At 35.9% G+C, this 72,089-nt stretch overlaps 1 protein-coding gene across 1 annotated transcript; it reads right to left on the minus strand.

The window, feature by feature from the left end:
• Positions 1–30,449: 30,449 nt before the first annotated feature.
• On the minus strand, positions 30,450–36,038 carry SLITRK5 (SLIT and NTRK like family member 5; the record flags this gene model as incomplete). The annotated part of the gene is made up of 2 exons (XM_082071472.1): positions 35,816–36,038; positions 30,450–33,334 (listed from the first exon to the last, which is right to left on the minus strand). Exon 2 carries the CDS (start codon positions 33,324–33,326, stop codon positions 30,450–30,452), a length of 2,877 nt encoding a protein of 958 aa, XP_081927598.1. The 5' UTR covers positions 33,327–33,334; positions 35,816–36,038.
• Between the last annotated feature and the right edge of the window lie 36,051 nt (positions 36,039–72,089).

Here is a 72,089-nt window from a genome sequence, read left to right on the forward strand (position 1 = left end):
AAACAAACAAACAAAACAAAACAAAACAAAACAAAAAAAAAAACACAGAAAAAAAGTGGTATTCATAGAGAAAAGAAGAACGATGGCATTTTGGAGAAGCCACTGCAGACAAAGTACAAACTGTTGCTGTCACAGGCACACTTGAAGATGGTGGAAATGTTCAGAATGTTCCACAGTAGTTCCATCAGAGTGTTGCTGAGGGACACTTACAAACATTTGTTGAGAATTTTGTGCAAGGGAGTAAAGTACTTAGTTGTGCATTATGGGAAATCCTAAAGCTTTATTTTAGCTTTTGCTTACAATTTAGATCATTATGTTCTCTAGATAATACTAAATACTCTATATGTTCAGAAGAAATCAATAGTAGAAGTAAAGATTTATTAAAAAATATATTTAAAGGGAAAGGACTGATCAAAATGAGATAAAATATTGGGTCATAATTCTATTGACTTGAGAGTTCAAAGGATGCTTTTAGATCAGTTTGCAAAATAACAGTTTGTATAGGTGACAAATATGTCACTCTGTTTCTTTGCTCTTCAGATTTATTATAGTTCATATGCCTAAAATGAAATTAAACCAAGTGTAGCCTATTGCAAGGCCAGGAATGCTTAATGTGAGTTTACCTGAGTTGACTGGGAAACACTGTAACTCTAGAGTTGCTGTAGATCTCGCTTTTTGTGGAATGTAAAACAACATAACAGTTTGTTGTGGGGTTTTGTTTTATTATTGACTTAAAAACTGTTTATTTTGTTAGTTTTTCATTATTGCTTTTGAACTGAAGATTTAAGAGATTCTCCAGATTCTCTTTGATAAAATTTTAAAGATCACTTCTGCAATCAAAAGTAGTGACAAAGATGCAAACCAATCTAAAATTATCATACAATGTAATAGTTACTTTGGGAAACATGAGATACTTTTTAATCACTTCACTTTTGGGGTCTTATTTTACATAACAGTGACAAAACAACAAGAGTATGTTGATGCATTTTTGTGCTTTGTGTGAGAATTCCACAAGATGTGAAATTAGCTGATTTTACAACGGTCATGAAGTGAAAGAAGATGTTTCTTCTCTGTTTCTCTGTTGCATGTTGCATATTGCATTCTGTGATTGCTAATGGGCTGTAGATGTGGTGCTTAGGGAACATAGTTTAGTGGTGGACTTGACAGTGCTAGGTAACATTTGGACTTGATCTTAAAGGTCTTTTCCAACCTAAACAATTCTGTGATTCTAAATAAATAGAAAACAGCTGAGGCAGCAAGAACTCTGCCATTTATTACGAAAATGACTGAGAAGGCCTCCAGTCATACAGCAGTGCATTTCCAACATATTAAATCATCAGTGTCTGATTCAGGAAGGTACATCAGAGGCATGTTTTTAACCATGTTTTCAATAGTTTAACTGAGTCAAGGTCATATACATCGGGGCTAAGGCCTTCAGCTGGATGTATGCTTAGTTGAGATGCATTGGACTATACTATTTCTTGCTTAAAGCAGAGTCATAGATGGACAAAGCAAGATCAAGAAACAGTAACATTTTAGTAGTAGTATAATTATATTTTATTATGTTTTTTGGCAAAATAAAAAGGCCCTAGCCATTACTGCATGTCTATTAAGCTCTTTCCTGCCAGTAAGGAGCTTTTTACTCTGCACTGAACATGGACGTGACAAAGGTACATAATCTGTGAAGGTGCCTTCTCCTCCAGGAAAGCTGAGCATATACTGTTGTTAAGCTAAGCTTGCAGGAAGGCTCTCCGGTGTCACTGGATCATCCAAAAAACGGATGGAAAGAATAGTAGTCTAAGATGACTCTGAATTAGATTTTATTTGTAAATGATTACTCATTAGAAGATTATTAAAAGAAAAATGAGATTAATATTCTGTCCAGTTCTTTAAACTGCTTTTTTCTGTAGGGTATCATTAGTGTCTTAGTTTACCTGAACTCAAGTCTGATGTTTTGCATCCATGTACATACCTCCCTCGCAGCAGCATGGAAGAAAGCAATAAATAAATCATCAGGCAGGCTGAGCAAGAATTTAAAATCAGTTCCTGTAGCCCCTGGGAATGCATGGGACAGTGGAAAACATTAATTTTTTAACTCTCCCACTGTGTATCAACAGCAGATTTTTACTGAACTCTTTTCTACTTCTGATTTTTTGTTGTGTTCCAGTCATACATAAGATTAAATTTGTGCTTTGATTCAGCAGTTACTGAGTTTGGGATTCATCATATTTAACTTAAAACATCTGAAGCTGCCCATTTTGTCATTAGCATCCTCTTAGGTAACTCTGTGGTTGGCTGATAAAGAACATTTCACAGAATCACAGAATGTTAGGGATTGGAAGGGACCTTGAAAGATCATCTAGTCCAATCCCCCTGCCGGAGCAGGAACACCTAGATGAGGTTACACAGGAAGGTAGCCAGGCGGGTTTTGAATGTCTCCAGAGTAGGAGACTCCACAACCTCCCTGGGCAGCCTGTTCCAGTGTTCTATTACCCTTACCGAGAAGAAGTTTCTTCTCAAATTTAAGTGGAACCTCTTGTGTTCTAGTTTGAACCCATTACCCCTTGTCTTATCACTGGTTGTCACTGAGAGGAGCCTGGCTTCATCCTCATGACACTCATCCTTTATATATTTGTAAACATTAATGAGGTCACCCCTCAGTCTCCTCTTCTCCAAGCTAAAGAGACCCAGCTCCCTCAGCCTTTCCTCATAAGGGAGATGCTCTCAATCCATTCTCCACCTAGACTGTACTTGTGCTTGGGATTGCCGTGACCCATGTGCAGAACCTTGCACTTGGCCTTGTTGAGCTTCATGAAGTTTGCATGGGACCACCTCTCTAATCTGTCAAGGTCCCTCTGGATGGACCCTTCCCTCCAGTGTTTTGACTGCATCACACAGCTTGATGTTCTCCACAAATTTTCTGAGGATGAGATCACTCCCACTGTTCACGTCACCACCAAAGATGTTAAACATGTCCCAATAGCAACTGCTAAGGGACACCACATGTCACTGGTCTCCACTTGGGTATTGACTCTATGAGTGCAACCATCCAGCCAATTTGTTATCCACTCAGTGCTCTATCCATTGAATCAATGCCTCTTCAATTTACAGATAAGGATTTCACATGGTACAGTGTCAAAAGCTTTGCACAAATCCAGGTAGATGATGTCAGTTTCTCTTCCCTTATCCACGAACACTGTAACCCCATCGTAGAAAGCCACCAAATTTGTCAGGCACTATTTGCCTTAGTAAAGCCATCTCGGCTGTCACCAATCACCTCTTTATTTTCCATATGCCTTAGCGTAGTTTCCAGAAGGATCTGCTCCATGATCTTGCTGGCCATAGAGGTAAGACTGACTGGCCTCTGGTTTCCCAGGTCTTCCTTTTTTTACTTTTTAGAAATGGGGGTTATGTTTCTCCTTTTCCAGTCAGTGGGAACTTCATCAGACTGACACAGCTTCTCAAATATGATGGATAGTGGCTTAACAACTTCATCCACCAGTTTCTTCAGGACTCACAGATGCATCTCTTCAGGTCTCACAGACATGTGTGCCTTCAAGTTCCTAACATGGTCTCAAACATGATCTTCTACAGTGAGCAGTTCTTCATTCTCACAGTCCCTGCCTTGGCTTTCTGTAACTTGTTATTGTATCTATTAGAATTGATAATAAAACTAATAGAGCCCATATTTTTATGAATTAGTTAGAATATTTTTGGCCTATTCCTTCTTTTTTTTTTTTAACATATTTGTCTGCTTTTCGGCAGAATCTGGTACAAAATTAGTTCCATTATACACCTGTTCAGTTTTATCTATTTGCTTCTTTTATTTTGTTTGTTTGTTTGTTTTAGCAAAATGAGGGAAAAAAAAAACAAAAACAAAAACAAAAACTAAGGTGATCATATTAAAGCACTTTCAGTGGTAAGAAGTCTCTAAGCCAGATAAGGTGGAATGACACAGAGAAACTAAAGAATAATTCCATGGTTCAGAGCTGCAGGGGTCTAAACTTTCATCACTGCAAGAGGGGAAGTGTTAGATATATTTGAGAGGGGAATAATAGGATTAATGATATGTGAGCAGAAAGTTAGCAACCTTGTCCTCTTGCTAAGGTGACTTTTGCTGCCCTTTTCAAGACACGTGAAAAGCAGAATTTCGACACTCATGCAGCACAACTGTGTGTTGTATTTCAACACATAGGGAGAATAATATTTTTTAAGATTTGGACTTGGGAAATTCAGTGAGACTAATTAAGTAACTAAAAAATAAATAGACTTCAAAAGACTTACGAGGTTAAAAATAATTTTGGTAGGAATGATTCTGAAAAAGTGTTAGGTGAGTGTATCAAATATACTTTCTCTGTTCCTGCTTATATCAATCATCCATTTATGGCCATTGGTCTACACAGAATATTGAGATTATAGACCCTAAATCTGAAACAGTATGTCTGTTCTTATGTTCATGAGATCTTGCCCATATAAGAAAAAGCTTTTATTCTGTAGACATTGATGGGAAAATGCAGATCAGCAGTATCCAGTGTTGTACCTGAATATGGGAAGGGAAGCAAGCCTGCTTTCCAGATTTTCACACCAGAAAAGGAATTTTCTACAGAAATGGCTTTACTGGTTCTATTAAAATTTATGCTGAGTTTAAAGCATTCCAAAGCATGTGTCATGTTATTCTATGTAAACTGATGGAGTTCTCCTAGTGCTGAACCTATTGATCAGGAACACACTATGATGACATAGGAATGAGGATGTTAAGTTTGAAGAAGGAATTATACACTTTAAATACTGTCATGAAATATTGTAATCTATGAGATGCTGTACTCCCTGATAGATTCACTGGGTTGCATGTTTCTAGCACATATGAAGACAGCATCATACCGAAAAAAGGAGGGAGGGCAGTCAATAATACATCATTGCTACTGCCTATTGTAAAAGTAAAGATCTTTTTCAGACAGCTGTTTGGATGTAATACAAAATAAAACAATTACCATTAAAAACAAACAAACCAAACCAACAACAAAAAAAAAAAACTGAAACCAAGCCAACCAACCAAAAAGAAAAAAAACAAAAACAACCCCCCAAAAAAAACAAACAGAAAACCACAAAAAAAAAAAAAAAACACAAAAAACAAAACACAACCAAACAAACAAAAACTCACCACACCTAAAGCTGTACAGCAGTAATGCATTTTTAAGAAAGTAGAACATTGTGCTTTAGGCTGACTTCCAGGGCCCTTCACAACCAAATCAAAGGAAATCAAAAAGTGTCATTAGAAATTGGTGAAAAGTTATTCCTGGTCATCAGTTTTATCAACAAAGCTCTTTAAACTCCATGACGTTAGTTGCCTCTATTATAGTCTGGTTTGATAGTTTTGTGCATACCTGTTAATATGAACAGCAGTAGAAGAATTTACTACAAACATTTTGAATTCCCTTCAGTTACAATATCTTAATAGTTAAAAATACAAGTTAGTAACAAATAGTATTTCACATTTTTTCACATCTGAACTTTAACAAAACTTTGCTGATTTTTTTTTTAATTACTTTTTTTTAAGTTCTTGCAGCTACAACAATTTAGCAGATAGTTTGATATTTTTACAAGTTTAATCATTCATACATACACACACCCTGTTTTCAGTAACTATTCAGTACCATAGAATCCATGTGTTCGTTAAAAAAAGCCTGAACTGGAAAGAAAAATCTGGAAATTTCAGTGGTTACCCAAATGTTAGGACAAATTATGTGATGAACAAATATTGGCTGATTCAGCAAATAATATACGCAGTCTTCAGTATATTATAGTCTTTCAAATAAACCCTGGATTGCAGCTCACAAAAGTCTTAATTCCATACCTGAATGTATGAGGGTTTCCTTTCCTGTGATATTATGTGACTTGTCTATCTTAAGAACATCATATAGAATTCAAAATGTAAGCATAGAAGACTTTGGAAATCCAAACGATAAACTTCAAATCCATAACAGTTAAATTGGATTAGTACTTCAACGTCTAACACCTATATTAAGAAGATAAATCCATAAATGCACCCAAAGAACTCAGATAGAAGATCTTTAAAAAAGTAAAAATATATACAATAATATTTTTCTAGATAAAATATTTTCTTTTTATATCTGCAAAATGCTGCTTTTTATAACCTGTTTAATAACAATGAGTGAAATTGCTAATCGATTTTGTGCAGTTTGATCATGACCTTGTGTTGGTGTAGCTGACGTAACAAGATGTTAATAAAATGTTGTAAATACAAGAAAATGTTATTTTCAAAATAATTACTCTTTATAACATACTATTCTAAAATACTGTATTACCAAAGATATATTAATGTCCTTCATCTTCACCAGATTTAGACTCTGCAATGGAACCTAAATTATTAATTTATTGAAGACACCATTATAAGCTGTTGTTTAATATTTTTAGTTCCCAACCCCATAGATAGAGAATAAAAAGTTCTAGACACAACTAATGGCCCTGTTTCTCATGCATGAAAATACCCTGTGGCCCAAGATCAGAGTTTAGATCCCATTACCTAAAACTAAATAGTGTATTGCCTAATAGCTTAAAAAGGCTGTTGCTTCTGTTTCAGATCTAGCCTGCATATGGTAAGTAGGATGGATAAATTTTTCTTAAATGTCAAGATTATTTCCAACACTTTTCATATTTTCTCACTCTGCTTAGCATTACATTGTCGTATCTGCTGCATCAGTTATATACACATTTTTCAAGATAAAAAGCATTACTAAACTGATGTTAAACAAAGTGAAAATTACATACTTCACAGGTACAAAGTTTCATGCAAATTATTTTTTACATGTAAACAAAAAGCAAAACTCTAAAAATTTATAATACCAGTTAACCTTTGCCAAAAACATCGTCCTGTGTCTAAAATGAAATGGGCTATTTTTATTAATGATTTATTTAGCACATAGTAGATTTTGTGACTCTGAGTCCAGTTGGGTATACCTCTTCCAGCTGGCGTAGCATGGAGTTCAGTGTAGGCTAGATGCACAATATTTACCTGACCTTTCAAATAGATATCACATTCTGTATCAACCTACAGTTTCTGTTTATGGTTTAACCTATTAAAGCCAGTACAAAACCATGAATAACAGTCATTAATGTGGTTCCACAAATTACAGGAGTCATATTTATGTTACTAACTATTCTTGTGAGCCTTAACATTTGCAGAGACAATATCTGCATCTTCTTTGGAGGGTGGTCTTTTGATAAGAATTATCCTGAAAAAAAAATGAAGAATTAAATAAAAACATTAAGACTAAATTTTTGAAGCTGACTCAGAAATATATTTTATCCACAAGAGAATAATGCATTTGTTTATTTATCTATTTAGATATATATTTATTTGGCTGTCTATGCAAAATTGCAGTGGTTCTTTCCTAAACTTTTCCATTTATGGCTGTGAACCCAAGGGTTAATGTGTATTTATCACACAAATACAGGCTAAATAAAATGTCATGTATCTTTTCCAACCTATCCAATAATGCTCTAATATCATCATTTTTTAAAACTTATAGGAACAAACAAGTCTGCAATTTTTAGGGAAAGAAGTACTTCCCAAAGGCCCCTTTTTATTGTAGGAAATTAATTCTACACTTAGTCCCAAAGCCTTGCTTAATTCTTCAAAAAAGACCTTAAATTGGACAACTGTGTAAATTAGGCTTGCATCTGAGTACCTGAAGATTACTGAGCTTTCTCATTGTTGGCTTTAAGCTATACGTTCTCTTTGCATTCTTATTTGTCAGTGTAAAAAGGTAAAAAAAAGAATATGGGTGGTTGGTTTGTTTTCCAAAGAGAAGTCCAAATAATAGCATTGGGATTAGAATTGCACCGTTACCTAAATTATGTGTAGTTTTCAGGTTCTGAAACCTGTGATTGTTGATAGTGCTAATATTGCACTCTCATTTATAGCCCCATATAAATAATTTTTTTTAGAAACTCTCTAATAAAAAAGACTACTCATCTCAGATTTTGTATTGTCTTACCTGTCCTCCATTTCTTGATCTATCCCTCAAGCTTTATGGGGCAAGAATTGCTTTACACAGCTCCTGACACAATGGTGTTGTGGTCTATGCCTAGAGATGCAAGTGATGCACTTCTGTTGTGCTAATAATCAACTGGCAGATAGTGAGGAAAGAATTTTCGGTGCTTTTGCTCGTGTTTCTGAATTTGTGATAATCTACTTCTAAGTTTGACTGAACTATACAGGGACATGTTGACACTCTACATATGAGTATGCAAGGCATCATATCTTATGGATCCAATTTGCCAGATGTGGTGATAAGCTGGCAGGATCCTTTCTTCCAGAAGCAGAGGATGAGGTTGGATCCTTAAATCAGCTTTGCCATAGGTAGCCCTCTCTTTTATACTTTTTCCCAAGGAAGGATGATACAAATTTTATTTTTTTCCTTCCAATTGAATTATTTAAATGTCTTTCCAGATGTGTTAAATATTATCATCTAGAGCCATAAATGAAATTACAACCTATTAACTCGTATTTCTATTTACTTTCTCCTACTCATCTAACATATATATGTTAGACATATTTACATGTTATTACTTACTTTTACTTCACTAGTATATCCATTTTATAGAAGATTTCCTGATGAAATATTTGTAAATACAAACATGTTCTTAAAATATATTCATTTTTGAGTTTGCAAGTGTTACTCACTTTTCCACATACAGCCTATGCAAAATACACTTGTAAAGACAAAATATTCCTTCTAAAACAGAAAAACATGTTTTTCTTTCAGTCTCAGTTTTCTATATCACAGACTTACATTTCTTGTAGTTTACAACATCTAACCTCTAGTTTATTATGGAAATAAAGTTATTAACCTTATCTTATAAGGAAAATCTGAGTTAAATAAAAAAGAAATATAAAAATAATTACTAATTTGCAATACTAACTGGATAGCATTTGACTTACGTATGTAATATACCAAAGACCTTCAAACTGAAGTTAATTTAAAAACATAAAGGCTTAAAAAAAAAGTGGGAAAAAGAAAATAAAGAGCCTCTTTGTCAGCATGTTGGTTTAAGATTTGGGAGAGTGAACTCAATCAGGATGATATGAAATCAAGAGCAGTTAAGCATATTATAACTCTAAACATCAAGATCTGTAATTTGTGCTTGAAACACGTAACAATTACAGTACTTCATGAAACACAAATTTTTTTTGTGGATTTAAGTTACCATTTGATGAACACCTAAATTAACTATTCATTTTTAAATCATTTGAGTGTAAATCAGTATCTTTCTGGAGGTATATCTCACCAGTACAAGTGCTTGTTCCTGTAGTACTTTTCCAGGAAAATGTTGAAAGGTGAACTGAATTGACGGGTTTTTTTGTATTATTGAAATGCTAAATTGTATTACAAAATAACAGGAAGTTTAGGGAAGAATGTCAAAAACACGGAGTTTAGAAGTTACTATTATAATAATAGAAGTTACTAGAAGAAACTATTAGAAATCTATTAGAATAATGTTCTAGTAGTTATTCTAATAACAGAAGTTACTATTTGATTTATCATTTTACTATGACTTGATGAACCAAGAGATAATCTAATTCTTAAATCCTAGAAAACTGTGACTTTGTGTCACTGTAATATTTCAAAGTAACTATTCTTGATTTATACAAATATCAATAAATGAAGAACCAAGTCATGCCACAAAGTCATGCATGAAATACTTGGGAAAAAAAAAAGGCGGGGGGGAAGGGGCTGGTGGGGAAGGTCATTTTAAAAAGAAACTGAACACTTCTATTCTTATGAATAAACCTCTATTCTTATGAAAAGATAGTGCTCCATACAAAACTTAGATGGTATAAGAAATGTGTCAGAAAAATGAATATTTTATCACCCATTCAGATCTTTTTTTTCTGCTTTAGCAGCCTTGTGGCAGCAGGACTTTTTTTTTTTGTGGTAAGCGTTCAGTTATTTTTATTGGGAAATAATATTTAGGTTCAGAGGTGATATCTTTCTAATATCTATCTAATTTCCATGGGAGGGACTGTCAAGCATTTTCTAGTCTTTTATCAAGGAAGAGCATCAAAGTAATAAAGGAAGCTGGTTACATTTGGTATCAACCTGCATTTAATATAAGTGAAATTTCAAATATTTTAATAAAATTGGAAGAACATTTACACACTTTTCTAGTGTCTGCACTTCTTGTGTGAGAAAGACCTCTTCCTGAAAATCATACTTTCAAAATTACCTCTTTTCCAATAGCCACACTTTTCAGCAAAATTGTTCTTTTTGACATTAAGTATTTCTTGCATAAAAGACTTGCTTCCTAGAAACTACATTTGTAAGAAAAAAGGAGTCTGAAAACTTTAGTGAAACATTAGTACTAGCATATTAACTGAAAGAAATTGCTTTCAGCTTCTACTTTTAGTCACCTAATTCTATATTTTAAAAATTTAATGCATTACTGAGGCAAACATTACTTGATTCACACTGCATCTTTGCTGTGATTTCATCTTCAGAGAGGTAGATTGGAGAATGACTGAGATAAATTCCCTGGAGGATTACAGAAAGTAGCAGCTCAGTACTTTTCTACTTCTAGATTCTAGCTTCCACATGATACACAGAAATAAACCTTACAATTCAGACATTTGTGCAAGTTGCCTAAAGTCAGTCTGTGTGAGTAAACTATATGTGAGTAATGAAAATTTAAAAACAAAAACAACAAAAAACCACCACCACCAAAAATATAAAAAAAACAACAAATCAACCAACGAACCAAACAGAAAAGAAAACAAAACAAAACCCAAGCAACTTCTAGTCTGTTTTCCAATGGAAACAATGTCCAAGAATTATATAGATGGGAGGGGTTCAACGTAAGGAAACAGAATTTGATCTAAAATGTAATGCTGTAATACCATATTATATGCCAATTATGCAACTGAGTCTTGAATGCTGAACCCTACAGTCTTCAATAGGCAAGTTTCCATTGCACTAGAAAGGATTTTGTAAGAACTGACCATCCAGTCATAAGAATTAGAGGTCGATAAGTTGTAACTAAATTGATCTTTCACAGTCACTGCAAGACAATTTTGTATCCTTTTTCTCTAGAATAATCTTTCCAATATATCACCTACTCTGTTTAGAAAATAGTGAGGTTTCTCTGATTCTGATTGTCACACTTCTGCTGTCAAGCACAAAACAACTAGAATAAAAACCATATCCACATCAGGTTGTTAGATAAAAGTCCCTCACTCAATGTGCCACACACAGACCAACATAAATGCACCCTATCTGCTACTACAGATTATTTTAGTATTCCAGAATATTTTTAATCAGAATATTTTTCTTAATTATAAGGTTGTATTTCCTATTTTCATCACAAACTTTTCTACTAAAAAGTGATACTCTTACATGATTCTTCTACTCCCACAGTAAGTTTCACTTTTCACAACTTCCTGACACGTTGTCTTGCTACTTCCACTTCTTTGAATCTGCTATATTTACCTCTTTTATTATTGCAAATCGAATCTATCAGTCCAACCACTCATTTTTTCTATTCAATTTATCAATAGTTTTAGGATAATGTAATTCTTAAATTGTTATTCAATTTATGTGCGCTTTGAACATTAGACAATTAAGTGCTATGGAAAGTAACTTGATGCCACTGATTAAAGTGTGGTTTTTAGATAAAATCATCAATAGTAGTGCAAAGAGTATAACAAGTTACATCGGGGAACATGTTTAATGCCAATGTTCTGAAATTTGATATAAGAATCTATGATAAAGTAGTCACACCATAATAAAGTTAAAATGTTACACTGTGTTCCCTTATTGCCCACAGAAGTGTTTCAAGCAAGACCATAAATATTTTAGATCATTTTGAATGAAGAAGCTTAAATGTTTGTCAGGTGATGGCAGTGTGGCAACAACACCTAGAGATATTGGCATAGAGAACATCAACAGAATTATAAAAAAGAAAAATCAGAAGTTCATTTAGAGGTTTTCTGATCATTATGCACATTTTAAAATAGTTACGTATATTTAAGACAGCCATACATATGCCAAAATTCATGAAAGATATATTTCCAATATAGTTAAAAATTTGAATATTTTTTTTTCTTCTAATAATTTTGGAGGTTTAGCAATCTTTCCACATGACAGTGTCCAGAGTTGCGGAAATAATAATAATTTTAAAAGCTGGTTTGCATTTCCTTGGGGTTTGTTGGGTTTTTTTGATTGTTTGTTTTGGTTTGGATTGGTTTGGTTTGGTTTTTTTTTTTTTGTTTTTTTTTTTTTTTTAATAAGAATTGTTTAATAAGGATTCACCCACCACTTTCTCTTCAGACCAGTGTGATTTCTACCCATGTATTCCCTACAGTACCAGGACTGACAACGGTCTAAGAAAGCTTAGCCCAGCACTGGTCTGATAATTTTAACAAGATCAGATTTTCTTTTCATTTTGCAATGATTGACTTGTAAAGGGACTGTAAGCATGTTTTAGGACAGCTTGGAAAAAAGCAAACTGCTATATACATCTAAGAAAGAAAGTGCATCTTTGCTGATACACTTCTAGAATCACTGTTTAAAACAAAAGAACATTCACACCATGCAATACAGCAGGCCTGACTATCATAGAAAAAGAAAGTTCAACAAGTGCATAGGATATTATGTCAATTAACTGTAAAGTACAGAGCTGAGGAGAAAATTACTTTCTTCATTAGAACTAATTAGGTAGTAAAGTCTATAAATATTAGTAGTTTCATAAAGGAAATTAAAAGATAACTGAAAAATAAAATATTTCCAATTTAGTGATAATTAAAAGTTTGGAAGGGCAATACAATTATAATTAATTTGTAATGTATCTACAATTCTTGTTCCAGATGGAAAGCTTTATAATTATCAAAAGTGTCACACCAAGATGTAATATGTAGTGAAGATTTGATGTTCCATCAATGTCAGAAAATATGTGGAGAATTATTTTTCAGCATACTGTTAATACTTTCTAATAATGATCATAATTTGAATATCAGATTTTCCAAGTGCCCTAAACTTTTCCTGTTAGTTGGGTCAATTTTCCTACATAACTTGCTGTATGTATAATATTAAAAGGTAGATGCAAAAATCTGGATGTCATTTTGCATGTACAACCTTAATTTGTTGATGTAAACTTTGACATCTGCATTTATGCACAATGGATATATGCAAAATTTGCAATATAGGTTGTGCAACCAAAAATATGAGCATAATGTTTTCAACCTTTATTTTCCTCCAAATTATCATCCATATAGCTAATATGATTTCCTTCCATCTTCCCCCAGGCTTCAGGCTAAATTTGGTTCTGCTTGGCAGATACAAACAATGTGTGAAAACAATAGAAGCACTGTGTAATAATGCCAAGAGAATAAAGCTACTGAAACAGATACCTAGAGCATTCTTCGAGAGAATAAAAGATCCTTAATTAGTAACTATCAGGGTATTGCTTTGCCAGAAATCATATATTATGTCTTTAAGTACAGGTAATCACAGAATTATTTTGACATTCAGTATTCCCATAACTCAAATTAAAAAAAAAAAAAAAAAAAAAAAAAAAAAAGTGCTGTTCATAAAAGACAGTATAATGAAAAACTCATTTTTGTTATGATATAGCACTGCACCATCGAATTTGGGAAAAAAACAACATTTGAAAAATTGGAATACAACTAGGAATACTTGTAGTCCCTCTACATGATGTCTAGATTAATGTTGATATTGCTTTCTAAAGAATTTGCAGAAATGAAAACATTATGATGAAGAAGCATCTCTGGTGTTTAAATATTGACAACTGCTTCAACAAAGTAAATCCATGAGAAAATATTAGTCCTCATCATGGCATTATTATATGGCTGTTGGTTTGCGGTTTTTTTGGGTTTTGTCATTCTCAATTATGTGTAGCTGCACTGAAAAAGAGCCTATCAGAATCTGAAACCCATTTTGCTATTAATTTTTGTGTGCTACACGTTACTTCTGTGTCAGTTATTTTTGAACCATGTTGTATGCTAAACAAGTGATCATAATCCAAATTAGATTTCCCAGATGTAGAATATCAATCTAATTTAAAGGTATTCTTCATTATTCTGAAGTGTTTCCCCTCAAGAAGCAGACTAATGCAGCCTGGACACATTCTTTGCACATCCTTTCACTTAGTCTGATCTAAATCAGGAGTTACTGCCAGACAGAAATGTCAACAGAGTTCATCATTATAAGACATGGAAAAATCAAGGCAAAATCAAGGCAAAAAATTGTATACTAATCTTCATAGGAAATGGTTATAAAAATCATTTGCAGATAATACAGCTTGGACCTTACAGATATCATTTTTTTAGCAACAATATTTTAGGTCACTATTTTGTTACAAACCTGTAAAAAACAGTGTGGAAATCTATACATGTATATTTTTTTATATGGACATATCTATATAGAAATGTAAGCATACTCCCAGCTAGTCCCACATATAGTTTGATTTAAGTAAAACAAACCTACTGAAGTTAAAGAAGTTATGTGTATATAACTAAGGACTAAAATGTAGTCTAATAAGAACAGTCGATGCTACCTCAGTTTTTTCTTTTTCATTCCCATCCCCTACTCCATCCTTGAAAATCAGAGGTCACTGTATCTAAACTTGATAATCATACAATTTACAATTGTACCAAGCTACAAATATCTCTAGTGACACTTCTATAGACATACAATTATAAATGCATCTCCCTCCAAACAATATCCATTTTCAGCCATTTCAGTAGGTTTTCAGCTTGCTTGCTAGCTATTTCTCTTTAGTCCTGCCTACAGTGTTTTTTTAACCAGAAGAGTTGTTCTTTGGCACTCTGAGGTCCAGTTCCAGATAATCTTTAACTGAAGGGCAAAAGAGAGGGCAGCAACAGGCAGAACCCTAATGATTCAGTCCATGCCACAATGAAAGCTATCTGACAGAGCAGACCTTCTTTGAGGGAAGAGGACAGACAGCAGAGGGAAGAAGATAGAAGAAAATGCCATCTCAGGCTTCTTAAACCTTGAAAGAAAAGAAAACCCTGCTGCTGGCTTTAATAGTTCATAACAACAGCTGTCTTCCCCTTGTGAATGTTGCCTATGAAGTAGCATTCCCTCATATGACATTTTTCAGTTCCGTCTACCTCTTGTATTGCTTCATGCCTCACTGCACCGCAGGAGGCATCGTATTGCAAAAACCTCTCCTCTTGTGAAGTGCCTGAGCACCACAAGGATAGTTCTTCTTTGTCAGAAAGAAAAATCCTAATTACATATCCCAGCTTTCCCCCCCCCGCCCCCCAGAAATTTACCAATAACAATGAAAATTATCTGACACCATTTAATAAACTAACATAACAGAATTCAGTGAAACTGTCAGATACATTATGGTGGCACTTTGCTGAGTAATTCAAGTCTAATGTGCTTTGAAATACATGAGATTTGTATATACATATATAAGCATACATAGATATCATGTACACCTATGATGCTGTACAAAAGAAAATGAAAAGTATGCATAGCATATGTGTCCATAGTTATGAAGTTATGTATATAATATATGATGTTTTCCAATGTTTCTAATGCTTAATACTGCAAGTATAAATATTATCAATCTAAAGAGTCTTTGGATTATTAAGTATCTCACTGTACTTCTGAGGTATTAATATGATTTGATATTTGCTTTCTTTTCTGCTCATTGAAGGACGAAGTACAAAGTGAAGAGGTTTTTAACTGTTATAGGAAACCGTCAGACAAAAATACATGAACCAATTTTATGAGGTCAAGAGCTCCAGTGAATACTCAGTAGACTTTTTCCAATTGATCAAACAATCAAAAATTGAAGGCTCAATCCTGCAAATACTTAGATATATGAACAATTTTACTCCCATAGTGGCTCTTGGTTATACTATTAAATTTCTGAAAGTAAAATTACTCATATTGTGCAGAGCATGCAAGTCTGAATATCAGCAATATATTAACCATTAAAAGTGTTATATTTGCTGTAGAACTGAACATATTCAAAACCATTCTGTGAAACACTGTTTCTTGAATTCATGAGGTTTTTGAGTATGGCTTTTTAAAGATCTATTAAAACAAAACTTAAAGAATTATTTAATTATTAATTAAAGTATTTTGAAACTTAACAATGCATTGGTAAAATTTGTTATACTTTGCGATTATGAGATGACTGTGTAAGAAAAAACGTATTTTGTACTCTTAATACTATAGTATATTAATTAAATGTAAGAGTACAAAGCAATGAATTCTGTAAGATAGTTGAATGCAACTGTTTCTAGCAGTATAGATCAACCATATTTTTACTGATAGGTTTTGTTATTTTGAGGGGCGATATTGGTGATACACATTCAAATACTGAGCAATATTCACTTCTGAGAAAGGTTATTTCTCAGTATAAAACTATGTAAATTGAATATTTGGATTTGTTTTTATTTTAGGCAAAGTCATGTTTTGTTCATCAGGAAGATTTTTATTTAACAAATTTGAAAATGCATTTGAAAAAAAGTACTTTCTCAGGAAGAAGGTGTAGGGTTTCTTATACTGAGCATGTCAAAAAAAAAAGTGTTATTTTCACCTCACTTTCTAATACAAAGTTTATGTTTCCTATAATGGTTATAGATATGCCAATGAAAATATGTTTAAGGGAAATTAATGAAAAGAAAAAAGTATTATAGTACCCAGTAAAGTCTTACAAAATATTTATTAGTGAAAAAATACAATACAAACTATTTTAAAGGTCGTATCCTACAATGCTTTGCTAAACAAGATGGAAATTAGCAAAGAATGCAGAATTTGACAATCACTAATTTATTTCTACTACAAGATAGATATATGATCTTAATATTGCATTAGTCTTTTAGGCCCAGATCCTCAAAGGCATAGGACTTCATTTTAAATTTTCTTGAGTAACTGTAATTTAGCCCTTTATTATATAACGTTGTATGAATTAAATAATTTGAAGTCTAAAGAAGAGACGGAAAACTTCTGTGCTAAGCAAAAGTGCACTGATTTCTCTGGGTGTTTTGCCTGATTAAGGACTGCAAAAACAGGCCTCAGGGAAGATCTAATAGGAAACATATTAAGTGACCATGACATCACACACTAATCCTATCCTAAGGATAAAATCTAATCCTATTTTTGACTGAAGTGCTAAATTCCTCCTGCCCTGTCATCAGCACGTACATAGTTACTTCTTCCTTACTTTTTTTGTCTGTGTAAAAGAGTTCAATATCAACATTTATGTTTTTCTGTGAAATATAATCTAGAAAATGTTTTTATGGCATAATAATGACTTAATTAAAAGTATTAATAACATAATACTTTTATTGAAAACACATATGAAGAAAATTAAAATAATTGGTTGTTTAATGGCTGTTTTCCATATCTGTCTGTAGCTTTCTGGAACAATAATTTCAAATTATTTTTACTTATGTCAGATTCCCTTTGGATAAGATGTGAGTCTTCTATACAGAAACGTAGGTAAGAAAACATGGCATCTGTTCATCCCACATAGACTTTGTATATTTCCAGGTTCTTGTTGTTATAAAAGGTTGTAAAATATTGTGTTTCTAGTAGACAGAGAAATTTAAGTTCTAACTAAATTTAAGCTCTAACTTAATGAATCAATTCTGAATTAAGTTCTAACAGAGTGCCGTCCTCTAACACTCAAAACCACTTGAAAGCCACGTCCATATAACAGATGCATACAATGTGCTGTGATTTCTCTGAAACACCCTTTTATGAAGTACCTTTTTAATCTTCTGTTCTGGGATGGCCAAGGGAATCCACTTACACTGCAAATATTTTATGCAGGTACAGCATGAAAAAGAGAACAGTCTTTCAAATTGGGATTGCATCTGTTTTTTGTTTGTTTGTTTGTTTGTTTTTAATAAGGTAAATATAGTATTTTAATGAACTGTACAGAGTATTCTCATCTTGGACATGTCAAAAATGCAAAGCTGCATCTTCTGTGATTTAGCCAGATTATTTAATAAATATTTATTCAAAAAGACTAGATGGATTCAGTAAGACTAATGTTGAATTTATCTAGCCCCGTAACCTCGAACTTCTCTTGGAATGTGCAGCACGTACATATTAGTTAGATAAGTTGTTCTGATGCTTAGTTACTCTTGGACCAGCTTATTTTTTAGTCACATCTTAAAGCATCTAACTAGAGTCAAACAAAACAGTCCCACAGATAAGGAACTTTTTATTGTGTCTTGAAAGTTTTCCTCTTTCATTTGTTAAATTTTAATAATTTCAAAAGTGTTAAATAATTTAATTATTTCATATTTCACCAGTGTGAATGGCTGAATGAAAAAAAAAAAAAAATTCAGGCCTTTTCATAGTATTATGAATATCTGCATTAGTTCATTAGTTCCCACTTTTTTTTTTCATTACAGCATGTCACTGTTTTTATAGCTGACAAGTTTTATATTAAAGGCCCTGTATTAAAAATAGACAAAAAAAGATCAGAATACATGGCATAAGGCTTGCTTCCAACTGGCATCTCAGGTATACGACCATCAAAGCCTTTCCCTGATATATCTCAGCAATCAGCTTAATATGTAGTATGAAAGAGTGTGGAAGTATATGCCAAATACTGATCACAATAACAAGCTTTCCTCAGGTAGCAATTAAAAAATAATCAGCAAAAAGGTACAATAAATATATAATAGATTTCTTATATTTCCATGTTACATTTTTCTGAAATTATTTTATACTATTGCACATAAAATGCAAATCTGAGCTCCAAAATATGTATATGCAATATATGAACAATGAAAGTGATATTAGCCATTAGAACTACTGGAACTAATATTCAAATCTTCAGAAAAAAAATACAAAACTTTGGATGAAGTCTCAAGCAGAACTCTTAACCAAAAGCTAGGATATTAACTTTAATATTAGGGCCAGGTATCTGTTTAAAATTATATTTTATTTTTTAAAATTGCAATATGCATATGATAATATTCACTTCCTGTCTTAAAACACTGGGGAGTATTGCTGTGTAAGTTGAACAGTTACACATTTCAGTGGTAGAAGTGATGTCTGAATGCAGCTTTTATTAGCTTCTTAAGTGCCCAGTGCTGTTCCCATTGGCAGTGCTCCCATTGACTTCAATCAGGGCAGGAACAAGCCCCAATTTTGTAAGGCACTTTAGGATCCTTTGGGAAGAAAGGTGTTTGCTGTAGCAATTTTAATATTGCTGCTGTATGATTATTTGTCCAGATATTGAGACATTTTGTGACACCATAATTTCCAACTTGATATGAAGAATTTTGATTCCTGTGTAATGGAAAAAAAAAAAAAAAAAAAGTCTAAGCCGACCAGAAGGATTTTTCTAAGGTTATATAAATAAGATAGATCAAACTACCTGCCTTCTCTTTGGACTGATGCTGCCCTAACTATGGCTAAAATCTCCTTTATACATAAGACTCTCACATCAAGGGTTAAAAGGTTTTGTATATTTGAAAAGGATGCTTACATGTTTAAGATTTTGTAATGTTCTAAGTAATCAATGTTCTATGTTCTGTATGTTATTACTTTTGTATCTCTACATTTGGACGATGAAAGCAAAATCATTGTTTTCACTTCTGGTAACAACAATCCTTGCTTTCAGGTTCTCTGCCCTGCAAATAACCGCTTTTATTCTCAATATTAAGAAATAGTTTTGACAACATTTATATATTTAAAATGCAGAGATAAATATAAATTGACTATATACCCAAAACATACTTTCACTAAAAAGGGCTTCTATTTCATCACTGTGGCAGTTCAACTCATTCTAACACAGAGAGGTGCCAGGCCTCTTAGCCATTGTTCACTCACCCAGTGAGTCCCAAAAATAAACATGACCTGACTTTTCAGAGTTCAATGACAAAAACAAAAACAATAATAACAGTACTTCTTATTGAAGCCTTTGGATGACAGCTATTTAACATCTTTATATTTAATTCAAATTCTGTACTTTCTGTTTGAATAAAAAAAATAATAACTTTAGAAGACAAGACAAAATGAAGACATTCAGAACCTATAACTATTTATCTTCCATATATGTCATTACAATTAAAATCTCTGAATAAATGAAAATATTCATTAACCCTCCCAGTACCCTTCTGCCGTTAGGCTTAAACATGATTTTAAGTAACTTTTTCAAACCAGTAACATTCAGTTAAAACCAAAATACAGGGAAACAAAAAGTCAGCATTGCAGAAATTGAACCAGCATTAGATTTCAAGGTCCTCAGGCCTTTGTGACGATATCAAAATGCTCTCTGATACACACACCTAATTGCACATTGTCTACATAAGTAAAAACAGAAAATTCCTTTTTAAAAGGAAGAAAATACTTTGGTAACAGTAATCAACATCTTAATATGTTCAGAAACACTCCATCAAGCAAACCAGAACTCAGACTGAGGACTGACTTAAGCCTGGATGTGTCAGACATATATTTGAATTCCTTTTCTCCAACCATGGAAGTGTGTTATATAAGAATTCTGACTGAACTTGATTTGACTACTCACATCAGTCAACTTATTCACATGTGGAAGTAGTCAGAGAATAAAAGTCTACCTTTGAACTTTTGTCTTCATTGCTTTGTTAATATCTTTATGTTAGGGTTGTGAATTAATATCGAGCCTTAATGATTAAATGATCATTTGTGAGGCTTTACATCAACACAGAGAGCAGGAAGTAAGGGTAACTAAGTATAGGACAAACATAAAAGAAAAACAGTTTTACTATGTAACTGTAAATGGAAATTACATAGTATGAATCAGGACAAAATTAGGAAATTTGATATTTCACCATAGATAATTACATCGAGCAGTAAATAATTCTCAAACATTCAAATAACAAATGAGGTAAAATTAATACATATTTTAACATTTTTAAGAGTTAGTCCAATTCATTTGGATAATTGATCCTAAGATAAATGCTATGAAGACAAAATTATGAGAGGATTATTTTTTCTCCATATACCTCTGATCCTAACCAAATCTAACAAAAACTTCTTAGTAATCTGAGAATTCTTAAGAAATATTTAATTACAGATAACATTCAGTATATAACATATACTGAAAATTATAGAACATATTCATTGTATAAAATTATGTATGGATAAAAAGTTATTAACCATTATAAATACATTCAATGTTTCTAAAAATTGGTGAATTTAGAATAATTATTTAAATACTTTTTATATTTATAGAAATAACTTTTCTCAAAAGAGTAGCAATTTCTTGTTTTTTCAGGGAAAAAAAAATTGTTAGAGTTGATGTACAAGTTAGTACAATATGCATTAGTAGACTCCTACCATTTAAAACTTTTAAAGTGATATGTTGCACAATAAACCTAATAGTTTATACTGTTCAACATGATACTATGGTACTTTGCTACTTGTTGATAGCTATTGCCTGCTGTGCTAAAATGGTAAAAAGAAACGTTTCAGACCAGATCAGAAAGTGTTGATTTCATTTTACCACATAAATTATTATGCTGAAAAGCTTCATTATATAAGCATTGCTTAGTTATAAGGCAGTTCCTCTTTTTGAGACGAGGTGCATTAAAAAAATCAGCTACAACAAAAAAAGCTTCCTTCTGCACACTGGTGCCCCAGATATACATACATATAAATACATGTTTATGAATGTATGTATTTATGTTACAGTTTTACACTAATGATACTATAGATAGATTTTTTTTTTTTTAATTCCTACCTAAATCAAAATTTCCTTTGATATTGATGAGGATTTTACTCAAGTTCTTGTTCCACCTATCAGAGATACAAAAACACACACTTATGCCTCTTCACTGCCTCACAGTGTAAGAATGGAGAGAAAAGGAGGGGAAAAATGAGGAACATGTGATTCTGCATAGAAAACCAACAGCTATCTTAAAGAGTACAATATTTTTCTCTAACAGAAAATATACACCCCTAAGAACAATAGCTTAGGTCCCTCTGCAGTCAACTGTGCTCCATACTCAAAATAAAAAAGCAAACTTCAAAACAAAGGCAAAGAGTTTGATTCAGTAACGTGAAGGGTAAAGAAATAAATAATAAGACAAGGAAACAGAACATTAAAATAGAAAATGTATAACTGTTAACTCAGTTTTAAAGAAATAGGGTTTTTTTAACATTAATGATATAACTTAATGAACCCATCAATATATAGTATTTTTAAATCATTTCCACAACCATTATTAATGACACTGCATGCTTTCTTCAGATGGAAATAAACTAAAAATATCCACCCTTAGAAGGCCAAGCATCATTTAATCACTGAGGAGAGACAGCAACCTTTAGAAATACTCCAAGTTATAAAACATAAAGATATTATAACTAATTGAGATTTTTAACAATTTTGTAGCAGGTATTTTCCCTATGCAAGGTAGCTAGTGAACTGTCTCTAATAGGAAGATACAAAACCAAGACAAACTGTAAAGGCATTCCATACTTTCAAAACATGAAATCAATGGGAGAATTTTCATTCACTTTAAAAACATCAAATATGCAGATTAGCCATTTTTTCCTTTGATGTACTTTTCCTCATCACTAAAGGAAGATATTTATACTTGGGAAGAAATGATTCAGCAGAATATTCTTTCTTTGACCGTATATGTTTCAATTTCTTTGATCTTAATGTAGGCATCTGAAAAAATCTGAAAACAGAAAAATGTAGATATTCTTGATTTTTGACCTTCATGTGAAACATACTGTAAATTATACATTTGGGTGTGCTATAAAGTATCAGATAGAATCTAACTGAAGTACTGTATGTAACTATACATAAATTCATGTAACCACGTTATTATATCCCTTACAAATAGTTCTATGAATGACCTAAAAATTGTGAAAACTATTTAAAATTGCATAACTAATAAATTTTAGATAAATGTAATTACATATTTGATTCAACTTAATAAAATGCCAACATGAAAATGCATCTTAAATGTTTAATATATAAATTTTAAAATAGAATTTACAATGATAAAACTATCATAGCTGAAGAGTATCAATACTGTGAACAACCCTGCTTTAATTTTAGCAGAAAGCAACTGCCATTGAGACTACCACCTTTATTATAGTTGTGACTAATAAATTGAATTGTTCTCCTAAGTTCAGCATTTAGAAAGAGAACACATCTTTGTCATGCAATTTTTACTACATAATTAAATACAGTTATGAAATTATTATTTTAAAACTAAATTCAGATATCTAAACATGAGAGATTTTAAAGAACTGTTTCAATTCTCATAGATACATTTAGTAGGTGAAGCATGTAAATATGTGTTTATTTATCCATTTGACTCAACAAACTAGTTGCTATTGTAATGAAGTTATAGCAAAGTTAAAGTCAGGCCACTCTTGTTATATGATACTATTCCAAAATTTAAAAGTACAGTTTTAAGGCGTAAGAATATTAATGCCCCTCAATCTCTATTGAGCCAGTTACAAACTGGATTTGGGCCTGAACTTTTGTTCCTAGCAATCACAAAACAACATTTATAGCACTATATTGGACAAGCTGAAGTCTTGTAGGACTGGAGTGACTGTTTGGTGACTCTGTGGAACTAGCATTTATATGCTTCATATGCTATCTGAAGCACTTTTGCTTCATTCCAGGCCTAAAAGCTTTCAAAACACACAAGGAAATATTCTTACATGACAGTAGAGACAATGTTAATTTAAGAAATATAGATGAATATAAGTGTATGTATACATACATATATATGCATACTTATATATGTATGCATACACTTCCATATACACACACATATATACATTTATTTCTTAAAATACAGATGGTAAAAAAATACAGATGGTCAAAATAATAATCTACTTAGTAATTAAACTCTGCTTTCAGAAATTAGAAAACTGTACTAGATTGTCACCTTTCAAGTTTTATTTTGTCTCCATTCCCAAGCAGGAATATAAACTTTTTGTCACAGTATTGGTACAAAATTACCAGAAGGTGTTGATAATCACAAAATCAGATATATTGTTGAAATAATGAGAAGAAAATGTTTCATTACATGAAATATTTCAGATTTTTATCTCCCCCTTTTCTAGAACTGTTTTTGAAAGGTCACGCACAACCATGTCATGATATACAACAGCAATTGTGTCCAAACAGAAAAAAAAAAAAAAAAATCTTTGACGTTCAACTATCTATGGTCTATAGATTTCTGTAAAATTGCAAATTTGCAGTGAAAGTGGTTGCATCTTCCATGACAAAACCACCACAAATGGAACAACTTTTATCAAGTTATTTAATCTAATACACAATTTCAGGACCAAGCCCACAGAATTAAATAAAGGTACGTCGTCAGTTCATAGGGTCCATCATTTTCAAGAACCACATTTGTACATGTGGATGTAAACTTCCCATATAATCAGGACAACATTGTTCCAAGATAAATTTTACGGTGCTATACCACATTAACATTCAGTTAATTTGTCAGTAGATTGGATATAGATGTAATTAATTTTAGAGGTATGCAGCAGAACTACAGATGTTTATCATACCTGTATTCAGATTTTTCCCTTTACTAACCAAAAATGCTAAGACAATTGGCTTATTTCAATGACAATAAGCCAAACTCATAAGACCAAAGTAAATGTTTTGTAATTTCCTGAAGTCACTGGAATCCAGTTTTGTACTTACAAAAGTAGAAGCAAAATGTGGCCCATTAGCTGTAAGTTAAATAGTTAATTTGATAACCATTTAATTACAAGGTTCATTACACTTTATTTCTTTGTATATTCAATTAAATAAATACCTCTGCTTCCTAGGACTGAAATGTGCCTCTTTTTGTTTCCTAACTCTGTTCTGTTCAGTATTTTAAGAATAAACAATTATTCTAAAGCATAACTGTGCTTACTTAGTATCTCTGGAGTATTATCATACAGCTAGGTATTCTGAAATGTAGCTGAACAATGAACAGAAAAAAGCAATACAAATTGTGAAGACTTGTCGTATTTATATTAGGATAGTATTAATACATAGATAAACACAAATGTGTAAGACAGTATTGCTGGACTGCAGGGAGATCTATGTGCTCTCATTTCATCGGAGAACATTGCAAAGCTTCTTAGAAGGGTTGAGAAATGGTGTAAATAAACCATTAGTACAGCCGTCCCTTTCAGAGTGCTGCTGTCCTGCCTACTCTTCCCACAGAACCGCCTCACTCATCTACTCCTCCATGCACTTGTCACTCCTTAGCTTGAGGTTCTACATTTTCCAGAGTAAATGGTCGCTGCAGAAGGGAGGTACAATTCCCTACAATCAAATAATCAATACAGATGTGAAGACCATTTGAAGGCTGACAGCTATGGAATTGTCTGCCATTCACTCTCTCTTCTCTCCCCATTTTTCTTGTTTAATGCCTGTAGCACCAATAGCGTTCTCATTTCTGCATAAGACAAACAAAGGTTTTGGCCTCCTTCTCTAGAGGCTGGTTTGGAGACACGGCATTTCGGTATGTCAGCCTTTAAACAAGCAAAAGGCTATTCAGGCTCCCTGGAGACACAGAGCAATATAAAGAACCTGCCCTCTAAAAATGAAGGAGCTCTTGTTTACGCTGTCCTTCAGGATGTATTGTCTTAATGGATTCGCCCCCTGAGAGGGAACCATATGCATTAAGCAGACTCTAAAGTTTCTGTAAGAAACACACAACTCACAGGCTAGACATATTAGCTCCAGATAAATAGAAGTCTGAACAAACTACAGAACCAGGATGTCACCTTCAGATTTTACCAACAACCATGATTAGCTATTCCCGCCTTTTCAGATGTATTTTCTAAATTGTGTTTTCCATGGGTGAGAGGGTCTTATAAGATCTTACCATTAATTTCGCTATATTACTTTAAGAATTAAGTTATTATGTGATATGAGAAAAGGTACCACCACATCTAATGTTTTCCTAAGATGAATAACCCAAAGAATTTGCTGTATGTTTTGTAAAAAATGAAAACATAAGAAAACATTCAGAAATTAAATACTGCAATATGCAGAATCAACTGAACATGTTTTTACTACCTTAAGCGACTAAGCGACCATTAAAATAATGAGAGGTAAATCTTAAAAAAAAAAAAAAAAGCGAGAATGTGGGCCATAGAAGCATAAAAGTGGAAGCTGCATGTATGTCAGACTTCTAATTGATAATGAGACTGACATAACATCTGGTGTTTCAAATAGTGTGAAAAAATGTCTAGAAATTACAGGGTATATCTTCTGGGACTGATCATTTGAAATTCAGGTTGTTTTAGCAAAGACAGGAGTAAAGTATGTAATATAGGATAGATGAGGAGAGGAGGAAAGAGAAAGAAGGAAGGAAAATATAAAAAAATAAAAACATAAAAATGAACATGAAAAAAGGGGAAGGGGAAGGGGAAGGGGAAGGGGAAGGGGAAGGGGAAGGGGAAGGGAAAGGGGAAGGGGAAGGGGAAGGGGAAGGGGAAGGGGAAGGGGAAGGGGAAAGGGAGAAAGAAAAAAAGAAAGGAAAGGAAAGGAAAGGAAAGGAAAGGAAAGGAAAGGAAAGGAAAGGAAAGGAAAGGAAAGGAAAGGAAAGGAAAGGAAAGGAAAGGAAAGGAAAGGAAAGGTATAAAGAGAAAGGAGAGCAAAAAAGATATCTCACCCCTAAATGCATCATTAGTATTTGTGGTACAATATGGAAAAAAAAAAAAAAAGAAATACAAACAATACTTTTTTACTTTATAAGAATAAATGTTCTATATTATCACAAGCCATGGCTGGATTCTAGTAGTTACACTGAGAAGTTAGGATTCCTCTTCCACCTTTTCTCCTCTTTTATTACAGAATTTCTCACACTTTCCAAAAAATGTGAAGCCATATGAGTGATTCAATAAGCTCAATATCCCTTGTCAAAAGACTAAAAGAAAAAAGGGGGGGGAAATCACTTTAATACCCAATCTAAATCAGTTTGATACCAACCTAAGCCAAGCTAAAATAATATTCCGAATTCTTAAAAGAGGTTTTTTCTGTTTCTTCTTCTTATACTTTTACCCCCTTGGTCAGCACTAACTCAGCAGATCATCATGCAGAGGTTTTCAATGATCTTGCTAACAGAACAAAAGTCATATCATTATACAATTTTTTTTTTTCCTTTACATGAGTTATCTTGTGTTTTCAAATCAGAAGCACATCATCCTTTTCAGGTCACATTCCCATCTACATGTTCTCACTATAAATTTCCACAGATAATATATCATTGTAGCCAGGGAGTGGGAAATCCTGCTTCCATTAAAGTCCTCATTTACAAATAGCCCTTTCTGGTGTGTTTCAGGATAATTATGAACTAATGAATACTATTTTGCACTCTGTATCCTTTTTTAAGGATTTATCTTCAACAATGCACTTTCTGAAGGTAATTTATGCCATTTCTGTTTTGTTTTTTTTTTTCCTCCAGTAATGGAATTGATAATATATTTTTCTAGTGAAGATGAGAAATTGAAGAGATTTAAATTAATTGTTCCAGTTTTAGTATAGACACGTAGAAAAATTCTTCATTACCAGTTATTGTGTGCAGAAAACATGGAAGCAGCACTACTACAGGCTTCAGAAATGGCAGCATCAGAATGCAAGCATAAACAAACTGCCGAGGCATTTCTATCAACTATTTCTTACAAATCCAGGCAATTCCTGCTCATTTACTCATTTGTGGATGCTGCCTCTTTGTGGCAGAATGCCATGTAAAATGTACCTTTCATGTGAAGGGCCTAATTCCACATTTGTATTGACACCTATTCAAACTGCTGTTTATGAGTTTAGAAACACAGAGAAAAAGAAATACATGTACACATGAACAGAAACATACTGTTTGTAGGACCTTCTCATTCAATCTTTACTTGAGTCACACTTTTCGCTTAGTGAATGAGGAAGCCAGTGAGGCTGAAAATTTTCTTACTTATGCCTGTTTAACAAGTGGGCCTCTGCTGAGTTTAAATGGAAGGAGAACCAGGCCACTGGTTTCAGCAATAGTTATAAAAGAGGTAATTCAAAATTAGGGCTCCAGAACTGCACCTCAGGCAGCAATACCCACATGTCTCACTAGTGTCAGCAGGAGGTCTACAGGAGATCGAGAGCAGTGCACAGAACAGCCATGTGTTGTGTCTCTAGTGACAAAAGAATACTCTTCATATCTGCATTTCTAACTGAAATAACACTCCACTGACTAAACTGTCCAAGCTAAATACAGTCACACTTTCTTTTTTTTTTTTTTCTCAGTGTGGGTGGCATAGAGGGAAGAACACATGCCAAGAAAAAAACATTTATCTTGAATTCCAAAGGACCAGTTATATAGCTTTGTCTTTGTAGAAAGTGACGGTTTGTACATGGAGAGAAAAAGCAGAAGAGAACAGAGCCCTTTAGCAATAAAAAATGTACTAGTGAGCAATTCTGCAAACAATACCAAACATGATAACCTAATGAAAAAAGACAAAACCGCATGTGAAATAACACTCCATTCCATATATTAAAGAAATTCTTCAGCAAGAAGACAGAACATAAATATAAAACTATCCTATCCAGTATGCTGGTGAAACACATACCCATGTGTCACTCTCTGATCCATGTTATATATGCTGGTAATTATCATATGTTGTGTTTTGAAAATAGACAACACATTATATTTTGCCTAAAAATGTTAGATCTTTCTGATGAGCCATAATTGCTAGAAAAGAGAATCCAACACACAAACAGACAATTTTGGCAAGGAATTTTAAACTTCAGGTACTCATTACTTCATGTTCTGACATTTGAAATATTTATCAAGTGTTTATTCAGAAACTATTAAAAAATCACATGTGCTGGGATACATATGAGACATCAGTTGTCCCATTTACAGTGATGCTGTGTATATGAATATCTTTGCCATTGCCTGCTGCCCAAAGGGGTAAAGACATTGTATATAGATGTGTACAGTCCATAATTTGGTCTTTCGGGATACCAGTAAACATGTGGATCTGTACAAGTGCAATCTTACTTGACTAAACAATCAGAAAATGGCTACAACAATTGTAAAACCATTATAATTTGGTTAAATAATGAAAAAAAAAAAAAGAACACTGACAAATCAAAAATGAAATACACTTTTTTCCTGGTAAAATGAATATCTTCTACATGTCCCTCACTAGTTTGCCCAACCAGACGCCTGAACAAGAGGTTACTAAAAGGTAATTTTAAAATAGAGGAACATTATTTTTTTCTCTTGTGGTCAAATTATATGTCTTAGATTGTCTGTTACAATTTGGTCATAATTGGCATTATCTGTAGTGATTTAAAAGCTCCCCCTGATACTACATCAGCTTTGGAAAAGAAGCTCTTGGTGTAGTGCAACACTTTAAAGCAATTGGCAGACTTTGGACCCCATCCTGAAAAAAATAAAAACCACTTAAAACTTCCCAGTAGTTTCACTTGTAAGAATAGTTCTTCATCCTTTATTGTAATCTTTTGGACATTTGACTAACTTTGCTCAGTGAGTGAGTCTACAAACTATGCACGTTGGTAAAGTTGTTCATGTGCCTGCAGGATGAAGGCCTAATCTGGGGCTTCTTTGACAAGTAAAGACACTCAAGCAAGTAAGAATTTGCAGGATTAGGCCCTAAAATAGTGAAGGAAAGAGAAATGCTAATGTGCATATAAAAATAGGTGCTACAATAAAATATTTTTTTATATTTCATCAATAAGTTATTTTCACTAACCAGTTATGGATCATATATCTCTGCACTCTTAAATGATTTTTCCACATCTACAGTGATCCTTTTAAATATCATAATATATTTTTTAATTCAAAAGTCCAGAAAGCATACAAACACATCCTTAAAAAAAGGAAACCTTGTATTAAAGTCGGGGTGTGCTAATCTCTCCATAAAAGCCATTTAGACTCACTCATGGATAAAAGGGGAAAATGTGCGCTGTACTCTTCAACCAGAAGGAAAACAAAATTTAAAAATGTCTGTACACCAAAAAAAAAAAAAAAAAAAAAAAAAAAAAGTGACCATTACTTTTGTATTTGTAACCTGAATATGACCTGACAAGACCACCCTACCACCTTCCCCAAGCATATATGGACATATGCACAATACCAGTGTTGTGCTCAATTTACACAATAGGTGGTTTCCTATTTCCAAACACAATAAAACAAAAATAAAAAATAAAATAAACAGCACACCCTTTCAAAATCATTCACCGAAGCTGAAAAATCCTGTGCCAAGGCACTTCACCCTACAATAAAATGAATTAAAAGGGGAAAAAAAGTGGGGGGGGGGGAGGGGCGAGGAGGAGGTCAGCATTTACGTTTCTTTGTTTTGCGCGTGGTTGTTAAATACAAATACTCTAGAGAAGGAGCTGCTGTGGTTGGGGGAGAGGGAAGCTGTTTCTCAGAACTGGCTGAATGTGGTCTGTTTTTCCAGCACTTCGAGGTAGTCCGGCTCTGCGTTTAGTTTTGCTTTTAGCTCCAGGTACTCGTTCCTGTTGGGCTCTACAAAGACAGTACTCGGGGGGCTGTAGAGCACCGTCTCCCGGAGCCGGCCGTCCCCCGGCCCCGGGTGCAAGTACTGATGGGCACGCCTAAGGTCATAGTTTGGGGAGTAGGTGTAGGTGGCGGGGAGCTTGGGGTAGTCGGGGAGGGTGGAGCCGGGTGTGCCCAGCGTGGAGGAGGAGGAGTGTTTGTCGGGCTCCAAAATGCCCCTGTAAAAGCGATCGGCGTCTTGCACTGGGGAGAGCAGCTCCTCCCGCGGCTCGATGGTGCTCACGCTGTACGCGGGGCTGCGCACGGGCGCATCCTCCCCGCCGGGCGGCGGGGGCGGCGGGGGCGGCGGCGCACCCCCCCCGGGTTGCAGGGGGTGGCTACTGTAGGTGACCTTGAGCTCGTGGAGGTCTTTGTAATCCTCTCCCGCGTTGCCCTCCCGGGAGCGGTAGATGGGGTTTTTGCACATGTGGCCCAGAGGGTGCGGGATGTACTCGTAGACGTGGCCGGCGGGGGTCTTCACTTTGGGCAGCGCCGCGCTTCCCCCGCCACCTCCCCCACCGCCGCTGCCGCGGTGTGGCGGGTGCTGCTGGAGGTGGGGGTGGTGGTGCTGGTGGCCGCCGCTGTAGACGCTGTACTGCATGTTGAAGGAGCTCACGTCGGAGTTGTTGGTGCTGGCGTGGTCACCCTGACCCTTTTTGCGCCGCTTCATCACCAGGACGAACAGCCCCGCCGCCACGAAGACCGACATGATGAAGACCAGCAGCAGGCTGAGGATCAGCACCGACAGCGGCACCGAGGAGCTGCCGCCGCCGGCACCGCCCACGGGCGCAGAGCCGCCCGCCGCCGCCGTGCCGTTGAGCCGCACGGTGGAGGAGGAAGGGGTGGTCCTGGCCGGCAGCTGGCCCGGGGACGGCGTGGGTGTGGAGACGACGATGTCCGAGTAGTCGGGGCAGAGCAGCTCCACCCGGACGGCCCGCATGTCGTTCTGGGAAAACTTCTTAGGGGACTCGCAGATAACCTGGTCCACCAGGACACCGGTGTTGAGCTGCTCCAGCCACAGCTTCATGCCCACCACGTCGCAGGTACAGTCCCAGGGGTTCTCATGCAAGTCGATCTGCAGCAGGGATTTCAGTTGGTCCAGCACCCCGCTCACCGGCAGATAGGAGAAGTGGTTGCTCCGCAGGCTCAGCCTGTAGAGAGACAAACCAGAAAAAATGTTCCCTGGCAAAGATCTCAGAAGATTGTTGTTCAAAAACAAGAGCTGAAGGTTGGGGACAGGTTCAAAGGTGCCTGCCTCTATCTCCCGGATGACGTTGTACTGCAGGAAGAGGTACTGCAGGCTTTGCAGTCCATAGAACAGCTCCGGGCTCAGCCGCTCGATCCGGTTCCCATTCAGGTACAGCCTTCGCAAATTAGTTAAATCCCCAAAAGCCCGGTCCTGAATGACCGAGATCCGATTATTGCCCAGGTGCAGCAAATCCAGCCCAGTAGCATCCACAAAATCTGCCCTGCGTACCAGAGCAATGTAGTTTTCCGTCAGATACATCTTTTTAGGATTATAGGGTTTGGGCTGCAGTTCAGAAATACTCTCAATCTTCCTCTCCTGACAATTGACATTGAGGCCCAGATCAGAAATCTGCAAGTTGCAAGTGCAGGCAGTGGGGCACTCCAAAGGCACCGGGGATTTGGTCTGATAGGCAATGCTGGGGCCGTAGTTGCTGTATCCCAGATCTTTTGAGGGCAGGCGGGAGGTAGGGCGCACCCTCGTCTTGTTGGGTTGGCGGGTCCCTTTGGGGGGCTTCAGGGGGGATTTGTAAACAGCTGAAGAAGAAGTGGCCACTGAGTTGACCGAAGCTGGGGTAGTGTGAAAATACCCTGTGGTGCTTAATGGTGTCTGTGGTCTCATTTCATAATCCGAGATGAGCCTCCTGGGGCAAAGCTCCTGCTTGGAGACTTCATCCAAGTCTCGACCATGTAAGCGGAAAGGGGTCTCACAAACCACATCTCCCACCAGAGCAGAGTATGAGATACTGTCCAGCCAATCCTTTAGAGCAATCAACTCACAGGAGCAATTCCAGGGGTTCTCCTCCAGCTGCAGCTCCACCACTTTATCCATGTGCTGCAAAAGGCCCACATAGGGCAACAGCTTTAGCCGGTTACCCCTCAGGTCCAGGTGAGTTAAGGGCACAAAACGGAAAAGGTTGTTGGGCAAACTGGAGAGGAGGTTATCATTGAGAATCAGCACCTGCAGCAAATGCAGTTTGCTGAAGGCATTGGGTTCAATGACGCTAATATAATTATAATCAACCTGTAGGTATTCCAAACTCTCTAGCCCAAGGAAAGTGTCATCTCGTAAAAGTTCCAGCTTGTTATTGTTCAGGTGCAGCCTCCTTAAACCTTTCAGACCATGAAAGGCCCCTGTTTCGATGTCTTGTATGTCATTGCTACCCAGATGCAAAATCGAAGCTCCCGTGTAATTAACAAACTGGTTTGGGTAGAGCCTGTTCAAAAGGTTCCCAGACAACAAGAGGTGGTAGACAGGGAACCTTGGTGGACTGATCTCAAAAAGGCTGATGATTCCTCTGTTTTCACAGCTCACTGTTAAGATGCCGTCCTTCTCCTCACAAGGACATGCATTATCACAGATTTCCCCATAATACTCGATGCTTTCTGCCCATGAAAGGACTAGAGATGTTAAAGCAAATACAATTGTCTGCAGCATCCAGATATGCATTTTTTTGTTGAGATCCTGTTCCAAAGTTACTGTAGAGCAGCAAGCATACATTTTATTTCCTGTAAGGGTAAGGAAAAAAAAAAAAAAAGAAAGCAACATAATAGCATAGCCCTATAAAATTTAAAGTGGACACAAAGTTTATATATATCTTCAGTGGGGGAGAGAATGGATCGTTTATCAAACAAACAAACAAACAAACAAAAAAAGCCCTCCTGTCACTTCTAATTCCCACACTTTCGAAAACTGGATGACATGCATTGATTAAAAGGTTGATAGGCAACTCCTAGAGAGTCAAATGCCTGCGGTGTTTAAAAAGGTGAGGTCACAGTAGGAATTGTTCTGGTTCTGTTCCTGTGGGGTGCATTTCAATGCTTCCTTGGATTTCTTTTTCATGACCAGCCCCATAAATATACATAAAATGGCTGTCAGTTCAGTTTCACAGTTCTAATTTAAGAGAAAAGAAGCACCATTTTATGAGGTTTTCCACCTTCCCTATTACTCAGCTCCCCCCTTCCCTTCAGAACCTCCCCAGTGAACAGTGCACCGAGGTTTTCCCCTCATTCTACCTTGATTTTTAACCAGTGGTGGAAATGCCCTGGTAGGAATCCAAAGAAAAATGCTCAGTGCTGAAAACGGCAGCTTAATTCAATAGAGAGAATACCAACACATTCTCCACTTCAACCATTTCTTAAAACTCTATTTTTTTTCTATCTATACATTTACAAAGCACACACCCACCCACACAGACATACACACACACACACATGCATCCCCTAGATGACTTTTGTGGCAGAATTCTTCAGTAATGAAACAAGTTAATGTCCTACTTCAATGCACTTAGCAGCTCTCTTCAGTAAGAGAAATTTTGTTTCTTTACACAAGTAAATCATTTTAATTGATTTCCTGATCCCCCTCCTCCTCCATGAGTTATGTACAATGTAACAGAGCTGACGATCAAGCAGATGTCTAAGTTCTCACACACACACACACACACACACACACACACACACACACTTAAAGGAAATGTTTTAACCACTCACCCAAAAATTGTGAAAAATGTAAAACATGTGGGTCATCTTCGGAGTTTCAGCCATATCTGACATAACGCTTATTCCCAACATTCTCCAAAACTAGCCTCGTAGAAGTGGAGAGATTTAAATAGGTCTCATGAAAATATCTCATCGCCAACCCTCCAAGCATCAGAGTTACTGATTATAAGCAGCGATGGCTGTCAGCACTCTTCATCCTTTAGGGAAGAAGACACCCAGGCTGATTAAAAGCCAAGGGGGGTGGAAGGGAAACCCTATCATTGACCTACGTCAGTAATATAATACCCGAATTTCACCTAGCTGGAAACAGATCCCAAATCCACTCATTCTTGAAGTCTTTTTGACTCCTTGTGGCTTTCTTCTACTAGTCTAAAACAATATGAATAGGGAAAATAAATGGATTGTGTGTGTCGGTAGGGGAAGACTAATAAATCATCCAGGCGTAAATGCTGGGATCTTGGAGCAGGCTTGCATTTTCTATCGTCCACCTCAGAGCTCCAATCCTCATGCCACAACTCTGGTTTGGAGGAACGCATCCTAAAAAATGGCAAGTCTCAGTACTGCAAGACATCTCCTGTAGCATCAGATTCAAGGCTGCAAATCTTGCACTTGCAGCAAAGGCAGTCATGCAGCAAGAAATTGGAAGTCTCGGCGAATCTCTTTAATTCTGACCAGACGTCAACTGGATTGGAATTACTCAAAGCAAAAGGCTTCACTGCATGAAGGCAGCAGAAATCTTACTCAAAGGCATGTATCTCACATATTCTTTCTTAGCTTGATCAGATCCATTCATCTATTAACTGACAGTTCTTCTTTGGAGAAAAAAAAAGAAAAAAGCTATTGAAAACCTGCCCGGTCAGTGTTAAACTCCCAGGCATTTTACAACTTTAATTCAATTATGGTTAGTAAAGGAGGCAAATACAATATTCCTTCCCTCCTCCTTTCTCCCTTTCCATGAAGAAAAAAAAAGGGGGGTGGGGATGGGAGGTAAAGAAAATAAAGTTGTAGCTGGCTGTATGCAAGGTTGCAATCCCGCCTTGGAAACCCCTCTCTGATGACTGCGTGCTGCTGTTCGCCAGCTCCCTACAGAGGTTCATATGGGGGGGTGAGGGGGGAAGAGAGAGAAAGGGGGAGGGGAGAAGAGGAAAGGGGTTGCATCGGGATTTTTCTTGTGTATGTGGCTTTTTCCCCGAAGAGTTCAGCCCTTAGATTACCGCACTGCATATCCGGCTCGAAGCGGCTTTCAGTACCGCCGACAGCAGCAGCAGCAAGCAAGCAGCCCCAGACGGACACTGCCACCCAACTGAGCAGCACCCAGAGTTGGGAGAAATGGCTTTCCGGGAGGGAGGACGGGGACGGGGGAGGGGTTGGGGGTGGAAAGCAACAGCAAGGAAAGACCCGGCGGTGAAGGGGCGGGTGGCGGGGGGGGCAGGAAGGGAGGAAGAAGAGAGAGAGAAAGGGAGCACGAGAAAAGTCAATCGTGGTACTTACTTCGCCCGAAATCTCCGGGGCCTAAGCATGGTGGCAACCCATGAAGATGCCGACCCGCTGCGCGGGCGCTTCGCGGAGCCGCCGGGGCGGCGGCGGCGGAGGCGAGTATCGCGGCAGCCGGGGAGGCTCGGTGCGGATCGCACACAAACACCCCCCGCACGCAGGCGGCGCCGAGACACCCGCGCTCGCACAGGGGCGCACACACACACGCACACACACACACACACACTCACATGCGCGCGGGCGCGTGCCCGAGCAGCCGCGGGGGCGCGCTCCTGCACAGCGAGGGCGGGGGGCGGCCGGCGGAGGGGCGCGCTTTCGCCGCCGCCGCTGAGCGCAGCGGGAGGGGGAGCGGTGGGAGGGGAAGGCGGGGCGGTGGCGGGGAGCGGGGGCTGAGAGGGGCGGGGGGTGTCGAGGGTAGGAGAGAGGCGGAAGGGGTGACGAGGGAGGCGGGAGGGAGGGTCCGCGGGGGAGGGCCGCGGTCCAGGGCGGTGGGGCGGGTGTCCCCAGCTGACGGCGCGACGGGCAGTCGGCCCCGCTCGGCACTACGCACCCCGCACGCACGGTCACACACCGCACACGCGCAGGCACACACATGCCGATACGAGCGCCGCGCCCCCGTCACACCCCCACCCCCACGCACTCCGGGGCTGTACTCACACTTTCCCCAGCACTGGCCAACTTTCCCCGCGCTCCGCCGCCGCCCTGGACGCCGACCCCGCTCTTCCCCAAACCCTCGGGCCGTAGTCCCGGGGCCCGGCCGTCCGCGGTAGGGAGCGGAGAGGCAGCGCAGCCGCCCCCGTCCTCTCCCTGCGGCGCTCCTTGGCCATGGCTGGGCGGAGCAGCGCGGAGCGGGTGCCAGGAGCCAGTGGCCCGGCGGCCACCGCTGCTGTTTCTGACTGTGCCGGAGCCTCCGCTGCATACGCGGAGACCGTAGGGAATTGGGTGGTCGCGTGAAAAGGAAACGGCGGGTTTCAATACGCGCATCCTCCGAAACCGGGGACGCGGGGTGTGTGTCTGGGGCGCTGAGTTTATGTTTACCCCTCTGCCCACTCCAGCCACGGAGTGTGGAGCGGGTCGGAGTGGGGATGCAGCAGCAACAACTAAACCACTCTGCGGGCGCCCCCCATACCCAGGCGGTCCCCGCGGCCGCGGGGCGGTGTGATGCCTTCCGTCGCCGCCAGGTGGCAGCGCAGGGCGGCGGATGGGCCGCGCCGGCTTGCACAGGGGCCGCCCCGCGGGCGCGCTGCCCCTGGCCCCGGGCAGCCCCGCAGGGCGGGCGGGCGCTGCGCAGGGGTATCCCGGGGGGCGTTGGGCTGCCGGGCGGCGTTGGTGGTTGCGACGGGGAGAAACGAAGTAGGCGACGCCGCGCTGACTGCATTATCTTTGTTGCCGGTTCGAAGAACTGCCGTTATTTCATTTGCATACGGAACATGGAGGGATATTTGTGTGAGCAAAGCTGGCAGTGGCAGGGGTGATGGTTTTTACGTTTAGCTTTAGTTTTTTATTTTCTGCGAAATTACATATTTGGCTGAACTTCAAAGAAAAAAGGTAATTTAATTGCATACATGCAAAGATGTGCACATGTTCACATTTGTGTATTCTTTACTGTGATGTGCTGTATACATTTTAGTATGTAAATCAAATAGGTGTTGTGCATAAAGGAACACATAAAGTACATCCCATGTGCACAGCACAGCATCCCTCTCTAAATCAAAAGGTAATACTAGACGTAGTTGTGCCTTCACAGGTTTTCTTGTGCCAGTCTAAACACTAAAGAGGGAAGAATACTCTACATATGATATGTGCATTCATCACATCTATTATATCTTCAGCAGACCTCTGTCAACTCATATCTTAAGATCCCAACATGCTAAATCCAAGGATGAGTGAAGAGAAATACTTTTTTTTTTTTTTTTTTTTTAATGCTGAACCTTCCCTAAAAGGTGTATTCTTCTCCTTGAAAATGTAAAAGGAGTGTGACTCAAATAATCCTTTTTTTCCTAGGCCTGAAATAAGTAAGATCTGGTGTTTGGATGGAAGACAACTTTCTTATATAAACCAGGTAATATTCTTGACCTTGTGGAAGCTTTTGGAAAGCAGCTTAATGGGACAAAGTACTTCTGTTATTAAAGAATCTCTGACATTCCTGTTTTGATGCAAAACCATTTGTTTCAGTGGAAGGTTTTGTATGGCTTCAGACTGATTTCTGAGATACTACTTTCAGTCAGGAAAAGAATACCAAATTACTCAGGGCACTTCCCCCCACCCCACCTCCATTCTTACTGCTTTTCTAGTATTCCACATTAAATATATGATGATAGTGGAATAAAAAGAATTTACAGATTGTAAATAGGGATGTTTTAGAGGAGTTTCTTATGACCTCACTATTTTTGAAAATCGTTTTTGTTTTGAATTAATAATTCTGGTTTTGAATATATGGGATTTTATGCATGTATGCTTTCATTTTTAAGGCTTATCATATTTATAGCATCTGTCTGTGTTTCTATGCTATTTTTCTCTCTGACACACAAAATTAGACACACATAAATACTTTTTTATTCATAGGAGAGATATTTTAAGAAACCTTGGCAGCTAGGCTGAGCTTATTTCTTTCAATGAAACAATTTTGGAAAAGTTGACATTTTATAAACCTGAAATAATGTTAAAAACCATTTTGTAAAAGTCAGTAAGGTACATATGTTTCAGTTTAATTATTCTGGTCCTGTGTAATGAGATATTGAAAAATACAATGAATAGAAAAATCTGATTTAATGAAATTTTACTTGCAAGTTGTTAGACTCCTAGATTATTTTGGTAATACACACAAGGTTTAAATAGTTATTGGTGTAGAACTATTATGCTGCTGTTCCATTCATTCTTATTCTGATTAACATTATAGTTTTGGTAAAACACCTTAAAGTTCTGTATAGTTTTGCAGAATATTTATTTCAAATGCATGACTACCATAAGGGCACAGCTCTGTTTCCTTGCTGAAACCAGTAAGGAATTACACTCCATTTGAATGGAGTCTACATAATCTGAAAGTATTCCTTACAGTGGAAAGTTATATTTGAATATTTGAACTAGGACTGTCATTATAAACCTGAGCGCACAGACATCAAACAGTGCTGATAAATTTATGATAAACAAATATTTATTTATTACTATAGTGTGTTGCCTTTTGCTAATTTATCTTTCATCTCCTTTTCATTAAACCGGGAGATTCTAAAAACCTTTAAACGGAAAAACTCATGAGGAAAGTTGGAAGTAACTCATATAGTCGTCATATGGAATACAAATAGAGGGACATGAATGAGGATGGTACAACAGAAAAGACAGATAAGCAAAAGGATATTATGAATATATGGATTATAACTGGAATAACTTGTAACTGTGCAGGTCTATACCCTTTCTATAGTACTTCAGTGAAAAAGAGTAGCAGGAACAGTTGATACAGCCTGTGGAACCAGACATTAGGAGAAAACTGGAAGGTACCAAATTTGTAAGTGAAATATGTTGGAACTGAAGGATACATACTGTTTAGGAAAGACAAAAAAAGTGGTGAAATAATTTCATGTTAATGCATTTAAAACTGTTAAGGAGTAAAGACTGTTAAGACTGCAATAAAGTTAGATTTGAGAGTGAAGATGAAATAGTGTCTGAATGAAAACTGTTGAGTAAAAGGTTGGAAAACAAATTCATGGGATGCAATCTATTATGAATCTGCTTGTACAGACTTGATTTGGACAATAATACCTAAAAAGACAAGAAAAAAAGGAAAAAAAATCATATTGTGTGATTATGCAATTTGTGTGCTTTCTCACAGGCAAATAGAAAAAAAATTAACCAATGATGTTGAGGATAACATGAATCTGAATGGAATAGAGGATAGGTTCTTCTGTGGAACAAATACTGAGCAAGCAAGAGGCAAGGATAACTTCGACATAATTTTAATGAATTATAGGATCTGCAGGAAAAACGCATGGTAGATAATTATCTTAACTAGTGGTTTTGAGCTTTTCCACTTTGTGTGAAGTTGCAAGACAGAAAAAATGTGGAGGATCTGTAACTGTAGTCCAGTGTTTCAGAAAGGCAAACTGAGAAACAAAAAGTTTAGTGAGATCGTCTTGATTAAGGAGCACCAGAATTAATGTTCAGATAAGGCATGATATTACCTTGTGTAAAAAATTGCAAATGCTATTGAATGTTTACATTCGGGAGAGGACAAACAAAAAACCCCCCAAGCAACTGGGATGAGAAAGAATTCCCAGAAGGTAGAAAACTTAAGCAAGTTATTAAGAGTAATCACAAAACCTATAAAGAATGAAAAAGAGATATTGATCAGCAGGGAGAAATCTGTATCAGAAGTCAGAAGGTATAAAACCAAAGTGAGAGTGGTCAGAAACCTTGTTAAACCAAAACTTACACAGAAAACGGGAACGTAGTAGAAACTTCGTAAGCCATGTAAGTAAAATTAGAACTAAAGAAGTGGCCTGGATGTTAAAAGATGGGGTGGATATTAAGAATAAAATAGGTCTGGACTAAATAGTTACTGGAAATGTTGCCTCTTTTTCTGGTAAGAATGTATATATAAAATTTGATATATAATGGAAGTAGGAATAGGGTGAGATAAATCACATCATCATTGTATCAGGTACTGTATGGCATAAGAAGCTTATGGTCCTGTATGGTCCAGAAAATTTCTGTCCTAGAGTGCTGAAATGATTAAAACATAAAATACAATTCCAGAAGAAAGCAAGCTCAGAACTTCCAAGAAGCTCAGACAGTGCATAATGTTGAGAGGGGAGTTACCTGAATGGATGGAAGTCATTAGTAGAGTTTCTTGGTGATCAGCTTTGAGCTTGGTACTGATTTCAGGATATAAGGTAAGCAGGTCTGGGCAGAATTTGTAGACCATACAAAACTAAAGCTCTCTCTGAGAACCAGATAATGAGACAAGAAAACTTCTATATACATGCTATATGTAATTATACCTGTGTGTGTATATATATATATATATACACACACACAAATACATACATATGTATATCTCTGTGTGCCTGTATTTCTGTCAAGATACATATATATGCAAATATATATACACTATATGCATATTTACAAATTTGATGTTACTATCAATATTTTAATATGTCAATATTTATGAATTTCATTCATGTGTATCTATGTATTATTTTATTTTGGCCTGGGCTGATAGGAATGGTGTGAAATTGGATACTGCAATCTACAAAATTATGAATGAAAACTTTTGCTATAAACTTGGAAGATCAAATTTTATCCAAAATTATAAAAATATTAAGGTAGTGGTCAATCAGAAAGTAACTATATTTTGCCATTATAAAAGAAGTACCAGTTTAAAGGGAAAAGAGAAATATGATTCTATAAGGTATTAGGCAGGATTGTTCTAATAGGTGGGCAGGTGTTACTAATATTGTAACGGATGTGCTTTTTCATTAGTTCCTTTTGTATTATGCATGGTTCTAGTCGTACATTCAGAGACGATCTCAAAATGAAATTTAAAGATCAGAAAAAAACTAGGGTCATTAGGGCATGGAAAATGTGTCTACAGAAGAGAATTTTTTTTTTAAAGGCATACATAGCCAAATAGAAATTGAGAGGGCATGTGATTCCTTACAAATGCTTTTTTAGTTAAATACTAAAAAGACAGAAGTAATTTGAACTAAAGAGTGAACTTGGCATGTCATCAAACATTTATATTCACTGACTGTCTGAGAAGTGAGATACTAGAAATGTCTTCCAAATAGGCAATCAGGCCAATAAACCAACATTGTTTTAAGACAGAACTTGAAGAGCTTACAGAAAAATTTGTGTCATTGAATGGGGCAGTTCATGATAGGAAAGTGGCATTTGTGCCGAGTTAGGAAGGAAAGGTCTTTTTGAAAAAGATGGAATATGGTTGTTCTACATTTATGCTGTATCTGTTCTCTGCCTCAGGGGTTACTGCATGCTCTCAGGTCAGAAAAAGGTGTTTTCTCCCCTTATTGTGTAATTTAGATTCTGAGTTCTGTTCAAGTCTGTCTTTCTTTTGTTCTCCTTTGTAAAGTGGGACATATTTTAATTCTTAGAACATTCTGCAAACAATTTCCAACATATTTTCTCCTATTGCAAAGGCCTCAGTTGACCATTGGTGGTGCCCTTGTTCCTCTTCTCTTCCCCTTCTCCCCTTCTTTTTTTCTTTTTTTTTCCCCAAGGAATATTAAAGGTCTGGTTTTTGGTCTTTACTGAGAATTAAAGGTTTTGAGTCAGTATGGGAAAGTTGGTAATACTATCTAGAGTAAAAGTTCTGCATTTTTTTTTAATTTATTTTTTTACTACATACCTAGTATATGGTAACCCACAACTCTGAGGATGCAGATATTTAGATGATCCCTTCAAGCTCTATGTTCTTATGCTTCCTATTACTAGTTCTTATGAAAATAATGTTCATCTCTGTTCCATTCTTCTGAAAATACTATCTAAGCTTTCAGCATTTTCAATAGGACATGGTATGGATTAAGCGACATAGGAAAAATCTCTCTAAAATTTCCTAAACTCTTCTGTCATTATACATCACTTCTAATGTTTCATCTCTCTTATCTCCCTGCTATTTTTAGGATTATAAAATAATTAACATTATATTACATCAAATACATCTAATATTAGGTATCTAAATCTATCCATAATAACTGAAATAAAAGAGTTCTGGTTTCATGTGGGTCTGAACACTTCTTCTGGGGTAGCTTCTTAGGTTTTTTAGTAGAAATTGTAGGATAGGGATTGCACAGATGTTTATTCATATTCTCAAACACAAGGATAATCTTAAGTTACAAATATATTAAGTTATTCTTACTTTATTTCTGCTTTAACTTTTATGCAGTAAGTAAAACAGATTTATCAGGAGAAACTCAGAGAATTATCAAGTGTTTTCTGTCTTAATGGTTAAAATGTTTAATAGAAGGACATAGGTTAACATTTTTACTCCAGATTAGTTACTAGAAATTTGAATATGGTCAGTATACTCTCCTTCAAACATATAGACTGTCCTAGCTTGTTCCTGTTCACTTTGGGGAAGTTAAGGATCCCATAAGAATTTCTGTTGAACTGTGCCTCACAAGCAAAAAAATTGGGGAAGTCAGAAATTGAAAATCAGTGATTATGTGTAAATTAGACTTCCAAGTGATGTAGTAGTAACAGCACTAATCTGATTCCTAATATCTATGAAAAAATGCTGTCTAGTTAAATGTTATTGGCAATAAAATATACAGTAAGCAATATAGAATCTTGAGGCACATGAAAGTATACTGCAAGAACTTTGGCAGTCTCAGTGGCTTCTGAATACTGGATCTAGACACTGTAAATAATAGGTAGGAGAATATATATTTTTTTTCAAACTTAGCCCTTTGTGATTGCAAGCGGATACTGGTGCTTAGCTTTATGTTTTATCATTTGTATAGTTTTGTGTGAGAATCATCAGTTGGTTTATTTTTCTTTTTTGGAGTGTTAGCTGAGACAACCTATCTGCATACACAGTAATTTATATTAAAAAAAAACCAACAACCTTCATTTTGATTTCTAAAAAACAAATCCAGTCTTACAGATTTCTGTATTGTATGTATAAACATATATTTACAAAATACAGACATGATACATGTTATTTTCACATATTTATATATATGCATTCACTTAATAATATAGAGTAGGCTGTTTCTTAATGAGAGAGTTTGGTCTTTAAGATAATATGAAGTTTTATTTACAAAGTGATAATCAAAAAATCAATCTATTACTTAACCATTCTGCCTAGTAGGCAGTATAACTATGTTATGTTGCATGAAAAGGAATGGTTTGGTTTTTTTAAGTGTGTGGACTCACTGCAGTAAAAGCACAGAAGCCTTGCAGTGAGCTGAAGTAGTATGTTTGGGGTATTATGCGTGATCTGGATTTCATACCAGAGGTGACTCCTCCAGGTCTTCTGACTGGGGAGCTTTCATGGGTTGCTGCCACTAGGTGTCCCTATATGCACCTGTGTGCAGGAAAACGCTTGATGAAAACATCAGCTGAGGGAGAGGAAGAAGTGAAAATGAGCAGGAGTAGTAGAAAACTGGATAGGAAACTTTCTTTGTGATTTTTAGAATTCTGTTTGACAACAATCTTGCACGTTACTGAAGAGGACATTAATAGATTCATGGTTGTGCAGTTGGATTTCAAAACAAACTTGTAAAAACATGGATATTAATGTCATCTTAGATTGGTCTTTGTGATATTATATATGTATAAATTGGGAAAAATCTTCTAAAAACATGTCACTTTAAATTTTCTATTTCATAAATTTATTATAATTTTTAAACTAGTCATACAGGTTGATATAAAACAACATTTCAGGAGTAAACTCTTTTAACTAATTATGTCTAAGAGCGATGAAGGAACATATGTATTGTGATTAGCTTCTCTACCATCCTGATAAACGTGAAGTTTCAAGAATTAAAAGCGTTTGGTGGATTGTATAGCCATCTAACCCTTACAATTGAATTTTAAATAGATTACCCATAACAGAAAATAATTTTGTTTATGCCACAATTCTTTTCATAATCAAACTTTTATTAAATGTTATGCAAGCATTCTCCTAGTAGGCTAGTTGTTTAATCAAACTCAGCAGCCATTATGACAGGAGAGCTTTAAAATTATTATTATTATTATTATTATTATTATTATTATTATTATTATTATTATTATTATTATTATTATTATTATTATTATTATTAAACTGCAAAGAGGTGTGAAGATATATTCTCTCAGTCATAATAAGCAAGATACTTCAACAGACACATCAGAGGATTAAATTGTTATTCTGTAGCATCAAAAGGTAGCATGTATAACACTGAGAGCTGGATTATACTGTTATTGTCTAGAAACTGGGAGTACTTGAGCAGTGCCTTCCCTTTTTCAAAATACAGACCTTTACTTAAGAAACAAACAAACAAGCAAACAAGTTTCATCCTTCTCATTACTATTCAAAACATGACTATAGAAAAGCTGCTTTTCTGAACCTGCAGTCAATAATGCTGAAACTAATTCTGAGCTTAATTGTTTTGAATTTATAGAGAACAATTATTCTTTTTTTGAGATTTCAGCACTGTTAAACATTTTACTGCTGGACATTTGTATCACACATAGTGTAAGAATTTGGGATTAGGAAAAGAGGTTTATTTTAAAGGTATTTACTAACAACATAATTTTATTGGAATGTATTTACTGGTTTTAAGAGAGCTGTGGTCTTTGTTTCATAGTTGAGTCCACAGTCTTTTAACTCAAAGGTGAGAGAGTTACAAGTCCACTGCACTGAAAAGTCCTGAATTGATGAATGCATTCATAAACCGTAGCTTGTTATTATTAGTCAGCCTTGTCTACTTCATGTTACTGATTCTTCTTTGGAAATAAACTGACTGAAAAAGTGAAAACAACTCGTATCAAGACAGATATGATGATCTAGTATTTGGTCTGGGTTTTTACTTACCTACTTTAAATTATGTTAAACTAAAATGCCACTATAAACCCCACATGGTTAATTTTCCATTTCTGTTTTTGACAAAAACTGAATTAATTTACTTGTGTGTTCCATATGTATCTTCACTACAGATTTTTAGCTGGAGAAATCTAGTACTATCGTGTCAAGCTTTCTGACCCTTGTAGATATCACAAGTATGTAATCCCTAGTCATTCATCATATGCTGCTGCTTGCAGCATACTCTTTCAAATAAACAGTGTATTTTTAAATACCATATGTATTATTTATTTAGAGCAAGAAATATTAAATATTTTGATTTTGTGAAAAAAAAAAGTTGTATCATGGATTCATATGGCATTATCATGTAGCTGTTGAACAGTAAATTAATAATCCCTTATGTTTCTTTAGCACACATTATTATGATGTGCCCCCATCTCTTTTTTGTTTCTTTTTCTAATCCTTATTAAACTGCAGTTATGATTTTTAAAATTTTATTAGTAATTTCAGATTTTGAGTCATAACCATTTCTGCAATTTATTTTTCTGTTTCTAATCAAATTACCTTTGCATTTTATTGCAGAGTTTCCTAACTTGCATAAATCTTTTTTCATTCTGGACCAAACTCTGACGTTATGGGTAGCATTTCACTCCACCGATTCTATTAATCCAGAAAAATGAAAGCCCCAGTAACAAAATTTGTGAGCAGAGAGACTTCACTTTTCTTTTTGGTACTTCTCCATTGAAAGTTCATATTTTTTAATCTTTCAAAGTAGTTGCGATAGGTGACATTCACCCCATTTCTCAAATCCTCTTTATGATAATATGCCCTGCATTTGTTCAGGTTAAGATTTAAACCTAAAGTACCTGTAGGTTCCTTGCTCACAAGTCTGTTCCACTTTCTGAGTTCTGCTTTGCAGAGCATGATGTCAGTGGACAGTCAAACCAGTAAGACAAAACTTTTAAACTGTTCCAATGTAAGTAAAATATTTTTTTCCAAATTATTCTATAATTATTTATTATATAATTTCATTTTTATTTTTTTGCAAGTAGGAATAAAATTTGAATGCCTGAAATACAGTCATAAGAAATAGCTCTGGAGATGCCATACAGCTTTACTTCATCATTTGCACGCCTGCAAAAGTTATTTATTGGCTTGAATTCTCTTCCACTATGGGTTTCAGTAAAAGTTTGTTGATAACGACAGATTATGAAGTTAAAACTTCAATGAACTATGAAACACATTAACTTATAACTGGAGTTAAACCTGTGGATAGAATTTCAGGGACTTGCATACTAAAAGGGGGCTGAGATGGACTTCATGTGAGTCAGAATATAATGCAAAATAGTTCCGCTCAGAAGAGCTCTTCTGTGACACCCAACCTGAAGAGGCAAGAAATAGCTCCTGTGGGAGACAAGCTGTACTTACTGGAAACATTCAAGCACAGCAAATTGGTACTGGAGCCTATTTTAATGGAGGCTTATATACTCTAGGCTGTCTCTGTATTTAATGATAAACAGGTGTTAAAAGCCTCCTTAAGAACTGAATCACCCTCTCAAGATAGCTATTTCTTTCAGTTGACTATGTCTCTTTGTCCCTCAGGGAAAGTAGGGATCTAAGATAATTTAAAGGCTCATTTAAGTGCTGAGAGCTAGATGGGAGAAAGTCAAGTTCAAGAATCTATTTTTGGCTATGCCAGAACTCACTAAAAATGAGTAAGCATCCATGCTGCTAACCTCGGTTTTGGAAATTAAGAGAAGCAGCTTATATGAAAGATCTACGCTATTATGTTATGTTCTTTAAAGGTTACTAATGAGAAATCTGAGTTTGAGGTTGTGTCTGTGGGAAGTGTTTAATCATACAACAGATGAATTAACAAATCTGAGGGACAAAAGATTCTGCGTCAGTCAAAAATTATGTTTGACTGAGTCAGACTGCTAACAGAAGTTTTTATTAACCTGTATCAAAATGTTCCATGATGTGTTATAGTTCAGTACAAACCTGTTCAAGAGTTAATTAGCCTTACATTCCACCTTCACATCTCCCAAAAGAAACACAGTGCACATGGCGAGTTCACAGTTGTTTGCTGAGATGTTGTAGGTCTTAAAACCGACTCATGACTTCAGATCTTCTCATTGCTCTGCTGAGTTTTTTTTCCAGTGCTGTTTGCTGACCTTCTAAGTTTTCTGCAGTCCATTTGTTTTGGGAGCATGGAGAATCAGGAGCTGTCTCGTGTCAAACCTTTAACAAAGCTCTTTAGCATAAGTGACATGCCATACATAAACATATCATCTACATCATGGGTGTCAAACTCATTTTCCCTGGAGCCCACATGAGCCTCACGGTTGCCTTCAAAGAGCTGAATGTAAATTTAGCACTGGATAAATGTAGCAGTATTTACATTTATCCAGTACCAAAACTACATTCAGCCCTTTGAAGGCAACTGCAAGGCTCATGTGACTTCTGATGAAAATTAATTTGACACCCCTGATCTACATCCTTATATCTACTACAGAAAGGTCTTGAAAGAAGTCTTTCCTTGTCATATCCTTCAACATATGTGCTCCAAGAAAGTGATAGCCATTACAATGTTTATACCAATTCAGAGAGTGAGGAATATCTCCTCTCTCCAGCCTTAACATTGTGACTCATCACAGCTACCTTCTCCTGACCTTAGCCACCAACAACTTAACGAGATACAGGCACTTATACTGATACCAGATAATGACACTTATACTGAGGATGTTGGAAATACCTAATGTTAGCTTAGCTCTACATTTTTTTCAAGCATAAATATTTTTTGAAAAGCAGTTAAAAACAACTGCCATATGTAGACACTAGCTTTAGTACCATCCCACAGCATTTTCAATCTAAATGCTATAAGCTAACATCAGGAAGCTTTGCCTGGAGAATTTTGTGGCTTTTTTCATACCTTACAATATTCTGGCAACTGCTAACAGAGATTTTATTTTGTTTCTTCTTGTTATTCTGTTGTTGTTAGTCTGTTGATTGTGGCATTGTTCTGGTTTCTTTACAAAACATCTAATATGATTTGATTCTGCTACAAATCCTATATTTACTGTATTATATAAAGTACATATTTTCTATGCTTAAGTTAATGTCTTGTGTTTTTTTCATTTAATTTTTTCTTTCCAGCTCTGTGTCTCTGAATGCCGGTGTAATTTTATACCAAATTGTTGGTTTTACAGATCATTAGAAACAGAGTAACAGAGTATTTGTCTCAGCTGTCCCAAATATGTCGTTCAAGGAATATTCCAGGAAAAGTATACCCCTCCCAGCATGCTGTTTTATTGTAAAATGTGGTGAGACTACTCCTTTCTTTTAGAAGTTTAGTGATAAGAAATTTTGACCAAGGAACTTGATAACATGAGTTTAACTGCCTCTTCAAATTGACAGGTTTCAAAATCACTTCTTCCCAGTCAGAGGAAGCTCTGAGCATAGCAGGCCAGGCTTTTATATTTTATAAAGCTATTTATGGATGTAAACCTTTAATATTTTTACTCTGTTTCATTTGGCTTCTTTACACATCCTTTTTTCATTTGTAATATGCAGTTAATAATCTTTCAAATGATCCGTGCAGCCTTAGCCTGGCATTCTGCTCCAGGAATGTCTTTTTAGTCACTGACTGCAGTATTCAATTTGTTCTTATAGTAGTTCGGCATGACCTTTTCAAACTCTAAATGAACAAGGGCAGGGTTACTTTTTCAGTCATTTAAATGAACCAATATGATAACAGCTATATGAACCTGCAGTGCTTAGCATAGTAGTTATCAGTGTTGGCTAGATCCTCCACACGCTGACAGTACTGTTTTAAAAAGATATCGTTTCCTTTGGTGACATTTTCACCAAAGATGTGAAGTGACTCAATAACTGAAGGTCAATGCTTGCAGTTATATTTTCAAGTTTAAAAAATGTATTTGTAAACAGCTCAGAGTTTACAAAGATCTGGAGAGATAACTTTATGATCAAGGGAAAAATCCTCTACAGTTCCATTAGAATAAAATGTGCAGATATTATTAATATTTTCTTCCCTTCCACCCCACATGCCTATCTTACCTATTCAGTGGAGAATAAATGATCATAATTACCAGACTCTTGAATATTCTCATGTAAATAGAAACCAATTCCAGAGACTCTAAAGATTAATGTGAGATGAACTTTGAGATCCGGATGAAGTCTAGTGTATGGCATTATATGTTTCCAGCTGATCACTTGTTTTGCAAGATGCTCTCCATTAAAATGCACCAGGATACATAAATGTGCCAAACTATAATTTTCAAAACTTCTAAGTGAATAAGACCTCAGAATTCAGTTTCACAGCATGGAATTTTCTACTCCTCTGTGAATTAACTTTGTGATGGGGATAATTTCTTTATTTGAAATCAGCTAGATGATACGTACTGAAAAATTCTGGATACATTCTGGAATACCTACTACATGCTGAAAAATACTGAAAAATAGTATTTTCTTGATGCAGTGTACTAAAGCAGGATGATTTTAATTCTTCAATGCATTTTTTTTTTCCTGGGGTATACCCTCCTGTTCTCTTCCAATATTTTCTATATTGCAGATATGATAAAGTAACAATACAAGACTTACACTTTCCTGTGCTTTACACAGCATATGGTCACGACATAGTTCAAAGGCAGCATTGAATCTGCTTCTCCTAAAGACTTTTAAGGTCAGTCTGACTCCTGAATAAGGTTCTTCTCCACTGAAAACTGTCACAGCAGCATGATAAGGGGGTAAAACACTTGCAGTATCAGCTCAAGAGAAACATGAAGGGAAGTGGCTCTGCAGATGGCAGGCTGCATATAAAGGTCCTAGAGGTGTAACTCTCCTACATGCATGCATATATATATGCATGTGTATGTCTGTGTGTATGTATAGGAGAGCATATAAATACATTTCTTCTAAATATAACTCTCCTATTTTATATGTACAGGTATAACTCCGTCTTTTTTGGGGACTGTGCTTTACTACCCAGTAGTAATGCGTCATTCCTCGCTCTTTTGCCTTCTTCAAGGTACCACACAAATACACAAGATAAGTGATCAAATAGTGCCCCAAGACACAGTGACTGCATTTTTCCTTGCCTGCATGCAGGGTGTGTGAATATAGGCATAATTTTTCTACATTTTCCACTACTAATTTGACTCCATAACAGTAAAGCAGGATCTGTCCTTTTAGATGAGATTTTCACACAGGCAGAGATGTGCATGCTTGGTGATTTTGGGTACTGTGATGATTCTGTAAGTTGCATACAATAAGGAATTGAATATATCCGTAGCAACTGCAAGTGGAATATCACATGCCATTTTGTGACAATGAATCTAGATAAAGTGGAGGCATTTGAAAAGGAGCTAAGGACCACAGTTATGCATCTAACAGCTTTTTGAAAACATGTTTGCAATCAGTGAAAGTTCAATGTCTAAATACCTTGGAGAATCTGGGTGTGCAGCACCCAGATGCTGGGTGGCAGCATCATAGTAATTACTAAGAAGGCTGTGTGTCATTCCCAAGATAGGGAAAAATAAACCAGAGCATATGATCAATACACTTTCTAAGCTGAAAGGTTGTGGGGTTAAAAAAGGAAAATTCAGGATAAAGAACAGTGTCTTAAATATATTCCTTACCAAGAAAACAGTTTAAATCTCACCAGTTTTAATTGAGATTGAATAAATAATGATTTTAAAATACACTGTTGGAACAAATTCTATTTCAGCTGAGTTGATCATGCTGTTCAAAAAGTAATTTTTGTTTCTAACATCTTTAAACATTTTGAGGTTATTTTTCTGATAGGGTGCTTGAGTACTTGAAGTGTAAGTTCCTTCTTACATGGTCTCTATAGCACTCTGTTGCAATGTGGTTTTGACCCTGCATTTTGATGGTACTCCTTTTACCTACTGATGCTCCTCAGTTTCAAGTATACAGGAAGTGCAAAACAGACAACTCACAATCCCTATATGGAGAAAGAAAGATCAGCAGATTTTACACACGTTTAGATATGCCTACTCTGTCATGCATACATTTAGAGCATTTTGCAGCCACACTAGAGTGGCTGTTTTGGAGCTTTTCCAGAAGCTCAGCTTTGAGTCAAAGAGAGAAGTCTACAATTACAAAGAACCATTCACAGCTGTCAGAAGTTAGCTGTCTGTGGGACTCAAAGTACAGCTGCAGTTTTTCCAGAATACTGACAACTTCTGTGGCAACCAGAGCCTGTTCACTAGCACTGGTATTTCTGGTGCTTTATCAGAAAAAAAGTCTCAGTGCCCTATGCCTGTAATTTTCATTGCCTGATTTTATTGCTCTTTTATTGTTTTGTATTCCAATGACATATTGCAGTTTTCTTCTGAAGTTAGGAAGTTATAAGATATCAAGTTTTGAAATAAAATGCTTATTATCTTCAGGGTTTTTTCTTAAGCTTCCTGAATGAACAGAAAGCAGTTAACTCTGTGTTTTAGTTTCTGTAAGTCATAAAATTGGGTTTGTTGCATTTATGAAGAAAAAACAGAAGTAATATTTAAACTAAATAGGACTGATGGGATTGTATCCTCTCAGTTTGCCACAGTAAGAAGTATAGTCATATCCTTCTCTTTTTACTTCAGTAAGGATGCTATCTGCAACTCCATTTCTCCTGCAGACACTCTGAATGTTCCTCATTTTTCGTTCATCTTGAATATATAGAGAAACAAATACATTGTGATGTAATGAAGTATAAAATTTCATTTTCATTTGTGGAATTCCTCTGCAACTGCATTTCTCAGAAATACAGCAATAACCTGAGCTAAAATGTTGGTGTTATGCCACATTTTCTGAATTATTTTTTCTAATCTCCTTCTCTCATTGTCTACTTGAAAAGTTTGCATAATTATAGCACAGAGATAAAAAACAACTGGGAACAGAAACCATACTTTCTTATTTCTTCTGGAAAGTGCACAGTACACATTAGAATAGTATAAAACTGTAAACAGTGCCATTTTCTGAACTATACTCCAGAATGTCATCTTAAAAAATATGTCAAAAACAAAAGGAGAGGAGAGGGAAAAAAAAAAAACAAACTACAATGAAGCCAGAGAGACAAAATCATAGATTTGACACCAGTTAAGAATTACAATCAGGATAGTTTTTATGACCTATTTTTATGTGTAAAGCAATTTCAAAATTTTATTTTAACTAAGTTGGTGTGGGGTTTTTTTTGTGGTTTTGTTTTTTTTTTTTTTTCCCTCATGACTAAATCTGGTAATTTTCAGGCTACCATTTTATGTATGAAAATTTTAAGTGCTAATGCAGAGGGAACTTAGAGCTTAGCCAAGGAACCTTGGCCCAAATCTCTTTTATTTATTTTTCTTTGTGTTACTTGGAAATAGCCTAAACTGTTTGCCAGTTCATACAAGGAATCACTGTTAAGAAGAAGGAGGGGAGGAAAGAGGGGGATGACATTTTAAGAATCCTGACTTCTCTTTGGTTTTAATTTCCGACCCTGATCCACCTTACTTGTATGTATCTTACCACTTTAAACTTTATTACCTTCTTGAGGCTGACTATGTAGCATAGAAATGTGGAAGGCTGCTGAGGAGTTACAGCGAAAATCCCTCTGCAACTGTGTCTGGGTGTATCAGGCTGTCAAGCTGCTCTCCTAAGTGTAGCATAGTAACTGACTGCTGCTCAGTGGGAGCCTATCTAGATATTCAGTTTCTCTGAGCACACTGATTTTAGCTTTAAACTTCTCTACTAATTTCCAGAAAAAAAAAAAGTAGTGTATTAATGTAAAAGACCTGTAAATGCATGTTTCTCAGGAGTTTTGTTGTTCTTAAAAAAAAATCTTTTTTTTCAAGTTTCTTTTTCTTCTGCAGTAATAAGTGGATGCCACAGGCCAGTGATTTTGGATGTATCTGTGATATCAATATCACAGGTACCAAAGTATTTGTACAAATGCCTCTGTGCCTTGTCATGTACCAGATTTCCTCAGGAAGACAATCTCTTGGATTTGAATATGTTGCCATATTGTGAGTAATGCTGCCTTGCTATATTAAATTGTGCATCAGGATGCCACTCAGTGAAAATTACTTGTCCTCTGAGTTGCCATTACTTGTTAGTTTAACATAGTAAGTTTTTTTTGGTTGGTTGGTAGTTTTTATGTTTTTACTGAGGCTTTTTCTTGCCCTTCTTTTTGAAAGCCAGATCCAAATCACAGTATTTTAGTCATTCACCATTATCAAATCACCCTAAGCATCGTAACATATATATAAATGGGTGAGATGACCTCCATGGTTTAAAAAATATTCAAAAAACACTGTTGAAAAAGTCTGTGAAAATCAGTAGCCAAAGAGAGACTCAAGAAAGAAATTTGATAGTTTATTTCAAAATATATGGTATTAAGTATATTTTCTTCCCATTCCTGAAAGCAGGGGAGAAAAGCTATGTCAACAGATGTGTTTGTTACTCCACCTTGTGAAGCCCAAGAAAATATTTATAACAAATAGCACATTATTATTGCATTGCCATCATGTTGCCACAGGTTTCTAAGCAGCCTTGAGGCACTCACTTTCTAAACCATTGGGAGCTCTCTATCTCATGAAATTTGACGTACCCTTTTTGGCTAGAAAAGTACTCAAATGAAGTCATCTTTCATCATCTCAGGACTTGCAAGTTGTCAAAAGACTAGACTTCCACGAGGGATAAAAAAGAGTAGATATTTGTCATTGTTTGAATTCTGTATTCCACTTTGGTCACTGTTTATGGAATAAAAGGTTAAATGCTCAGCAAAAAAAACATGATATAACTTGAAATGTTATTGCTTGCTCTTTGTGAAACCTTCCTTGTACCATGTTTTCTAGCACAATAATAAACTGTCACTCAGTTACTCTGAAAAGCAGAAGAGGTGATGATGGAAACATTTTTTTAATAATGTCTGATTAGTACAGGGAACCTGTAATAACTTGGTAGCCCTTGAGCGATATGTTTATCCAGACTCAAGAGGTAAATGCTATATGGATAACGCAAAAGTTCAGAGTTTAACTGTTGAAATAAATAAGATTTTTGGAATGGAGATGATCAGTGGGAGTGGGTAGAGAATTGAAAGGACAAAACCAAGAAAATCTCATGGATCAAATTAGAGTTTACTAAGTGAAGAGGAACAAAGCAAAGCAAAACAAGTGACGCATAGGAAATCACTCACCACTTCTCACTAGCAGACCAATGCCCAACCAGTTGCAAACCAATGCCTTCCTTAAAAAAACTACCTCCTCTCCAGACCTTCCCTCCATTTTATTGCTAAGCATGGTTTTAGATGGTATTGAATACTCCTTTAGTCTCAGCTGTGTCCCATATCAGCATCTTGCCCACCCCCAGCCATCTCCTGGGGGGCAGGGCAACTGAGAAACAGAAAAGTCCTTGATGCTGTGCAGGAACTGTTCAAAAATAGCCAAAACATAGGTGTGTTATCATTACTGTTTTGATGACTAATCTAAAATGGCAGCATGTGGGCTGCTATGAGGAAAATTAGCTCCCTCCCAGCCAGACCCAGTATGATACATTGATTTTTTTAACAGCAAATTTTACTATTTCTTGCACTATTTTTGTAAGATAGCTGATCATAGTTACTGTCAAGGACATGAGGCTAAACTAGGTGGACTCTCCTGTATTCATACTGTATGACAACTGTTAGCTTCTTAATCCACAGTTCCATGGAACAAATCGTGGGGAAGCAGACTGCATGCTCATGTCTCAACCTCTCTTAAGAACATTAGATGTCGGGGAAAGAGAGTACACCATTCAAAATTAGTTGTAAAACAGAGTTTTAGAATCATCCTCTTCTGAGAGCAGGGAGTCATAAAGAGTTGTCAGCATACAGTTTACCAAGTGCAGGTGTAATTAATATGTTCAGAAAAACATAATCAGTAAGGATTGAAACTAGAAAATATACATCAAAACGTATACTCAGAAAGTTTTATCTTTATTGCAATATATTCCTTTGGAAACTGGAAGATGTTGTCTTGGTGACTTACAGTAACTGACAGAGTATATTTTAGCAAGTATTTCCTAAACAGATTAATAAGTATGTATGAACATATTAATGTCTATAAACACCCACACACGTATGACCACAAATACATCACAGAATCACAGCATGGCTGAGGTTGGAAGAAACCTCTGGAGGTCATCTTGTCCAGTTCACCTCCTCTGCTCAAGCAGGGCCACCTAGACCAGGCAGCCCAGGACTGTGTCCAGATGGCTTTTGAATATCGCCAAGGACGGAGATTCCACAACTTCTCTGGGCAACATACATGTGTCTATAGTACGTGTCTATAATTTTTTTGCAAAGTTGAATCAAGTAAAAAGTGAGAACTCTGGTAAAGAGCCTAACAAAAGAATATAATTTGTTTTTAAGGGTATAATGCTTGATCATCTCCACTGGATATGGTTAAAATACTCTGTCGCGGTTGAGATGGACAAACAACATAGATCGAGTTCTTCCAGGATGAAAGTAGTAGATGCCATTTATTGCCACAAGTGGATTTTTATACAGTTTTACTAATTCATGTGTCTCTTCACTATTGGTTACAAGTTACAGCAGTAACATCTCATTGGCTAATTTTGCTATCATCAGTGTTACTCTTCTACTCCCTTCTCTCTCACGGCTACACCTTAATATCTCCGGATAATCTTTTACTCCCATCTTTCTCATGGGTAGGCCTTAATATCTTCAAGGCTAATTTCTGTTCACATACCCTCTGTCAGGGAATCCACGAACCCGCCATAGTTTAGTTTCCCACAATACACATATTTTGTCCTACTTTTTTTTTTTTTTTTTTCTGTCAGTAGTAGGATATTCCATCAATGCTATTTAAATAATTTTGTGAGAGAAAAAACAATATATAATTGAGACCATTTATACTCACCTAGTGTTTCAGTGCCTTTATGTATTGACAAAATCTTGTATTTTCAGGGATACATGAAATATTGTGTATTATTTGATTAATCTTTTCTTAACCAGTTACAAAAACACTTTTGTACCCCTTTCTCTTTTTGAAGAGAAATATTAAGACTGATATACACCTCTTCCTTGAACAAATGCAAGGACTACAATTTACTGTTTAATTTAAAATGCTATTTATAAATTTCTATAAGCTTATTTGTTATCATGCTATGTAATAATGTTATGTTCTTGAAAAAAGTGTGGGAGGATATTTAGTTATGCACCTATTCATCTAATTTTCAGGTCATCTGTTCTGATCTGACTAAAATGAATAAACGGGATTTTTCCATTGTGAAATATATGCTGATTTAAGAGGTAACTTTCGTTTTTATTCAAGTTCTTTTCTCTTAACAAATATTTTATTAGGCATTATTTCTCTGATTCCAATTCTAGTTTTCATCTGGCATTTGGAAAGACTGGATTGAGTTACTGATGTTCTTCAAATCATAGAATCATAAGTTTATAAATTAGGTTAAGTCAGAAGGGACCCTTGGAGGTTATCTATTCCAACTCCCCACTCAAAGCTGGGCCAACTTCTAAATATCAGGAAAGCTGGGCCAACTTCTAAATATCAGGTCTTATCAGCCTTGTTTTTTTTTTTTTTTTTAAATACTGCTCTTGACACAATCATCAAGGGAGGAACTGAAAGTGTATTTATATCTGTAAAGGAATTTTTGTTAACTTAATGTGACTTTCAATTAGCCTGGAGTCATTGATAAGAAATGGGTTTTGAGTTCCTTTGAAAATCGACTTGTATTAGTTTTGAGTCCTGTGTATATGTGTGGTGGGTTGACCTTGGCTGGATGCCAGGTGTCTACCAAGCCACTCTATCACTCCTCATCCTCAACTGGACAGGGCAGACAAAATATAACATAAAGGCTCCTGGGTCGAGGTAAGGACAGGAAGATCATTCAGCAATTACCACCATGGCCAAAACAGAAATTAATGTATTACTCATCAAATCAGAGTAGGGTAATGAGAAAGAAACCCTAATCTTAAAACACCTTCCCCCCACTCCATCTCAGGCTTAACTTCATTTCTGAATTCTCTAACTTTTCCCTGCAACAACACAAGGGTATGGGGAATGGGGGCTGCAGTCAGTTTATCACATATTGTCTCTGCCACTCCTTCCTCCTCACTGTTCCCCTGCTCAAGCATGAGGTCCTACCCACAGAAGATAGTCCTCCATGAACTTCTCCAACATGGGTCCTTACCACTGGCTGCAGTTTTTCATGAACTGTTCCAGCATGGGGCTCTTCCACAGAGTGCAGTCTTTCAGGAACAGACTGCTCCAGTATGGGTCCCCCACAGGGCCACCAGTCCTGTGAGGAGCCTGCTCCAGCGTGGGCTCTCCATGAGGTCACAGCCTCCTTTGGGTGCATCCACCTGCTCTGACGTGTGGTATAATCTTGCTCCATATTCTCTGGTTTTCAGTGATTTCCCAAAAAGGGCAAAAAATTTGCATGTGCTATTACTTCTTGTTCTATGTAATATTTATAGTGAAGTTCAAGGTGATGTCATTTGTTTTTAAATGTAAAACCTTTTCTCAGTCATAACAGTATAAATAAATATTCTCCTTTGTTTGTGAACATAAAAACCTTAAGGAAATTTCTTATATTTATGGTTCTAATTTTTGTTTAACTATTTATTTGTTCTTTTGTAAAGAATATTTATGTGTTATGATGAGGTCTTTTTATTTTGAGACAGAAATCATGTCTTTACAAGAAGAAAAAAAGCAAGGAAAAAAAACCCAACAAACAAACTTGAAACTTTTATGTCCATAGTTTTCCACAAGTCTATCTGTCTGAGTGTCTATTATTTGAAAAAGAACAACTTTCAATATAATAAAAGACCCTTCTAAAATAGCTTCTTAAGATTAAGTCTTTTGGCCTACAGACTTATAAAATTAGTTTGATTTGTGAGAGAACGACTCTCATCTCAGCCTTAATTAATGGAATTCTATTCTTTCAGGGATTACAGATTGTAAAACAAACCAGTACCTCGAATAACGTATTCAGACTAAGACAAGATAAACTATCAGTATGGTTAACAACTTGTGTAAAATAACATAATATAAATTAATAGAAATTATTTTTAAAATAATTCCATATCAAAAGTCAAACACAGAACCGTTTTTATTCCATTCTTCAGATTTAGTAGTACTTGGTTCTATTGCTTTGAATGTGTTTTGCATACAAAGTAAAATACCTACTTTATTTATCAACACTTGGACATATATTTAAAGTATGTCCAAAGATTTATTTTAACATATATATATATAATATAATATATATATATAATATATATATAATGTTTTGTGTACGATTTGCCAATATTATTTGCATTGGTGCATCTGGGTTCTGCTTTCATTGAATTCTGAAATCCTGTATAACATCATTCTGATCTACTTTCCTAAACATTTAGCATAGAGGTAGTGGTTTTATTTTTCTTAATCTGTTTTACAAAGCAACCTTCTACAACAAATATATCACTTTTAACATCTACTGAATAGAACTCATGTTAGTGCCAATGCCAAAGCTTTTCCACTTTTGAAGGACTGTTTAAATGAAAATGAAACAAACCCCTGACACTCTTAAAAGGTATATATGTGTGGAAAGTGTTGTAGGAATGTGAATTCTCATTTGTATTCATATATAATTTCAATCTGAGGTTTCACATAAGTGAAGTACTTTGAACAGAAATTGCTATATCCATTATCAAATAGCTCATCCAAACAAATTAGCTCAACCATACAGTTATTATACTAAAAGTATGTGAATTATCTGAGGCCAAATCTTTCCAGACAGGAGAAAAACCCTAGAAACAGTTGCCAAAAGATCTAAAGCACTGGAAGGATGTTGTGGGTTAACTCCAATAGACAGGTAGGGCTGCTCACCACTGCCCCACAGTGGGATGGCAAGAGAACTGGAAGGGTAGAAGTGATAGTCCAGTAATATCCATTCTTTCTTTAGACATTATGAGATGAAAGATTCTGAGACACTGATTTTCAGCTGCATTAAAAACATAACAAGAACTATTCTTTTTTGGTATTTAGCAGGAGGGACAGAGCCTGAAGTATATAATGTGAGCAAAATTCCTTCACCATTAGATGTCTTTGCATGCAGAATAAAGTAGTTGAAGATGTAATGTGCTTTAAATAAGAATAATAACAATAACAATGACTATGGATGGGAAAAATATATCATGTAGCATAAATAAAAGCCAGCTGTTTTTTTGCAACAAACAAACAAACAAAACCCAACAAAGTTGATAGAGCAATTGTGGTCCAAAATTTATCATCTCCATAAAGAAAAAAAAAAAAGTGATAGCGTTTTGTAATTAAAAAGTATACATCCACAAATTTTTGTAGTGCTAAAGAGAATATGTTTTCATTTAACCTTAGTTTGAAGAATTACTATGAACAATTAAGGACAGCGCACATGAGAAAACTATTAGAAGATTGTTGTTGTACAAAGACATAATTCCTGAGAATAAGGAAAATCAAATCCCTGAGATAGAAATTGAAATCTTTTAGAATTCTAATCAATCTGTGTAGATCAGTAGGGTCAAGATTCTTGATTAATGGTAGACTCAAGAAATTTTAGGATCATAGAAAAACAATAATCTTTGTTAAGTAGGATAACAGCCTCTCATTGTTGCCATGGCAGACAGTGGCGGTCATCATTATATCCTTTTGAATTATCACCAGCTAGCCAGAGTACTCATTCAGGACCTGCATCTGAGGCTTTTATTTGCCTGAGACTGCTGCTTGGTACATGGAGGTAGTGCCATTACAAGAGATACAGCTGATAAAGGCTAAAACCAGACAAGAATGATTTCCTATCCCCAACCATCAAGCTGAACAACTGTTCAGCTATGAAGTGATTTACCGGAGAAAGAGCAAGTCGGATTTGTCTGTAGTGACTGCTATACTGGGACAACAGAGTATCAGATTTTGTTGCTGAACACATTGTGTCCTTTTTTTAAGTCACAGGAAAGCTACATAAAGAACATTATATGCCGTAAACAGAACTCTGAGCTGTGCCTTTTACAGGGCTAAGGCAAAAAGTTAACTAGTTGGATTTTAACCTAAATGTTCAAAGAACTTTTTTTATCCTACTATGAAAACCAATTGAAATAAACATGTATATTCATGTAAAAAATAAATCAGTCCAGACTGGAGAAAATTCTGCTAATGTTGTTCAGTTTGTGTATAAAGCACTCTAGTGGAAATAAGTATATATATATATATATTTTTTTTTCCTGATTCTACAGTGTGAATAGTAGTGCTTAGTAAGCAGAAGTTTTGATTATGAATTAAATATAAGTTGAGTCAGAAGAAAAAATATAATTGAAAAAGGATTGCATCTTTTCTAGATAAGTTTAAGAATACTTGGGAGATTTATCTGTGGTTCTATACCTTACATAATTATTTACATCAGGGAAAATAAGAACTAAGTGCTCCAGTAAATATGCTTGAAGTTATTTGAAAACATGCATCCTGCTTTCATAGTGATAGAGTTCTGAAACTTTGATCCAGCGTCACCACTGCTTCTTAATTTTATAAATATTAGTAGTAGTAATAGCATAATAGTATTATTTTGTTATTTTATTTAACTCTTTTAATCTTGGTCCAGAAGTTTCTCCCTTCTCTTTTGATTCTCTCCCCTATTAGAGGGTGTGCATATGTGGCCAGGGGGCGGGGATGAGAGAGTGGCTATCATAGTTTTGATTGCTAGCTGGGGTTAAACCTCAACAGTCTGTGTTGTCTAAAGAAATTGAATTTTCCTTGAATTAAGCTCAGAGACTTTGCAGTAATGTCTAATTTCTCTGCATTTCTTATTTCTGGAGAGTAAGACTAAAATGATGCATACAGTACATTAAAATAATTCATCTTTAATTTCAACAATTGAAATGTAAAGCACGTAAGATCATGGATATACATGACTGTATCCTTTTTCTTCTTGATTATCTACTTTAGAAATAATATTTGAAAAATAAGTCAATATGACAATTATACCATTAATTTCTTGATCTTGACTAAGATCCAAATTGGAAAAAGTAATGAATACAATATAGGAAGGTTTTTCTTAATATGGACATTCATTTTCTATGCTGTAGTTCACTCAGCAGAAGTTTTAAATTATACATTTCATACTTCAAAGCTATTGAAATGCATAAAATACTTATGCATTTAGCGGTTTGCATGATCCACATTAATTTTATTGGCAGGTGGGACTGTTCAATGTGAAGATGTGAGCTGTGTTGTTCTATAAATTTGCAGAATCAGTTACATTTTACTACTGTACAATATAGCAGTCTAAAATAAGCTAAAATATTTAATTCTTTCTTTGTGTAGAGATACTGAGGGTTATGTGAATTCAATGACATCGTTCCTAAGAAAGTAGCAAAATGAGTTTTTTTCTGAGAAAAACTCCAGTGCGCAATTTTACTTAGGCAAACTTACCCTTCTGCAGTGAAGAGCCTTGTAAAATCCTTGAGATAAAGAATATGTAAAGACTTTGGCTTTCCATTGAAGGGTCCTGGGGAAAGAGGCTGCTGCTACCTTCTCCATTTGTCTTCTTGGAAAGTTCATCCTGTAGTGAAATTGTCAAGATGTAGGATAAAATAAATTATTATTTATGACAAGAACTTTTGATTTTTTCCCCCCACTTGTTTTCTGTTTTTTTTTTTTTTTTTCTTCCCACTTTGTGAAAGTAACCCACAGGATTTATGGGTCCTCTTGAAATAAAACAATGAAAAGATGCAGTAAAAGACACCTCCTCGATGTGGCACTCCTTGGCCACCCATATCTCCCCTTAATTTTCAATAAGCTTTATAGTACGCAAAGAATTCAAGTCAGAGTTAACATGCACTTGATCAATACTGTCAACAGTTAGATAACCTAGAAAAGTTACAGCAAAGGACATGGAAAACTGAACTGGGAAAATAATTCCTAATACATTGTTAATCAAGACTTTCATGAAAGTTAAATAACTTAACATGTAGACATTTAATCTGAGGGAACAAATAAAATTCACAGAATAGCCTGAAATTACTCCTGAACAATTCATTAAGGATAATTAATAAACAGAGAAGTACAACCTATGTTCATTGATTTCCTATCTCAGGTAAGCAATTGGCAACAACTAAAATGTGGTCTAAAAATACTGTTTACTGGGTTTGTATGCAGTTCTACAAACTCTTCCAATCAGTCTTCATTCACCCAAGATCAACAATTACAGTCAATTTTTGTGGGCTATATTGCTAGTGAAGTTCCTTTGCCGAAATATTAAAAGCAAGTGAAACAAAAATGTTGCAAACATGGTTAGAATGAATTGATTTATTTTGTAAATGCACAATTTTACCAATTTTGATTGTAGTTCTTGCTGGAGGTATTTTATTTTATATGGTTACATATAATAAATATAAAACCATTCAGCTGTCATTAGGCAACATAACAGGCCTACTCTGAAATAAAATAAAATCTTAGTGTAATTATAAATAAGTATTCTCACAAATCCTTTTGTTTTAATTGAGCCTATCAGACATTTTCACATGCCAAACAGGATGCCAGATGATTTCTCTATTTTTTAATTACATCCTATATTTTGGCCTAGTGCCTAATCTGAGCTTTTTATACTCTCTTTTCAGAATTAGCACATGCCAAACACTGATTGCTTCATCATCACCTGTGTCTACCTTTTACTTCCTTTCAGATTTTAGAAAAGAGTCCATATTTCAATGCCATCTGTGAAACCAATATATATCCACATCTTTAAGCTTACAGTTTTTGTAGTATTTTGACGTTTAGCATTGAAATTAAATATGTCTGTTATTAATATTGACTATATTTAGAAATTCTAGAATGAAGAACTATGTGTGGGATTGATGGGGGAGAAAGAGAGAAGGAAGAAGAGAAATTTTAGCCTTCACATTAGCCTCACACGCAGTTTTCCTGCTGCAGCACTGATGCTGTTATTGCTCTCAGAGCAGCAGCTCAGCTGCTAACTCATGCCTAGATTTTATGAGTGCAGTTCAATTAAATATTTGAAAGGCTCTAGGGTATCTGAGACAACTATATGGAATCTACACATATTAGACCTGTTTTGTAGGAGACCCTTGCCTTTCTGGCCAGGAAGGGCTGTGTCTCAAGTGCAGATATCTGTTTTAAGGCAAATGAAACATAGTTCATGTAAGAGAAGCTTAATGTGTCTGAAAGTCAGGGTCAAGTAAGAAATGGAGGGGAAATCCCTTTCCCTAGTTAAAAAAATAAATAAATAAATAAATAAATAAAAAAATCCTGGATTGTTTCCCCACTGATATTTCCAAGTTTTCACAGAAAGGAAGAGATAGCCTGACAGGTAAAGTGACATGAAGTAATGGAATCTCACCTGTCTTCCCACTCCCTGTTCACATCAGAGATGTCTTTTCCTTGACTTGAAGTATAAACAACCTTGTTTTAGTAATGAAAGAGAGAATGAAATATATGTCTCCAAACAAATTGCTGTTCTGTTTTGTTATACCAGTGCATGAACATGGTTTTGTCACCATGAAACTATTTTGCAGTTTTGGTGGATTAGTCATGTAAAACTAAGTTTGCAGCATTGAGTAGTGAGAGTATCTACTGGAGTGGCAAGACATTGCTCATTGATCTGTACCTTATACTTCTCCTTCCCACTGAAGAATGCTTGAATAGTGGTTTGAGGAAAGACAATTTCCATGTAAGATGCCTTTACAAATCCCTCATTAGCCAGGCTATCAGACTACCCTCATGGAAGACCTCAGAGGTCCTCTTCTTCCATAATGCAAATCTCAGAGGATTTTTACTGAAATTAGCCTGCATGGAGGCTTAGTTTTCAAGTTACTTTGAACCGTTTTTTCTCAGTCTTTGGGTGATGTTGCAGCTGTGCTATTAGGAGCTGCGCAACCAGACCTTACCAGATAATTTTATATTATATTTTCTGTAGGATTCCAATGGGACCGCTCTATAAAATAACCTAAATAGATGTTATATCACCATAATGCCTAAGACAAGAACTAGCACAAAGACTGGAGCTCAAGTAAGAGCAAACCAGACTGTAGCATAGGGAACAAATCAGTAGATACAGGACTTATACTGGTAAATATTGTAACCTGTTATACAATCTAAAATCAACAACATAAAGCTTCTGCCTCAAGCAATTAGTAGAAGAAAATATTAAAGAAAGAGAATAAGAGAATATTAGTGCAAATCCTGGAATAATACTATTATGAATCAGGCTGTGTATATTCATTTTGGTACATACTAGAATTATTATGTGACTTAGTGAGTTTGTAAACATATTTTCATGATTGTAAATAAAATTCTGTAATATGATTTAGTTTATTGTAAATGTAAATTAGTAATTTAGATATATTTAGTAATTTATCTTGCATAAAATATGCAATGATACTGGATTATAATATCAGGAATTAAAAAAAACAGGCAAGGGTAACCTGCTGTTGATTAATGAATCCGAAATATTCGTTTGGGAAAAAGTGGAGACCAGAAAAACAGTACATCTGTTGGAACTCTTTAATCTTCGGAAGTAGCCCCCCCCAAAAAACCCACAAACAAATCAAAGAAACAAACCAAGCATTTTAACCCAGCTATGTATGAATTTACAGTTGTGTTTAAACTGCTTCTCTCATGGTATTTTTGTTTATTGGTTATGATACAATCCAGACCCACAAAATACACAGATGTGAAAATTTGGCAAAGTTGTAAGAAAAAGTGGATTTTAAATGGATCAGTGTTCTGAGCAATGCAACAAGCAAACACACACGGAAAGAGAATGATTATAAGAAAGAGCAAAGATCTAAAGTTTGGAAGGGATTCATGTTTCCTAAAAAAGGTATAATCTATCATCAGACTTCCTTTAAGAAAGATTAATTCAATGGCATTATTCAGTGCAAGGAACAGGGTAGGTAAAATTAAATAAAAATATTATTGTTGTCCTTCCCTTCACCTACCGAACTTAAAGGCAATTCTATTCTATGATTCTAATAACATTTAATTTACAAAGTTCAGTCAAACTCACATTTGCTATTGGATGGTATTTATAGTCTCTCTCCATGACTCCTGTGCCTGTTCAAATGTCAACAATTCCTCAGGGTTGTGGAGTGGTTAAGACCATGTGCTACATTTTATTGAAATCCATGCTGGGTAGGAAACAACAGCTTGAGTAGCCACAATTTACAATTTCACTTTTATAACAGCTGAGCCTTCAGTAATGTCAGCTTAAGGTGGTGCTGTGTCTTGAAACAGAAATCACTCGAAATTGTTCAACACACAGCAAGGGCCCATCATACTTTTTTTCAAACAGGAGACCCACAGAAGTACAGATGGCATCATGAGCCAACGTCTTAACAGGCCTAAGCTGGCATAGTTCCACTTTATACCTGCACTACTCACTGTAAATGCTGTCTATATGTCGATAATTTTCAACAGAGTAATAGTAAGTTAGCTCTTAATAGTAAGTTAGCTGGTTTGCCAGCTATACTTTTTCCAACCTAAAGTCATCTTAAGTTGAAATTTGTGATGTCAATTAGTTTAAAAAATCGTAGACACATACCTTTTAAAAAAAGGCTAATTTTTATAAAAAGGCAATCTGAATGTACAGAAACATGAAACAGATTTTTAAAGGTAACTGTCTAACGTACTCTCTCTCAATGGCACTGAGAGATTTGCATCTGCTTATTTTTTAAATACCTCCTCTCTTCTGTGCAGGTATCTATAATAAAGAGTGCATAAAATACAATTATGTGGGAATATTGTCTCTGAAAATGAGGGTGAGTTTGAACTCCCACAAGGTGTTTAATTGTGAGAAATACTTCCTTATCAAATTTATTTTCCCTTTTATTTATACATACTAACTCTAAAAAAAAATGATATGAGAAGTCCCAGATGTTCTAATAAATATTTGAAAAGGTTAAAGAACTATTTTGCAGTAATTTGATAACAGAATTGTCAGATTTTGTATTATTTATTTTCAAAATATAACATTTAAAAATAACATATTCAGACTTCTAATTGTTAAAGATATGCAAGGTATGGCAATGATGTTTCAAGTACACTAGACAGCAGTCTAAACAATTGTTATGATATATTGCATAGTTTTGAAATCAAAGACAGTCTATACGTGTAATGAGAGTTTACTTAAGTTTTACAATCAATATTTGTTTTTGGTGAAACTTTTAATATTAATTGAATAGCATTACATTTTGGAAATAATATGCATAATTTTATTTGAATTTAATAATTTTCTTTATTAGGGAAATATTAGCCACAAGTGCATTGGCAGCCAGAAATTCTGTCCCGTGGAATTTGAAATTCTTGATTTCTTTTATTAATATATGCCATGTTAGTAGCAGCTTTAAATAAAGGATGTAGCTGTTGTGGCTGACACCTACCTACATGGACCACCCAATGGTAGGTCAGATAGGTATGCCTTTATTACTGCAAAGGCACTAAGCTATTCCACATTCTTGGTCAGCCATACTATCCTGTAAGAATGGGATTGTTTACAATGTACTTTGGGTTTTTGAAGGAATCCAGAAGTCCATGCTTCATTTTTACTCAGTAGAAAAAGATACATTTTTACACTTAGAGGTTTCTAAGATTACTCAGGAAGTTAGGTGACAGGAATTTTCCTTTTCACTGATTATAAAGGAAACACTTAGGAGTTGCTGCTGTATTTTCAGATAGTAGAAGAATTAAAGTAAAAGTAAATTAATCCACCATCTGTGGTTATTTGTGCTTGACATAACATTTCAGTTTCAAAGGAAAAAAAAAAAGTCTTACTAACCTTTTCTTCATCTGAACCTTAAAAAAACATTATCAACATTTGTGGCATATTTACGATGCTTTTAGCAGTCAGAGAAAGCTTAAATGCTAGACCCTGTAATGTTTTTTTCCTCACTCTTTGCCTGTGTTTGAGATTTTTCCAAGCATCTCTTTGAAAGTCCAAGTTTGTTTTAATATGGTTACAAGAATAGTTTTGCTTGAGGGCTGCACCAAAAGAGTAGTTATTTATATGATTACATCAACATTAGTTTACCCTCCACAGTTCTCTCCACTCTTCTGGCAAGCTTTGCACCCTCAAACATTCCCACGTGCTCTTATGCTACATCTCAGGCATGCAATGTAGATGTTCATTCTACTGAGCTGTTACACTACTTCATGCTATTCCAAGCACTTTGAGCTACACAAAAAGAGGGAGAAAAATAATTATACTTGAGGTCTGAGGGTCACCAGAAGGGGCCCAGAGGAGATCAAGAACCAAGAAATTTGTTTGGCTGTGATTCAAAAGGAAATTAAAATAATTGTTTTGAAATTTTTACACTCTATTGAGTGATGTAACTTGTAAAGAGCTTGCTGTTTTCTTTGGTGTTTCAAAAAACTTTAGTTACTCTTTTGATAAGAGAACAGAAGGGGACACAGAATGCATCAGTTTTTTAAACTTTTCAAGCAGGTAATGAAGTAATAAAGGTAAGACTAGAATAGTACTGTCTGGATTACAAAATGGTAGAGATACAGGGACCTTCCCCTTTTAACTATCACACCATTTAAACTTATTTTAATCTTAAACAAAGCCTACAAGCCTTAGCTTGTAGGTTTTATCTCCTGTGTATGTAATAGGTGAAAACATGTAGTATATTTACATAGTATAGTTTGTGTGTGTGAGCACTGTTTATGTAGAGTCTTTCTAGATAGATAGATAACTGGCAATAGTGAGGTAGAAACCTTAACAGATTTGACAGCAGTTCCCTCCTACGTCCTCACATTCACACTTAAAAACAGGGCTGAAAATAGTTCTGACAGTATATTGTACCAAAACCTCATTTAAATTATTCTCCTTGGTCAGCCTTCCTATGTGAAGTTTTGTGATCCAGCTGTCACACAAAAACACCTCTCTAGACCATTATTCCAAGTACAGTTCATCCTATACAATTGTTTCTGTGTGCTAACTGGCATTTACCTGCTCCGCAGGTGTTCACGAGGTCTGCATGAGGATGCTGCCTAAAGAAAACTTTCCTTTAGAAGAATACAAGAACCAGTTCAGATGTGATATAATACTGCCAATTTTCATTGTTACAAAGGGGAATGGAAGACATGCAGAAGCAAGAATACCCTCAAAACAGATTGGAATAGAACTGGGCATCACCTAAAGGCAAAAATTGTGCTCTGAAGATTTGAGAACACCCATGGTTGTGACAGAGAATAATTTTGTTGGAAGAGTGATTTTCTGCTAGGTCTGAATATGAACTGAAGAGTTTGAGAAAGGATCAGAGGCTAGTAGGAATGTATACATGAAAAAATAATCCCTATTCTCTCCCGCATCCCACCAGGAAGACTGAGTGAGCAGCTGTGTGGTGCTTAGTTGCTGGCAAGGGTTAAACCACAACACAGCATTTGAAAGGGAAGAATGGGCAGCCATGAATCACAGAATCACACAATCACAGAACAGCTGAGTTTGGAAGGAACTTCTGGAGATCATCTGGTCCAATCCCCCCAGCCAGGTCCACCTACAGTCAATTACCCAGGACCATGTCCATACAGATTTTAGATATTTCCAAGGAGGGAGACTCCACAAAATGTTTGAGCATCCTGTATCAGTGGTCAGTCACCCTCACAGTGAAAAAGTATTTCTTGATGTTCATAGGGAACTTCCTGTATTTTAGTTGTTTCCCATTGCCACTGGGCATCATTGAAAAGAAACTGGCTCCATTTTTGGGATCAGTACTCTTTAATACTTTCATCAATTACATAGCCAGTGGGATCGAGTGTACCTTCAGCAAATTTGGAGGTGACACCAAGCTGAGTGGTCCAGTTCACATGCCTGAGGGATGGGATGTCATTCAGAGGGATAAGCTATGATCTTCTTTGCACCCTCCCTTCAGGTATTTATATATATTGTTGAGAACCCCTTGAGCCTTCTCTTCTCTAGGCTGAACAATCTCAGCTCCCTCAGACTTTCTTCACAAGAGAGATGCTCCATCGCCTTATTAATCTTCATGGTCCTTCACTGGACTCCAGTACACCCATTTCTCTCTCGTACTGAGGATCTCACTACTGGACACACTACTCCAGGTGTAGCCTCACCAGTAGGCAGCTGCTTAATAGACTCAAGGTACTTTCATTCAGGAAACAGTTTAATGTTTATAGCAGAGTTTTAGAGGCTGGATAATCATCAATAAGAAAAAAAAAAAAAGAAGAAGAAAAATGAAATGAAGACTTGGATTGATACAGCTCTGCTAGTAGCATATAAGGTCTCTGGAAAAATGCCTTGCAGTATGTATGGTGTCTCTTGTGTGAGAGGAGATAAAAGCACAAAGGAGTAGGCTGGGCATGAGAACTTGAAAGTGTGAGAGAATCCACAGTGAAGCCTGCCTAAGTAGCCCAGTGCTCCTCAGCTGTTAAAGGTTGAGTGCCACTTCCCTAAATGAAACTCAAGAATTATGTCCTTTGAATGGCCTCGCTTATCAGCAGTTTCAGTAGTACATAAAGTCTGTAACCTCATCAAAATGTGATACTGGTATTAATGGACAAATCCTGTTCTATGGATGATTAATTTTTCAGATAACCTCTATTCTTCACAAAGGCAAACCAGTAATATGACATTCACAGATGAAGACCAGCTGATTAGTTTATTGGCCTCTTAATTAGAAGAGAGATTAAATTATTATTTTCAAAATATTACACTTGCTACTAAGCTGTGGGTCTAGTAAAATACCTTGACTTCTTGATTACTGCACTGATTTGTGGATTCTACCTGAGAGTCCAAGAGAAAATAGAGAAAAATATGAAAATTATGTATTCTCTTGTAGTACATTTTAAAACATTAACTCATCACATATACATAAATATTAATTAAAAAAATTAATTTTGCATATCACTATTTCTGTTTTCAGTGTCTGTGAGTACTGCTAAAGATATTTTGACAAGTGGCAGATATTAATTTCTAATATATATTTTTATGTGTTATGCTCAACATTTAAGCCATTTTGCAAAGAACCGTAATGGAGAAACAAGTAAATTATTAAAGCTATATTCAGAAGTCCTCACTTAGGCAGACTGTCATTACAGTCAGCAGGAGTTTTGCCTAACCGCCCATCCCCAATTGTCACTTTTCTTTCCAAACAGTACTTGTGCAACAAATATTCCCATTAAATTCAGAAAACATCTTATTTCTATTAAAAAAAAAAAAAAATCTGAATGACAAATCAGACAGGATGTGCTCAAAAGTATGGAGCAGCTGAGCAACATGATGCAGAGCTGTCATTTCCTACACTTCTACCATTCACATTTCAAGTGATCTGTGAATTATTGTCAGTGTGCTGAGGCAACTGTTCTAAGCAAATGGCATTGATTCAGCTTCAAGGATGACATGAAAACATCCAGATGGCATGCATGCTTTTCATTATAAACATCAGAAAAATTAGAACTTAAAAAATCAGAAAGGTGGTCACAGTAACTATTATATCAGTAAACAGGAAAAAATAGATCGGTAATGAGTTTTCAAAACAGCAGTATATATATGCCTTGTTTGTCCGAGAGACAGTGATGTGCACCATAGGCTATAATTAAGATTTGAAATCTAATCAGAGTTAACTGAAACAATTATTGGCCCTTTCTGAATCTAATATTATCGAAATGAAATAAGAAGTATTTGGGAGATTTTGGGGATCAGCTGTCATACATATCTCCTGAAGAAAGAACTTGTGTAATGAATGAACTGAAAGTAATTTTGAAAGAAATTCTCTGAGGAGGAATTTTCTTATCATCTACAATTCATGTTAGTAAAAGGGGAGTATTATCTTATGCTACCAACCCATCCAGTAATTGCATTCAAAGGACACTGAAGATTTGTCATTCCATGCAAAAGTCAAAACTCAGAAGTTCATTCACTTGCAAAACCTGACATTTTGGGGAATGTGGGCAATAAACTAAAAAAACTCTGCTCATAACGAATGCTTAAGAATGCTCCCTATGCATAGCATTAGGAAGACAGTTCAAGAAATTTTACTCTTTTGGATAAACAGATTAAAAGTCAAAAACTGGATGAGATCTTTCATGTCTATATAATGGGTAATCTGAAAGGATGCTCTGTCATAAGAGTTCTTACTCTTCCTGCTTCAATACACAAAAAATACTATGAAGACAAACTCTGCAGAGCAGAAGGATTCAAATATCCCTTGTGGCAACAAAATTAGAAAGTGTAGTAGTATTCAAAACTTGAACAAACTCCCCCACAAAATTTACATTTAAGCTACAATTGGATAGCAAGCTTTGGAGCTGCTCAGCTGTTAATCACCAAGGGTGATCAGTTCAAAGAACACACAGGAACATGTTGACTCGTTTCCTTCTACAAACAGGGAGTGAATTCATCATTAACAGAGTATGGACAGCAGTACAAATCTACAATTTATGTTCCTTGGCATCAGCCTGACTTTAGTCAACTAGAACAGTTGCTGAATAACTATTCTTTGCATATAATTCTCTTCTTCCTCATTTCCATCACAACATTTTGTGAAATCTTGCCAAAGAACATATATTATAGAACTCTTTGTAGCATCACGGGATAATATGGCATTCCTTGGCTTGTCTTCTCCTTGGAGTAATATTAACTGATTCAAGAGAGTTGTTTAAAGAAATTAATAAATTTTATTTTTTCTTAGTAGCCCCACCAGATTTTTTTCTGCTCCAGGGATGCAAAACTCCATTATAT

Source organism: Streptopelia decaocto, assembly GCF_964273445.1.
Source record: "Streptopelia decaocto genome assembly, chromosome: 1".
NCBI classification, from domain to species: domain Eukaryota; kingdom Metazoa; phylum Chordata; class Aves; order Columbiformes; family Columbidae; genus Streptopelia; species Streptopelia decaocto.